This window comes from Polyodon spathula, chromosome 2 (assembly GCF_017654505.1).
Source record: "Polyodon spathula isolate WHYD16114869_AA chromosome 2, ASM1765450v1, whole genome shotgun sequence".
Classification (NCBI taxonomy): domain Eukaryota; kingdom Metazoa; phylum Chordata; class Actinopteri; order Acipenseriformes; family Polyodontidae; genus Polyodon; species Polyodon spathula.
In genome coordinates this window covers 20,867,259-20,922,846 of record NC_054535.1, presented here as the reverse complement: position 1 = coordinate 20,922,846, position 55,588 = coordinate 20,867,259, and the positions used below count along the sequence as shown (strand labels likewise).

General features: G+C 39.2%; 2 protein-coding genes across 7 annotated transcripts in view; both read right to left on the bottom strand.

Annotated features, from left to right (window-relative positions):
- Positions 1–2,808: 2,808 nt before the first annotated feature.
- Positions 2,809–49,425, bottom strand: loxl3b (lysyl oxidase-like 3b). Of its 6 annotated transcripts, XM_041278451.1 has the most exons (17): positions 49,162–49,425; positions 42,788–43,118; positions 41,864–42,027; positions 31,590–31,804; positions 23,663–23,719; positions 21,905–21,970; positions 19,853–20,060; positions 19,334–19,514; positions 18,172–18,326; positions 16,860–17,033; positions 16,163–16,318; positions 14,003–14,165; positions 13,105–13,348; positions 8,579–8,694; positions 8,139–8,275; positions 5,730–5,841; positions 2,809–4,109 (listed from the first exon to the last, which is right to left on the bottom strand). In XM_041278451.1, the coding sequence occupies exons 2-17, from the start codon at positions 43,110–43,112 to the stop codon at positions 4,039–4,041; spliced, it is 2,544 nt and encodes an 847-aa protein (XP_041134385.1). In that variant the 5' UTR covers positions 43,113–43,118; positions 49,162–49,425; the 3' UTR covers positions 2,809–4,038. The 6 variants fall into 6 exon arrangements, with proteins under 6 accessions (XP_041134385.1, XP_041134410.1, XP_041134417.1 ...); XM_041278476.1 differs by lacking the exon at positions 16,163–16,318 and having other exon boundaries at positions 49,162–49,424; XM_041278483.1 differs by lacking the exon at positions 16,860–17,033 and having other exon boundaries at positions 49,162–49,424.
- A 3,045-nt stretch (positions 49,426–52,470) lies between these two features.
- Positions 52,471–55,588, bottom strand: part of LOC121331205 (pantothenate kinase 3-like) — a 7,181-nt gene continuing 4,063 nt past the window's right edge. The window contains exons 5-7 of the mRNA XM_041278438.1: positions 55,192–55,315; positions 54,213–54,338; positions 52,471–54,000 (exon numbers count right to left, since the gene is read on the bottom strand). Of these exons, the coding sequence (XP_041134372.1) occupies positions 53,950–54,000; positions 54,213–54,338; positions 55,192–55,315 (301 nt within the window). The 3' untranslated portion in view covers positions 52,471–53,949. The remainder of the gene's footprint in view (positions 54,001–54,212; positions 54,339–55,191; positions 55,316–55,588) is intronic.

The following is a 55,588-nucleotide window of genomic DNA, read 5'->3' as shown; positions in this document are numbered from 1 at the left end:
TTTGTCCATTTTTGAAAATGTGGAATGCCCCTTGATTGCATTTAAAAGAAAGGCATGGATGGATAATGTTCTACTTCAAACTGCAGTACATTTAGAGAAGTTTTGGTTATCTGTTATCAGTAAGCAGTAGAGCTACGTGTCATACAGAAATATGTTTTTGTCAGGTAAACATCCAGACTAGTGTTTTTTTTTTGTTTGTTTGTTTTTTTCCTAATCATTTTCAGTTTCTTTCAGGATTTTGTATGTGTGTGAGAGACGTTCTCCCTGCGTGTGTGCTAGGTTAGGGTTAGGGTTAGGGTTAAAAAAAACCTTCCGCCTCCCAAGCCCATCCGTCTGCCATCCCTTCACATCCCCTCTTGCAGAATCCTGGAGTCGCCATTTATGGCTGGCAAAGTAAACTCTGTTCCCTGGCATAAAAAAAAGAAGAAAAATAAAAGAAATATTCTGTCCATTCAGAAATGTGTTATTAAACAGTGTATTAATTTACACAGGTGTTCTGTAGGTGACCAGGCTACTGTTTGGCAATGTGAGATGTCAACAGTTACAGGTATGTTCTGATCCAGGAAAAAAGTATACGAATAATGAATGTACTGTCGGGCATAGGGGTGGATTAAATCCAAAAAAAAAAAAAAATTACCATTTATTTTTGGGATTTTCTTGTTATATAGTGCTTCCAATCAAACTTTTGAGACACAGTGTAACAGAACGGAGGCTGTGTGTCAACCGGCAAACCTGGATTCCGCAAGTGATCGTCTTAACCACTATGCAAAAGAGCTGGGTTCATCTGCATTCATGGTCATAGAGATTTTAAACTCATTTTATCAGACTACAGAGTCTGCAACAACAATGCATCACACAATAGCTACACCATTACTATAGCAAATAGGAACAAAAAGTAAAAAAAAAAAAACCCACAATATTATATTACCTGTATAAAATGCTTGTGAAAACAGGGCAATATGGATATGATAAAAGGGGAAATACGTGATGATTTGTTCCTGTGTAGTATTTTTGCGTAATGTTTTTCTTTGCCTATTCTGCTCAGTTGGCAGGTCTATGTGACGTGTTTCCTTCTCACAAGCTGGCTATCGATGGATGGAAAATAATGTAAAAATTATCATTAATAAACAGGTGACTTCAGTTCTTAAATCTTCTGAGCATGTGATGACTATTTGGTCCTGTTTTCAGTACTGTACCCTTAAGAATATCAATGCCTGGTCCGGAGTACTGGAGACAGAGTTATGCTATTGTAACAGGTTGGACCCTGCGCACCACAAGTAAGTGTCTTAACCTCAATGCAAAAAGCTTCTCTGCATTCATGGTTTTAGAACTTTTAACCTCATCTCATCTCACCGGCAAAATCCATAATTGCACTGTATCATACAACACTGCTCATTACACTGTAATTCCCACACATGCTACTGTTTCTTTGGACTGGATAATTGGACTTTGATTAAGTCTTGAAAATGGTATGCAAGTGTAATTCACACTCATAATGAGGATGTAGATTAGACTAACACAGTCACCTTTAAATAACCATTTCAAGGCATCTTTGCTTATCAGTGGACCATTTTGTCTGACAGGGAGCAAAACATAGACCTCAAACCCCAGTGGTAGTTTTGAACTATTTTAATTTCCCTTGATGATTTACACAGGTGTATCATAGTGAATGGGGCTGTTATTTTGGGAAGGAACTCCACAGACCTGGACTGTATGGAAACCATTTCACTGTGCCACCACAGCAACTAAAGGAAAACACGAAAAAAAGGCAAACTCCCAGGAAAAATTCCAAGGACTAGGATAAATGCCTGGTCTTTCATTACATCAACTAACACTAAAAGCAGGTTGATAGAATTTGTATGGTTTCAGACAGGTTAAAGAGTGATTGAAGTGTGCAATGAAAAACAATTTTAGGAACATAAACTCGGCTTACTGTGTCTGTAACAGGGCGAGCAGCCCTGTACAGCGCGTTTATTTTTAGAACGGGGTCTCCCCCTCCACCTGTGTTATTTTATATTTGTTTGTTGTTTTATATTTGTGTTTATAGATGATGGCGAACTGCCGTGTGTTTTGTTTGTTTATTATTTTGCATGACAGCGTAGCTGTGCTTTAGTTTTGTTATTGTTTTGCAGCGTGGATGGGAAGCCCCATCCACATTATAAAACGTGTGTAGAAGGTGGCCATCTCACGAATTAGTTAAGTGATTAATTTGTTTGTAATCGGGAGGTGGTCACCTGAATAAATACCTGCAGCTCTCTGCACTCTGGGTGGGTGTTCAGAGGAGGAACGAGAGGGAGCGAGAGAGGAGAAACTAAATTTAAAAGAATATAAGGATCCGTGAAGGCTACTGCCCATCCGGACCTTAATTAATTATTTGTGTTCGAGATTTATTTTGTTAAATTGTTTTATTTCTGATCTGCGAGCAAATGTTTATTTTTGTTTAAATATTCTATTTATTTTTGTTTGCTGTAAATAAAATGTTGCACGCACCACTGCACCGTACCTTTGTTTTTGTTGTGCTTTCTTCTGGTCTGGGTCACCGCACCCGCATTTCCTGCCACAGTGTCCAAAACAAATCCAACTAAAATGTGTATTCTGTATTCTGTATTGTAATCTGTATTGTACACTCGCTGAAGTTTAGCATTTCAATGTCTTGTCTTATAATTATATTCTTTCTCCATTCTGCACTGTTTATAACTACTCTGTATAGATGGTGGCCTTTGTATAGTCAAATAGAGTTATTGCAGTTTTAGTACTCAGATAAAACATATCAGGTAAACCAGAGAAAATCAAGAAGCCATCAAGTGGTTCATTGTTTTACTTTTATTTCCCTCCCATTTTCAGTTGCACAAAGTATAGTTGTACAATATGGTGCGCATAAATACTACCTGTGACTGATGGACAATAAATAGTTTACAACGAGGCCCTTTAGTCTGTTTTTATGAGTGTGTGTGTGTGTGTGTGGAATTAATGTGATAGGAAAAAAAAATTGGTACCATTCCTAGAAAGACATTTGAAAAAATCCCAGCTTTCAAATGAGATTTAACACATTAGCAAATAAAATAAACAAACAAAAAAAGACTTAACAGTTAGAAAATTGATTAGCTAGCATACTGTACCTAACAACAACACATGACTACAATGTGGACAAATATCCACATGAATTAAGAAACATTTGCTTGCTTCTGCCTTTGTTACCTCTACTATCTGGCAAGAACCTCTTTGTCTGTTTTGACACAAGGCAGGGAAAGGCAAGGTCCACTTGTCAATAATGCCAGATTGAACTTTTCCTTCAACAGTAAACCCTTCTCACAACTATAACATGTTTGCTCTTCTATTTCCAATGAACATCTACTTTCGTTCATTTTTAAGTCCCAATTAAATGTGGCGTGACACCTCTAAAACACATTAAAGCAAACAGCCTGCTTTTTGGAATTTATTCTAGGGCAATGAGAATCCTATTTTAAGGGTCATATTTCTTTACAGGGAATATGGCTACATTTGTCAAGGAATGCCCGATTTTATTTCACCTACATCTAAATCATCTGATTAAACTAACTATATAATTTCAATTCAGACTCATCAACAGCATGTGATCCTTCATGTGTTAGATGTGCATTTATAAAAGAAACAAAACATAAGTTAGTGCTAATCACATTCTCGAGTAAATTGAAGTATTCTTTTTAAACTATATTGCAGTTACAAAGCTGCCGATAGTACATGATAAAGAAACAGGTCTATTTCAATGAGGAAAAGTCTAAATATTCAAGTATATACTGTATGTATAGATGTGCTGCATTGGATAACACAGTCCTTCAAAAGAATTTAAATTTGGATATAATACCAACGTATTAATGTATACCCTAGTACAAATATTGTGTGTCATTGTATTTCAGCTTTATTTTCAGCATTGTCCATTCTGAGGTAACGTTCAACTAGGCTGGTTTGAAAGTGTTTCGTCAATAGTTTCAAATTCAGTTGGACAAATGCCTGCCGTTTCTGTGACATTGGAGTATCCATCCATCTTTCCACTGGAAGTTAAGAAATTTTGTTGTTCTGTCCTGGATACTGTTCGAACCTCTTTTCAGCCTCTTCGCTGAAGGCATCACCTGAAGAGAAGAACAAAGAACAATTACAGCACATTAAAGACTATTACTTAGGTCCTCCCTGTACATACTGGGCACTTGCAAGAAGCAGAAACCTTATCAACCATACTGAATTTGTGTAGCAATTCAGAATTTGGGAATAAAAAACGAGACAGATTAGGTTTTGCCTGGACCACCAATAGTGGGCTGGGCTGAGCAGGGCTGGTGTAGTACAAGCATCAGGGAAGCACTTGTAGAGCTTATAATTAAGGAAGAGGGTTAGCATTTTTGTTTCCTAATTTTTTACCTAATGTACCGACTTTGACTTACAGTAGTCCTTATATGCTTCAAGTTCTCATCTGCTTGTAGGTTTCGTGCCTTATTTATTATTGGTGTTAGCAGCTGCATCCCGACCTTAGCCTAACCATGTTTTAATATCTTCATGGCTGAACAATGTGGGCCAACTAATTTGATGAACCGGAGCGACGACGCTTGTTGTCAAAAACGCTAGTTTTTTGCCGTTTTGTCGTTTGGGTGTGATCCGGTGCGATCTGGCACAAATTAACTCCTGCTTGCAGGTATGTCTTCCAAGCTAGACAGCAGGCTTTTTTACTGCATCCATTCTTTCTTATACAGTACTGCTGGCCCTGCAATACATCTGCCTCACATGTGTTCAGAACTCGCAAAGCACTGTCCATCAATCAGTCATGTAGCAGCAGCAGCTATAAGGCCCTAAAGCCTATTCAAAAGAGACAATGAATCAGACAATGATTCAGAGCAACCTTGTTTGAGATTTCTTTTGATGGGGTTTGAATCAAATGGCATCTAGCCTGAACCCTGGTTAAATCACACTCCGTGCCTTGTATTTCTTAGCACGCCACTAAAAAATCACAATATAAACCAGTTGCCTTTAAATTTTTATCGACATCAGTGAAATTTAGTCCTGTGAGAATCGTCCATATTTTTTTTATCCCAGATTTTCTCAGAGTTCCTCCACTTCTTTTACAGGACATCAGGGCCTCTTGTAATGTTTTAAATGTAAGCATCCTGTGTCTTTTAAGTCCCGTGTGAATTGATCATGTCAGTGTTATGTTAAAATTGATATAAGCATTTCGCGGTATTCGCCTCAAAGCAATACCTGCCTTTACAGCGAACCATAATATAATATGAAAAATGGTACACTCTGTCCTGAGATTCAACTGTTCAGTAAAAACGCTATGATTGGCTATATCCAAATTGGGGAAAGCCAAAAATACAAAAATAATTGCACGCTTTGAATGAAGCATTTGGAGATCACTCAAGTGAATAAACAGTTATTCAATGTGGTCAAGGACCCAGTAGCCTTTGGAAAAGAAGGTACAATAAAATGAAAAGGCACTCATTTGATATGCTTTGTTCTTCTCTTGCACAAGTTATTTACATCTGGTTCATTGTTTACAAATCATGCACAAAAGCGCCCTCTGGCCACAACATCGCATTTCTGGTTTCCTTGATGAAAACTAGTCCACGTTTGGGAGGTTATAATAGATGTCCTCTGCTTTTGACCAACAGATTTTTGTCCTGTTTAGTCATGCTTTAGAAGTATTGCATTTTAATTGGAACAAAAAAAAGGTAATCTATCAAGACGTAACAAGTGTGTATTACCAATATGGCAGTTGTGAAACCAGATCCGATGTCCATCGTATTTACAGTTACATTTCATAGCGTTGTTGGTGAAGTCACTTTCTGCAACCTCAAAATTTGGGTTAATGACAACCTGTGTAAACAAAGAGAAAAACAGGTCAGAGGAATGTAATAAAACTATTACAGTGGCTGAAATAAAAATTATAATAATTACTGTTGTCATTCAGTAAGATCCCAGGTTAACCCTGTTTTCAGTATTTCATCTGTAACTGTGTGTAATTTAATGTAAAGTACCTGTGGGCCTTTTTCCATCCAACTCTTAAGCTCGGTAAAACTTATGTGAATAAGAAAATATATGAGACAAACGCTACGGAAAACGGTTTAAGTCGACTTATAAGACTTTTACTCAGATGACAAGATCGCTCGCTAGAGGTGGTTTTATTTTTTACTCGTAGCATATTTTGCATGGAAAGCATATTTCTGTTCCTAGTGCCCTTCTTCGCCATTCCAGTGCCGACAAAATATTTAATGCGCATGCTGTGATGATAAAAACAAGTTGGCAGACGTGGAGCAAATAAACACAATTATTTTTACAATTACTGAACAAATATGATGTTGTCTCTGCACTTGATTTGTTTATGTTTTAAGTTCAAAGTTTCTACTCATTCATGTCAATAAAAAAAAAATGTTATTTTGTTTAAGAAAATACTGGCAAAAAAAGAAAACAAGCTAAGAACATAAGAACAAGAAAAGTTTTAGCACTACTGATATAGATATATATATATATATATATATATATATATATATATATATATATATATATATATATATATATATATATATACATACATACACATATGTGCGTGTGTGTGTAAAATAAATTGACCTTTCTATTTTATGTTAGACTACTGATAAAGTGGTAACTTAATTTCCTAGTGTGTGACTTGTTTGAATTTGTATTATGTTATTAAACTGTACTTTTGAAATCATGAATTTGTTTTGAAATCCATGAATTTGAAATCCTTCTGAATCATATTATACGTTAATTCAAATCATGTGATGAATACTATCCATACATGGACTGTATCATATCATACTGAATGTGTCTCCTTTTGCTAAAGATATTAATTTAAAATAAATTACTGTTTTCTTTCTGCTTATGCAGTTTAGTTGTATGCATCCCAGTACACTGTGCTGCACATAATTGGAAGACTTCTAACAAAACAGCAGAAATAAGCAACTTTTAAACTAGTGGGAAAATATGAGAAAACAATGCAGCAGGTTTTATACCTTTACCTTTGTAAGTACCTTTTACGCAGCAACACTTCCTTACATCTTTTTTGACACTCACTGCAGGTTCAGTTTTCCCATACAGGATGTGTATTTTATTGTTGGTTTTGTGAAACAGGGCCAAGGTTCATTGATTTTTCTTAACCCTGTAGAATATACTCACTAGAATAGCGAGCGAGTAAGAAAAATGTATGGAAAATCATCTAGCGAGTATATTTCTTGCTAATAACCTGAAAACATAACGACAACGTAGCAAATTAGGCTATGACATGATGAAACATTATAGAGAATTCCATTGACTCGCTAGAATTTGCAGTGGATGGAAACCATTTTTTCGCCCTTATGTCGCTACTATTTTTGTAGCAGTTCTACTAAGCAACGCGCTCAACAAATGAATGGAACGTGCACTACAAGAGTGCTATATTTAAATGATTTAAGCAGCTGCAGTATTTACACCCACAACTCTTAAAACTGTTTTGGAGCCCTAGTTTTGGAAATTTAAGAACTCTATGTTGTATAACAAAATAACATTTCTAAAAAGCACCAGCACAATTGGAAACCTCTAAGGGAAGAACATTTAAAAAAACAAAAACAAATTGCTCTAGTTTAAATTGCTGAGTGTAAAGGATATTGGGAAATGTATTCATTTGTAATGTATTTTAGTGATGTTTTGGGACTACAGATCCTATGATATACTTCAAGTTGCCATAGTGCTCATGCATCATAACCTTGCAGAGAAAAGTACAGGTGTTGAAAGCGGTGGATAATACAGAAAAAGAAAGATGTTGTTGCAGATTTTAACATTACAGCGAAAACCTTCCTCAACCATTCTGAAAAAAACAGGATACAATAATACAGGCTTATGAACAGCAAACTGCCCTTGATCAGAATGGAACACACAGATTGGAAGTGCAGTTCATTTAAAATGCATATTAAAATGCAACTTCAAAATAGATTTTCAATAAAATGCACATTATTTTTACATTTATAATACTTTTCATTCTTCCATAATTTAAAGTTGATTTCAGTGTTAATGTAACTTAAATAAAAAACTGCCAGGATGCATTTGGATTAGACTTCTGAGCATACAAATTATTTTGCTGGTTCCTTGAAATTTGTATTAACAAGAATTAACTGTACCTGGAAAATGTAATTTCCTGGTTTGATGTCTGTGATGTCAATCCACTGACAGTCGATATCATGACGGTACAAATCCCAGCAGCCCACAGTAATGCCCTGCTCTCCAAAGTTAGCACATTCGTATCTCTTTGCAATTCCTGAAAAACACACGGGAAAAGAACCTAGTTGGAAACAGATGTTGGGTACCTGAAGCTTCCTCCACAGATTTTTCCTATTACCCATGAACAAATTAACCCTATCCCGTGTTCTCCTGGAAAGGCTGTTGTAGATTTTTGTTCACCTGCTACCAGCAACCTTATCTTCCACTAGGGAACTTCACTCCCTGCTCTTACACCTCTGCCCAGCCTACTATTTAGTTCCCCTTGTCTGGTCATTAGTTGATCAGTAAAATTGATAATTTCCATTCCCACTTGCCAGTACTTTGTTATTTAGTGTCCTACCTTCCTCACATTCTACATCCTCTAGACAGAAGCTGGCTTTGTGTCCTTCTGCCACTTTGGAGCCATTCAGAGTCAGAATGTCGTAGTGGGTGAAGATGTCCATGCTATGATAATGCCTATAGGTTAAAGCACAAACAAATGAAGACCAGGTGCAATCCTTCTTTAACCCCTCAGAGTGGAAATGATATGAGAGGCAGTAAAGGAACCGCTAAAGGTTTCAATTGTAAAACTAATACCCAACAACAGAATCTGCATTCATGCTGACATTCATAAGAATTCCTTTTATCAACCAATTTGCCACAGCTGGAATAAAGATCGATTCCTACTTTCTGGAAGTTCTTTGAGACTTCTGGCAAAACCTGGCTGATAGAGCTTGACAATTTAGGCTTTAACACACATAATGACCCCCATGCATACAGTAGGGCAACCCTGGTCACAGGTGGCTTGCAAACTGTTGTGGCCAACTGGCTGTTTGAGATATAGATTGGTGGAATGCATTTTATTGCTAGCAAGCAGTTGCCAATAAGTTTTTAATAAGCCTTTATACAACATATTTGCTTAGTGTCTTCTAAGAAAGGATTAATCAGGCCCATAGATGGTGAAGCGCTGCATGGATAGAACCCATGGTGCAAATAGAGGGTACGCCATGACTTAAGTAGGAAACCTGGTTCGTCCCACACTGTACAAGAAGGTTGTCAACACAACTCAGCAGCAGTTCACTGTGATGAAGAGAGCCACAGATGGGTTATATTAAGGGCTTGGATTTTTCTTTTTTTTTTTTAGGAGTGTCCAGTCATTGAACATCATGAAACTTGTTGATTGTGCTACCAGTTTCAGAGGCTGTTGCCTCTTGATGTGATAACTTTCTATTTACTTTTGACTAGCTACAGTAATCAGTGCCTGAGTGAGTCAATAGGTTTACCACAGGCCAGATTTCTCAACTCACCTAAACCACAAATTAACTGATTTTATTCTACATGTAAAGTAAGTGTGAATTGTGTGAACTGTCACTAAATGAACTGAATTGTTTTACTTGCTAGTTAACAAAATCATATACCTGCCCAGGGCCAGGAATTACTTCCTGTGGGGGTCGTTTCTGTCAATCAGACCTAAAACAATTAGATGTATCTATTGAAGCTGCTCACGCAATTCGCACACTTTACTTGGTTCATTTGTGGTTTAGAGGTGAGTTAAAAAGCCTAACCTGTCTTAAAGTGACCCAAGGTGATGGATCCAGGTAGCAACCCTAGAGTAAAACTTGCTTATAGTGAATCAAGAGGGCTTGTAATAATCTTGTCCTTAAATCTCATCACATTAAAAGGCAAAACTTGTTGGACAACTAACAGGTGTCATGATGTTGCTCAAATATCTTCTTATTAAAAGTGAGTGATGTATTACAGAATTTTTGGGCACTGAAATTCAAGCACTTGTTATATTTCAAATAAATGACTGCATTTTTGTTTGGGGATTTCTAAATGGGCAAACAAACACTTACATTTTTTTAATCATCAAGGCATACCTATAAGGAGTACCTAAAAAAATATTAACTGTTATATGTTATAATATTAAATGTTAACTAAAATCAAACTTAAATCAAAATAAAAAATTACTAATTTTCCCTCCAGGGCAGGAATACAAAATATACTGCATTCTATAATAATAATAATAATAATAATAATAATAATAATAATAATTTTTGTAATGGGAAATTCCAGTATTCTATTAGTAATTATTTTCATTTCCTCTCTTCTCAACACCTCTCTGCTTTCTAGCTGTTTCCCCTCTGCCAAAGAGGCCTGCATCACCCCATCTTAAAAAAAAACCTCCATTGATCCCTCATTCCTTCAGAACTACTGTTCTGTCTCCCTTCTTCTTTTCCTCTTTAAAACCCTCGCGGGAGCTGTACATCGCCAGCTCTCTGTTTTCCTGTCAACACATTCTCTGCTCGACCCCCTCCAATCTGGTTTTGCCCGGCACACTGCACTGAAACTGCTCTTTTCCCTCGTCACTAACTCTCTACTCTCTGCCCATGCCAGTTCCCTCTCCTCTGTCCTAATTCTCCTCGACCTCTCTGCTGTCTTTGACAGTTGACCACTCTATTCTCTATTCACTCTATTCTCCTGTCCTCCCTCGCTGACCTGGGACTCTCCAGCACTGCTCTTGCCTGGTTCTCCTCCTACCTCTCAGATCGCATGTACTGGGTGTCCTGGCGTGGCTCACCCACTGCCTCTTGCTCTCTTTTGACAGGCGTCCCCCAAGGTTCAGTCCTGGGACCCACCTGCACCCTGGCTCCCCACATCTCCTCCCATGGCTTCTCGTATCATTTCTAGGCTGATGATGCCCAGATCTTCCACTCCTTTTCCCCTGTGACTGACATTTACTCCGTATCTCTACTTGCCTCTCCGATATCTCCTCCTGGATGCACTTGCGTCATTTGAAACTCAACCTCTCCAAATCAGAGCTCCTTTTCTTTCCCTCTTCCTCCCCCACCACTGATCTCTCTATCTCTATTCCTCTTGAATCCACCACCCTCTCTACCTTCTCATCCGCCAAGAACCTGTGTCACCCTCGACCCCTCCCTCTCCTACTCTCAGCACATCTCTACACTGGCATGTTCCTGTCACTTCTTCCTCAGCAAAATACACAGAATTCGCCCCTTTCTCACCAACTACTCCACACAGCTCCTAGTTCAGGCCCTGGTACAGTCCCGCCTTGACTACTGCTATTCTCTCCTGGCCGACCTCCCTGTCTCTGCTCTCTGTCTACCACAGCTCATCGAAAACTCTGCTGCGTGCCTTGTCTTTTTGATTCCTTGTTTCTCCCATGTTACACCGCAGCTCCGCTCCCTCCACTGGCTCCCTATCACTGCTCCTACCCAATTCAAATCTCTTGTACTTGCCTATCCCTGTCTCGAACTTTCTGCTCCCTCCTAGCTCTTTCTCCCTACACCCCCTCTCCCCCCCTCCGCTTCTCCGCCACCAGCAGATTAGCAGTAACCCCCACTGCTCCTCCGCTTCCAAAGCCTGCTCCTTTTCCACCCCTGCCCCTCACCTACCCACGGATATCAGGACTGCTCAGTCCGACCACCTTCCAGCGCCTTCTCAAGACACACCTGTTCAGAGAGCATGTGTTAACCTCACAACATTCGACTATACTGGACTATATGGCACTCAATTGTTCCAGTACTTGCATCAGCTTGTACCTGCACTGATCTGCTCAATACCTTGCCTTATTCTAATACTGCTCTTAATTATATCTATTTCCTGTATCTTGTACTTAATTTTACTCTTATACGTATCAGTATTCAAATTTTTTGTAAACGCTTATTTGACATCGTTCTTATCCATCTATCGTACTTACCATGTGCTCTTAATGAACTCGTAAAAGCAAATATTTTTACTATAAGTTTAAGTTCTTTTAGTCGAATTCGCTCTTAAATGTAATTATTTACTCTATTCCTCATTTTTCTCTTATTTGATATTGATCTTATTTTCTACTGATTTTACTGTACTTTATAACTGCCCTTATCTGTAATGTGATATTCTATAATGTGATATTTATATTTTGCACTGTGGTATTTTATAACAACTGTAAGTCACTCTGGATAAGGGTGTCTGGTATAATAATAATAATAATAATAATAATAATAATAATAATAATAATAATAATAATCACACTTGTACTGTAAATTATGTCATTTTAGCACATTGTAGTATGTTGCTGTCAGTTATTGTAATTTTAAAAGAAATGTATTGAGACAAATCATTTTTAAGGTGTGAACAACATACAGCTGGGGGCGCCAAAGGCTGTTTTAGAATTTAAATCAACTGATTTGGGAAGAAGTTGATTGGAGGGGTGATCAATACGCAAAATCTCTAGTTGACTAGTCTGCCTCATTTTATTAAGACTATATGCTACAAAACACATTAGAAAGTATGTAATTATATTGGGTCTCAACAGAGTTGCACTGTGAACAAGATACTTCAGCCACAAGGTGCCACCTGGGGATCAAACTATTAATAATCACAAAGCATCCTCTCCTAATCTTGCACAAGGTCATTTTGAAGAGACTGAACTAAGGGCCATTTGAAAATAGAGGAAGAGATGTAAAATAAAAAGCAAATAAGCAAATGAATTACACAAAGCAGCACAACTCTTCAGTAACCTGTTAAAGTCCAAAGAAGAAATGGAGATGAAGTTACTGAGATGCAATATCCTATTAATACAAACGACAGATTACTCTAATTTACAGCAATAGCTAATTATACAGAAGACATAACAAGTGGTACTACATCACACGATTAGCTTGACATTATAAGATGGAGTCAAGCATGGTTCACTAAATTAGAAAATGTAAACTACATGGAGAAGATTAACAAAAAAAAAAAAAAAATGAACTCAATGAAAACCAACACCACTCTGAAGGACCAGTGAGCCATGCTGATGAGTTAAGTGAAACCTTCAAGGCATGAGTGGGACAGACAGGTTAGAAGACAAGAAGAAGTCATGATGGACCCTCCATTTACCTATGGCATTCGTGCCACAGCCAGGAGTGGCGGCCGGCCTTGGGGCGGAAGTCTGCGCGGCCGATGTTGTGGATCTGTGAGGAGAATCTCAGCAGACGCCGGTGCCCATACGGCCAGTTGGCCTTGGCAGCAGAGCTGGACAGACAGTTCTCCTCAGCGGCGCAGTACAGCATGTGCAGCGGCCGGTCCTCTATGTAGACGGTCTGCTGGACCAAGGGGGCGTTCAGGACCAAGTCAGAGGCAGCTGAGGAAAAGAGAAGTTTTTAACTTCACAGATTATTCAGCTGTGATTAGCTCATAGGTAAGTAAAGCTTAGAATATTTGCATTCTCATTGTAATAGCAGCTCAGTCACCCCATTGAAAGCCTGCTTCAGTATGACCTATTTTAGATTCAGCTACATGTATTACTTCAGTCAATTATCTAAGAGGCAATGCCTGCCCTATCAGGTATCACAAGGTATGAGTAAGAGCTTCATAGCAGTATTAAACACTGATCAAAATAACTGCCCTCAACATATGGCATTTATTATCATTATGTAATTAAGAGTGTGAATTCAGATTCAGATCTTGAGTACTCTTACTGGAAAGCTGGTCTGTTGACAGGCAGAGAAAGAAAGAAATCTGATTAACCAATGAGTCAGAGTACTCAGATAACTTTTTTAAACTCACCCCTATCTGTGATGTAATGAGCATAAATGACCTTTAGACCAGTATAATAATGGGAAACAAGCATATTACACCCCTTAAAAATATAAACTTGGAAGATGTTTTGCAGATGGCTAAACCTGTAAAACACGGCATTGCTGACACAACAAAAAAATACCAAAAATGAGATTTATAACACATGGAAATATTTTTTTCAAGCAATATAGAGGGCTGAATTAACTTCCTGCCTCACTTTCAGAACAGATGACTCCTGCAGCGAAGCGTGTGTCGGTCTTTTTGCAGTTGATGTTGCTCCCATGGTGTTGGCAGTAACTGAGTGACATTTCATTTCCTGTGCACTTCACTCCACTCATCACCATCTCTGTCACATTGCTGCCATCCCAGTACCAGGTTTCCTTGGCAACAATACAGTAATGGGTTAAGGATGATGTGACATGAAATAACATTAGGGGGCACAGAGTACTTTAATCCAACAGTTTACAGCAAACAAAGGCCTGCATAGTGTGATGACTTATCACTTAAAGTTGCACACTTCAATTCAGCTGTTAGATTCATTATGAATAAATGGCATATTCATATGGACACTCATACCTCTCCAGATAAACAAAGCTAAATTTGAAACCTGATGTGATTGCAGCTGCAATAATAATAAAACAATTGCGCACATGAAACACACTGATTACCTGATTTCGGCTCTCTTGCACAAGCAGTTATATGGTTTTGAATTATCTTTTCTCATCTGCATGGGTCAGAGTTCCTGCTAGATGTGTCTGAAAGCTTCCCTACACGGCCTCCCATGAGCATGACTCAAATCTACAGTATGGGGTGACCAACCTCATGAAGGTTGAGGGAGCAGTTCAGTCTTTTTCATTTCTTTAAAGCTGAGGGAACACAAAGCCACTGAGGCAACCTTGCTGTATCAAACTCCACGTCTTCCTTGGTGTGTCATGCAGTGGCCTGAAAGCTAGTCTTCTGAAACCAAGTTCCAAGCCACAAAGTGGCTTTGTGTTCCCTCAGCTTTAGACACTGCAAATGTGGGCCGTGTCTATCCTGCTGGATCATGTGGTGTTTTTGTGTAGTGGAGTACACTACAGTACGTAAGACTTCCAAAATATATTTCACTGGTGGCCAAGCCTGTATTTTAATCACGGCATTTTAACCATTTTAACCAAATACATTACTATATGAGCTAACCTTCTTCTGTTTGTATTAAAGTCTTCTTTTGGATCAACCTTGCCACATAATATGTAAATGCAGCTACAAAGAGTTTAGCTGATCTTGCATCAGTATAATTTGTGCTTTCAATTAATGGACAACATGCCTCACACACCTCTGGGCAGACAGTCAATCTCAGAAGAGCTATTCGAGCTTGTCTACTGGAAAGAATGCCTCTCATTGCTGACTATAAATGCACAAGCTTCAGATCTGAAAAGCAACATTCTTGTCATTCTTATTTCCTTCATTTGAAAACCTTGGATGACACTGGTTGCCATGGGGACAGCTGTAACCCTTTCTTTCAGAATCTATATACCACTTTCTACATACAAATGTAGCACACTTTATACCGGCATTAGTACATGAAATAGGAGAGACAAGATACAAAAAATACAAAACACTTGGCAGCTGACAGTAAATAAAGACAACATACAACATATGATAATATTATCTGGTAATACAAGTCATTTTTCTTTATTTAACTTTTTAATTTTAACCCATCTTTGTTTCAATCATAATGCTTCTGCTACAGTAGGTGATGGGCCTGTGATGGGTCTGTCTGACACAGATTAGGGAGCACTCTTAACCTTTTAATGTTTATGGTTGCAATGCAATATAAACATGGCCAAAGGATTATTTAGAAAATAATGTAGCAAAATCATCAAACTAGCATTGTGGCATTGTGGGTCACTTCAGATTGTGCTGAGTAGTGTTTGGAAATGTTCAATTACATTACCATCTGCAGCCCATTTAAGTTTGTCACTTCCACACAGAACTTTGATATCTATTCACATCTTATGGAGAACAGAGAGGTGGGATCTATTTTAATAATCAAGACAGCAGCTGGTTTAAAACCTGTCTCCCTTTAGCTCTGTATTAATCATCCTGGTGTTTTTAATTTTTTGAGCCCTCGTTAACATCACTAAAGAGAGTAAAGATACAATGGAAAGAGGTATATGTAGGTGTAAAATGTTAGCTATTCAGTATTTAGGTCTGCTGATGCTTAGATATAAAACAGAGCAAGTTGCTTTAAATGTCACTGCAGCAGATGTCAGCTGTCAGATAAATCTTAGTTTGTAAAACCCTTATTTTCCTGTGTTGTTTTCCAATGAGAAATCTTTACTACAGCGCTACTGAAATAGGTGGTTTGCTGCACCCATTTCACATTCTTACTTACTGTGATAGCATGCAGAGAGTAGCCGAGCCCTAGCTGACGGCACACTACCATTGCCTCTTTAGTAGTCCAGCCTTCACTGCAAATAGTGCCCCACTTGGAACCCTTCTTAATTTCCACTCTGCCTTCGTATGCAGTTCTTCCTCCGACAATCCGGACCTGTAGAAAAGCCCTGGGGGATGTCAGCATGCAACTTCCCTATCTATTTCTTTATTAACTGTCCTCACTTGCCATGAATCCTTCCTAGTTGCAGTATACCATGGCTGATTACAATCAGGACCTTAGCAACCAAAATGGCACACCAGTCACAAAGATGGAAGATACCCATTTCAGGAGGGACCTTACCATTTCTGAAGGAGTGACTAAGCTTTATACTTCAGAAAACCCTTACTCAAGCTCTGTTTCAAGGGATCTGTCCCCATTTATAGGTAAAAGTAGCAAGAAAATATGAGAATAAGGTGAGTTTCTGCTCATTCCTAATTATTATGAAGAAAAAAATACACTATAAATAAAGCTAACAAAAAACACCCCATCTAGGTCAAACATCTGATAATGCCAATCTTCCACATTTCTGACTGGTGTTAAAAGTTATTATTGGTGGTAGGTCAAAGTTGTGAAGCCTGTTGGCTGCTGCTGAAGTAGAACTAAGCGGTGAGGGGGGTTTATGGGCTTCAGGGCAGTCAAGCTCCTAAATACCTACTTGCAAGCCTTGGTTAGCGAATCCGAGGCCCAGCTGGCGGCAGACCACCATGGCCTCCTTGGTGCCCCAACCTTCTCCGCAAATGAGCCCCCACTGCTCAGTCCCATTGCCATCTACCCCTGTCATCACCTCCATTCGACCCTCGTAGCGACTGCGCCCGCCACTCAAACGGATCTGTGCACCGGCAGATACAATGTTAAGTGTTACTGGTTAGAAAGCAGCTGGAGTTTCCCAGCAGGGGAGACCAGCTTCTGTTTTTAACCATGAGTTGACTGAGGATTTGCGTTAGGCTTACTATTGTTTTCTGGACATTGTTTCACCAATCTGGTATCCAATGCAAAGTTAGTCATAATCGCCAACAGCCAACCATGTTTAAAATCCAGCCTTTAAGATGGTGGAGCTCTACAAGTCACAACGACCTGGGCTGATGTACCTTTATATTATTTCCCAACCTTGGATAGTCTGTATATAGTCATGATTTTTCTAGGATTTCTACTGGGTCATTCTACAGTATTTGTCTATCTGCAATGTCTGTCGCAATGTACTGTTTAAAAACTAAATGGTATTAAGCTGGTGAATAACCAAATAAAAACTACTGTTTCAGACTAACAGTATATTAAAAACAGTATTTTCTATTCTGGAATAAACTAGACTACAGTTACCACCAATAATGATGACATTATTATCAGGCTTGGATTTTAATATATACTCATGTTTTGACCTTCTGTAATGATGTCTAAGCTCATTTTTATTAAGTAAGATTGAGATTGTCTAGACCCCTGGTGGTCTTTTCTAAAATCACTTAGAAATACAGCTCAGAAGTCATCTCAGAAGGCTGAAAAATTACATTAGTTAGTTAATTATATGTTAATAATGAGCTAAGCAGAAACAGCAATAGAGAATTATGCAAAACAGTCTTAATTGAAATAAATATTATTAAACATTAAGTGACTTCAAATGCCTCCTTACCTTTACATCGTGTTTGCAATCAATCGGAGTGGTTCTTATTACAATTATTATTTTTTTAAAAGCCTGTGCGAAGGTGCTTTCAGTTCAGGAGCAGCTCTTCAGTTCCAGCTGCCTTCCATAGATATACTACTTAAACCATTGCCAGAGCCAGTGCCATCTAGCGATCTGTCACTTATTAAAAAAATAACACAATATTGAGTAACTGCAGTAAGAACTACTCTGAATGACTGCAAACATAACAAAAAAGGTGATATGAGGCTACTTGCTTGTTAAAACATTCAGAAAATACAGAGAGCATATTAAAGCATCCATTTAAAAGAAATTGAATTAAGAGGTTTCTGACCGAGTTTTTGTATCCCATGTATGGGGTGTTGCACTTGACAGAGGCATCCTCGACGTGCTGACAGTCGTCAGTCGTGACGTTTTTGTACTGGCAGTTCCAGATGGATTTTTCTTGGCCGGAGCACTGGACCTCATTCATGTGCACAGGACCCATTCCTTCAAGGGGGGAAATAGGATTATTTTTTTTTTACTGCTTAGCGTTTGTACACGCGCCACTGTCAACCATCAAATCACCGCAAGATAACAGGTGAATAATTGAAAAATGTACTTTCTACTAAATGTCTAGAGCTTTGTAACTGACTAACGTGGCACTACTTCACAAAAACAACAGTGAAGGAGTGTAAAAAAAGGAGGTGAAATGTTCAGACATTCCTTCAAAACAAAATCAACACACTTCTCAGCCCAGTACATAGATGCCAAAATACATGTGGTTTTCAGGTAATAGTGGTTCCTTTTTCTATTTGCTTTTAAAGGCAACATCTGAATATTTACACAGACTTGTTGTACTGGAAAGCAAGCATTGACCGTTTACTGTTTGTTAATTACTCTTCCTGTCACAAAAATCCACAGTCACACAACATCTATCTGTGGGAGATGCCTGGGGCTGACCGCAGAAATGTACAATGGCAGATATAGTAACATGAAATTGAGACGCTGCTTCCCTCTGCTTGAGAACCTCTGGGCAGGCCTTGTTCCTCACGATCATACTACTGTATCTTTAAAAACATTTTGCTTGAAGATTTTAAGCCTGAAGATATGCATCAAGCTCTTCCTTAGTGCAATCTAGATGCCCGCTGCACTTACCTCAGGAATATAACAAACTGAATAAAGACTTCCTGTAACATCTACATTCCTGAAGAAACAGCACTGTTTTAAATGAAAGTATCTTAAAGCCAATGAGGAAGTGAATGCCATTTGAACTGAGTTAAGGAACCAGAGCACATAAGGACACACATTTTTTTTCTGTAAAATATTTATGCCCTCTGTATAACAAAGTTTGTACATTTTCACCATGCCTATGCTTAACAGATCCAAGTTTGCCTATGATTTTCCATGATGCTTTATTAAACTTAGCTATTACCTTACCATGGTATATCACAGTTAACATTTATAAGTGTCACAGTTTATTGGTTGAACATATATTCACAAAAGGTATGACTCACCTTGCCCCATGCGCGCTCCAGTCAGAGCCTCTTTAGCACTGCCGAACCCCAGCTCTCTGCACACCACACTGGCAGCCAGCAGGTTCCAGCGGTCATCACAAACCGTCCCCCACTCGTTCTCCTTCAGGACCTCCACACGACCCTCTCCGGTCTTGGCGCCACCTTTTAATCGTACACGGAACTGAAAGGAGGCAACAATAAAACATTAATTTAGAGGTATTATTCATCCAACAGATTGAAACTGGGATTTCCTTGCAGAAGCACTAAAACCAAGGCCCCTTCTGTCCAAATGACAGGAAGAAAGAAGGCTGAAGAAAATCCACTAGCTCAACAGGCATCCAAAAGGACTGCTTTTTTTATTTTTTTTATTTTTTACTTGTATCCCAGTACATCTAGGAACCTTTTACCTGCCTGATTAAAAGTACCATAATGCACTGTGATGAGAGTGGAAAAATCAGAAGCCATATGGTCACCCTACATCACACCCTCTCAGGGCTAGTTAAAACCTTAGCTACTTACCGTACTTTTTGTCTTCTTTTTTTGGCTGTTGCCTGGGGAAAACTGTGGCCCTGGCACACAGCTGACAACAGCGGGCATGCCCCCCTCACAGGCCCTGGTGGCATTAGCCTGGTAAAACTGCAAGGGGCACGCTGACAAGTGAACCTCGTTACCAGTGCAGGCCACGGAGTGAAGATGGTAGTTGTTTTGCTGTCTTTCTGCGAACAACCTGAGTGAAGATAATTTACACTGAGCATCTCAGGCCACATCACAAAACCACGATGCAATCTGTCAGAATGACCAGCGTTGTGTCTAAGTGTGTTGCACTGCTGGTACACGAGGCAAGGTTACAGCCTGCTTGTTCAAATGATTTAACAAACAATGGGTTATATTTCAATTATCTAAACAAGGAAGAGGTAACATGTTTAACTGGACCAATGAAAGCTCCATTTAGATCCTAAAGCATCTCATTATTACCTCATCTTGAATATTGTGTGCAGTTCTGGTCACCTCGCTATAAAAAAGATATTGCTGCTCTAGAAAGAGTGCAAAGAAGAGCGACCAGAATTATTCCGGGCTTAAAAGGCATGTCATATGCAGACAGGCTAAAAGAATTGAATCTGTTCAGTCTTGAACAAAGAAGACTACGTGGCGACCTAATTCAAGCATTCAAAATTCTAAAAGGTATTGATAGTGTCGACCCAAGGGACTTTTTCAGCCTGAAAAAAGAAACAAGGACCAGGGGTCACAAATGGAGTTTAGAAAAAGGGGCATTCAGAACAGAAAATAGGAGACACTTTTTTACACAGAGAATTGTGAGGGTCTGGAATCAACTCCCCAGTAATGTTGTTGAAGCTGACACCCTGGGATCCTTCAAGAAGCTGCTTGATGAGATTTTGGGATCAATAAGCTACTAACAACCAAACGAGCAAGATGGGCCGAATGGCCTCCTCTCGTTTGTAAACTTTCTTATGTTCTTATTATACCTGGTGCAGAATGAATCTCCTGGACCCATTTCCCGCTTGATGTAAACTGTGTCAAATCTGTGTTTTGCCTGAGGGGGTGGTTCACTTTTATTAAAACCATAGGTCTGCAAGTGAGCAGGTTTACAAGTATTGTAGGCTGTAGAATTAAGTTTTGCCTCTGTTTATACAGTATGTTAATTTTTCATTGCGTAAGAGCAAGTGAAAGAATTGCCAGCACTTTTACTGCAAGAAAAAAAAAAAAGGTAATGTAACAACAAAGTAAGCAATTAGCAATTTACTACTTTTACAACATCAACATGATTAAATTGTCTCATGACAGTGATATCAAAATAAATGCATATGGCAGTGCCGGTGACCTGGCTGACATGCCTGCCTGTTGTGTAGTTTACATGACACACACAAAAATAAAACGACCAAAAAAAAAAACTTTGTCACCAGCAAACATCCATTTTTAAAATGGGTGTTGAAAAACGAGATTAGTTAATATCTCTGAAATTAATTATTTCTCTAACCGTGGAGTGATTGATTGAGTACTAAGTTTGCCATGCTGTAGAAGGCACTGAAAATACTTTAAACAAGCATGTGAATTACTTACAGTGGAATTGCCTCTTACTTTAAATGCTTATTTTGATAAAAGTTCAAAGTTTGTTTGCTTAAAGGTTATTTGTAGTTTTACGCAGAAGTGATCACCAAAGCTAATACATATTTCCCATTGGTTACTTTTCATAAGTTAATATTGGCCAACCTTAGTTTTTGGCCAATGGGGTTAATGTGCTGGCTGATCACTCTAAAAGACACAAGAGGCACTAATCAGAAGTGAGCACATTTCACATTTGTCTGAATCTACCTTTTTCTGAGGTGATGGACCTACAAAGCAAGTATAACAGCTGGTACAATAGAAGAGTGTGAATATGTGTTTAATTGTTAGTAGGGATTTGCAGTGAATCTGAAAGAAGTGTGAATCTGTGCTTAATTGTTAGTACCGTTTTGCAGTGAATCTGAAAGGAGTGTGAATTTGCCAACATCTTGACCATTCTGCCTCAGAAACAAAGGGACAAATGTTTAACATTTTTTTCCCAGCAATTACCTCTTGTCTGACCCAGAGACCGCATTCAATTTAGACTTAGGTTTGGGTTTAGATTTGAATTTCTCCCTGTAAAGCAAAGATAGTGATCATGGGTCCATCCACAGCTACTGGAACTTGTCACAGACATATTGGATTCACATGCACATATACTGCATTTACTATATGTATATATGTGTGTGTTACAGTGTCTATGACGTATTTATTTTCTTAGCTATATTTATATACACCAGTACTACTTAAATGGTCTGTTTAGACTAAATACCAAGGTACACATTTATATCGGGTGCTGTGTACTAAGAAATGATCTTGAGTATAAAAAAAACATTAATTCCTAAATTTAAAATAATTAATCATATGCTACACAGTAGTAATGATAAAACACTCAGAAGCAGCATTTTACACTGTTACTCAATGCTACACTGTACAGGGGTCCAAATATACACCAGTAATTTAAGACTTTTTCAAGTTAGGGCAACACAGTTTAATGAATCCTAATGAAAGTACACCACTTTCCCCTATTCAAGCTGAATTTGTGTTTCATAATGTGCAGCTGTTGAGCCTTCTATCCCTTCACTCAGGGGCCCTCAGGGAGCCGGAAGAACAGTTACTTGAACCCCTGGCAATGTAAACAAATTCAAAACATGTTTTGCAAATCAAGCAGCCAATGAGGCACGACTACAAGCTGGAGAATGGAATGCACAGACATACTATGTTTTATTTGAAAAAATCTCCCATTGTCCAGCAGTGGTCTCCTCTTGAGTTAAAGGGGGAGGTTTACAAATATCACATTCTTGGTTTATTGTTTGGAAACTGGGATAAGAAGATTGTAGAGATGCTTTATCATTTACAAATCTCATTTACAAATCAGACCCGGAGTACCTGTTAAAAAGCACAGTATTGCTATATTCTTATAATAGGACAAAACTATGATTGTTCCAAGGTCTTAGATAAAGTAAATTTCCCCTTTAACAAGCATACAGGCAAGCAGGTTGCGGTTTTCTGTATCACAGGCTCAGGCAACTTCACCTTTTTATGGTCAAGTAACAAATACACAGTGACATGATTAACGTTCATGACGGTGACATTGCACCTTGTGAAGGTATTAGGGATGGGACAACAAGGAAAGTTTAAAAAAAATGGAATTTGGGATCGATAGGAACCTTTTAAGGTTTGGAGGAAATCTAGAAAAATACTGTCCTTTCAAAGCTGAACACAGTGATGTTTCAATAGTGGTCTACAGTCACTCCCTAGTTGCTACAACAAATGGATGGCAGTCAATTGGTTGAAACTTCTAAAAGTTGTCCGAGACCTAGTTAGAATTCCAATGGATTCACCTGTTACCTTGCAGAATGAATTTTACAAAGAAAACCAAAGACCTGCAATTAAATCTATTCAATTTTCCAAGCAGAATTTGTGTTTCTCTGTGTTTTTTAGCCTGTTATTCCTTCCCTCAGTGGTCCTCACTGTTTGGGTACGGCAATGCATTTGTATACAACAGAACATACACTTACCTAGAGCAACAGCACATACAGTTTTTTTCTTCCTTAAAAAAAAAATCAGTATTCAGAAGCTTTGATTTTCCATTGTAAAATTCATGTCCTTTGTCAAACATGCTACAGTGACGCATGCCCCTGCTACTCCAAAGAGATTTGGCTCTGCAAGGTGGAACTCAGTTTCACAGACTCCAAACAACAAGAAATATATTGCAATTATTCTAGTGGGAAGAAAACACACGTGGATTTTCCCTCTCAGAATTACCTGCTCAAGGACCCAATAATCTTGGCTTTAGCCTTAGCGGCCCGCTTTTTTATTCGTCTGCAATAGTGAAACAGTATAACCTGGTCAAGGTGCATAATGTACAGAATTAACAGCACTAACATCAACAATACAAGGAGTATCACAACACTGACACCAGGAGTTACTTTTTTGATAAAAACACTTCAGACAATTTAAAATGATGACCTTTTTTAAAACCTGTGAATCAACCCACATCAGTAATTCCAACTAAAACTGCAAAAAAAAGAATACAGCCATTGCAGGAAGTTGTACAGCACATGGGATGGGGTAACACTAAAAGAACTGAGTAAAATTAAAGAAACTTGTGTTTGTTTGTTTTTTCCTGGATGTAGCTATAAGGCAAAAAGTCTAGTAGACAAATGTTTCAGTTAATTATTGGCAGATGAGCCTGTAACTTTAATGCAGATGTTTCTAAGATCAAGTCATGGTTCGGGTTTATCTGTCAATTAATGTAGATGTAGCCTCAACATGTACCCTCACCCCTTCAATGTGAACCCGAGTTGTAAAAACAAGCAGTCAAGATGTTAACATTTGAGTATGCGGCCAGTAAATTCATCCTTTTAAAAGACAGCTAGTAGCTGATCTTAAGTCAAGACATTCTTGGGTAATAACGGTCATAATGCGTTCTTTATGATGCATCTCCAATTCACAGTGCCCTAAAGAAATGCACAGTTTGAGCAAATATAAATGGTCTAAGGCATATTCTCTTTAGTCCTGGATTCAGCCCAAGAACTCAAAGTTCTTCAGGTGGTGGTGGCTAAAGGGAGTTTTGCAGCCAGGGTCAAGGGTTTCACATACAACTAGCCTCCTTATAAAATTGACTGAATTTATTTAACATTTCTAATGCCAAGAGAGCCCCTTGACATGCAATCTCTTCAGAAAAGAAGTTCCAGGGGGCAGCGAGCTATGCTGAAACAAACATTCATACATTCACCTTCAATTGTACATCCACTTAGCCAGTTGGCTACATAAATCCCTTTTATTGAACAACATGATGCCGCTCTGTCAGGCAGGATCTGAAACACATATTCTGTATACATTTTTTTACAGAGTTGATGAATAAACCTGCCAGTCATCTGCACAACAGATAACTAGGGAATTCTCCAGGGGTAACTGAGCAACATTAGAGTTGGTGACATAGTGACTCTCCCATTTCCCATATAAGTGTGAAGCCCTGTGTAATGTGAATGTAAACGTGTGAACATTTTGTCAGTGATTTCTCGGCTCATGTACACTTTTCACTGCATGAACACCAAGATGTGGTCCTCAACAATACCTCATTGTTGAAGTGGTCCCACTGGTATGTGCTAAATGGTAAAATAGATATCCTATCTGCTTGGACTTAATCCCTTTTTCATAACATACTGTTTGCAATCTGAACGGTTGATATTGCTGGGGTTTTTTTTGTTGTTTTTGTTTTTGTTGTTTTTACTAACATTACAAACCAAAAAAATAAAGTTGAGATATTTTGTGCATTTCAATCCAGTGATTATGTTGATGACAATTACAACCTCTGCTGCTTTAACAGTGCACCTGTACACACAACTGAAAATAAATTTATCGCAGACAAAACTTTCTACAACTGTGCAGTTTGGCTTTGGGGTCATGTGATGTGTATGGTAGTCTTGTGCTGCAATATTATTTGTAATTCCTGTTGGTTATTACCTGGATTCATAGAGTGTCATGTTGTATACTGTACAGAAGAAAATGCTAAGTGTAAAAGTATTTTGCGTGTTAGGTCAGTAGAGAATCACATAACTGGAACGGGCCTTCAATTTAGTTTAAAATGTACCAATAATGAGTTAATAGTTCTCCTCTCCTAAATTACAGTTGCCATAAATAGCTTGTTTTCTTAGCATGTTTGGGTGCGTCTGTTAAAGTTATCACTCAAACACACACTAAAAAGAAATGTTACGGTCTGCAGCTCTACCTTCTAATTGTGTAAATGATTAGGAGAATTGTAAGGGCGTGGAATTTCATTTCACTGGTGGCTGGCCAATTTTAATTTCACTTCCGAGGTTTTTTGTTTTTATATCTGCCATAGCAAGAGTAAATGTGGCACATGCTACAGATACTGTTTTCCAAAAACATCTGAAAATTGCCCTTTTTTTGTCCTGCAAAATGAATAAGCACTGTGAATATGAGGTGGAAAGTTCACGTATACTTTCTGACATACAGTCGCTGACAAAAGTATTGGCACCCTACAATTAATTTAAGATAATTCAAGAAAACATGTAAATGCAAGTATTAAATGAACCGTAGCCACTTACTAATTTGATAAAGACCAAAATACACAATTTCTTGTAGTTTAACTAACAACCTTTATAAAAAAAAAAATTAAAAAGTACTTAAGCAATTTCAAAATGTTATGTATTTTGGTCTTGTTAATTTGTAACTAATGTTCACTAAATGCTTGTAGTTAACATGTTTGAATTATCTTGGGGAAACAAATATTTGTTCCTGGGGGAACAAATATTTGGGAGGGGGACATATATTCACATTGATTTGAAGATGTCTGAGCTGTTCTCCCTCAGACCTTGCACTGTGATTCATCACTCTGATGTTCAGAACTCACTTACAAAACTGCAGACTGGAGGCATTCTGCTTTCTCACACGAGTCGACATGTTGCACACAAGTTATAAAACAGCTCAGCGTTATAAAACAGTTCAGCCAATCAGGGACCTACAGCACCAATTCCTCTGTTGCCATCAAAAATAATGTGAGAAGAATGTTTTTTAATGGAGTGGGGGTGGGGGTGGGATGGGAGTTGTAAGTAACCTATTGCTGTATAAAATCGTTTTACCACGATCTTCCTCATAAGCATTATACCTATTGCAGTGGCCCTTTCTTCTATCATAGTACTTCCAAAAAACATTTGTATTATTGGAGAAGTGTTCGATTTTTGGCATAGTATGCTATTTCATATAAGATTATTTTTAACCATCCAGTGAATTCCACTGGGGTTAAAATCAGAAGCTCACAACAAGTAATCCAACTTTGGAATGAATAAAGCATTGTTTAAGCAATTACTGACAGAGCAGCATGTAGCAGTTTAGTGACAGCATATACTGTAGCAACAGTATGGTTTTTAAATAAAAAATGAAATGATATTTAAAAAAAAATGTGCATGTCTTCAATCCTCCTGTAAGCTGCCTAGCTAAAACAAAAAAATTATACAGGAAAAAAAAATATTGTTTCCGTTATTGTAATGATTATAAAAAAAGAAAAACCAAAACAGGATATTTTTTGGAAAGGGTCCACACAACTATTACATTTTTTTAAAAGCTTGCCAAGAGAAACCAGTCTAACTATTTTCCAACCTCATCCCTTGTTTTATTGTAACTGGCTTTCCAAAGTGAAAATCAGCATCAGGAAAGAGCAGAACAGAAGAGATGCAAGCTTCAGTTTTATTAGTACTCAAAGGAGCCGCTGTGATGGCCATATCACTTTAAAATGCTGGACCACGAATGCAAAGTTATGACTTTAGGGCTAAACCTGCTTAAGTGTTTAAAGTTTTACAATAAAAAAGGCAACTGGAGAAGTCATTCACTAGTGCTGTTACTTTTGTATGATATCCTATCACATACTGTGTGGGAGACTATATGTGCATCTAACAGGGCGGAGGCTGGACATGAACCAGTGACCACGCACACTGCAAACAAGTGTCTTAACCATAATGCAAAAGAGCTGGGCTTGTCTGCATTTGTGGTTTTTATTTTATTTTTAGTGCGAACAGGGCAGAATCCATAATTGCAGTGTATCAGACAACATAGCCCGTTACATGCACAAGATTTAAATGGAGTCTGGGTCACTTAACCTCCTTGTGCTCCGTCTTTCAGATGAGATGTTGTTGTAAGTGACTCTGCAACTAATGCATAGTTCACACACCATAGTCTTGTATCTTGTAAAGTGCTTTGTGATGGTGGTCCACTATGAAAGGTGCTATATAAAAAAAAAAGATTACTATTAAATGTATATGTGGAAAAAAATTGAATAAATAACCTCACACTGCACACATCCTCCTGTATAAACACTACAGCTGAGTTTGGCTTTTTTGTTGGAAAAAATACTGACGGTGTTTGGTCCAGCCCTGATGTTAGACCTGGAGATACTGTGTAAAGAGCCAAACTACTGGATCGACTGGGAACAACAATGATTTACTGGGACTGCCAGACCGGGGGTGCCAACCTGGTATCCAACCTTTTGGGTGACACCCATATTTCAAAAACAGTCAAACTAAAAGGTTTTTTGTGTTCTGCCCTACTTTAACAGGTACTGCAATAAACTTATCCAAGGGAGGGAAGGAGCCAGAGGAGTTGAAAATAATCTCTTTCCAAAAAAAAAAAAAAAAAAAAAAAAAAAAAAAAAGGTAAAAAAGAATTGTACTGATCTATTTCTTGTAACTTTTTTTTCCCGCATCCACAAAAGCTTAATTTGCTACAAAAGATTTTTCCTAAAATGTTTGGTTTCTGAGAAATTTCTAGAAATTACACATTTATTCCCATTAGGGTATGTAGACTTTTGACTACAATTATATATATATATATATATATATATATATATATATATATATATATATATATATATATATATATATATATATATATATATAGTGAACGATCCTCTGCACTCACACTGTTCGTTGCCACTTTAAGACCAGACCCAGGACACGGAAATGGATTTTTCAGCGCTTATGCGCGATTTTAATAAACACAAATGAAAACAAAACAAACAGAAATAAACACCTAACTCCCTCTAACTAAACACAGACTGGTCTCTCACTGACCACAGGATGGCTAAGCTGTTTACCTGTCAAACACCAACACACCAAACTCACACAGGCTTCACACAATTCCTTCTTCTGATACAACTGCTCTCACACACGCACACAGTCGGGCTCTTCTCAGCAGCCCTGCTCAGTCTGGCTGCCTCTCTTAAATACCCTGCACCTGGCTGTAATTTGCAATTACCACCAGGTGCAGGGGATTAACTAAACAATAAAAACAATTAACACAATTAAAACCCTTAGCCCAATCACCCAAAAGTGCATTTTCACATGGTTTTAGCAGGGAGGGATTTTAACCCCCTCCCTGCTATCTTACATACCCCCCCCGTCCCCCCCAACTGTGCAACACTGACTGGCCATACCAAGGCCACCCCCTCCCCTAAAACACAACCACCCACACTCAAGTCCCGAAATGTCTATTTCCGTCCTTTTCCACGGGCGGACTTGAGGGTGGGTTGGTCCTTCCCGGGGGTGCCGGAAGGACCGATCCACCCTCAAGTCCGCCCGTGGAAAAGGACGGAAATAGACATTTCTAGACTTGAGTGTGGGTGGTTGTGTTTTAGTGGAGGGGGTGGCCTTGGTATGGCCGGTCAGTGTTGCACACTTGGGGGGGAGGATGTGTGAGATAGTAGGGAGGGGGTTAAAATTCCTCCCTGCTAAATCAATGTGAGAATGCACTGTGGGTGATGGGCTAATTGTTGTAATTGTTTTTATTGTTTAGTTAATCCCCTGCACCTGGTGCTAATTGTAAATTGGAGCCAGGTGCAGGGTATTTAAGGGAGGCAGCCAGTTTGCTTGGGGCTGCTGAGTGAAGAGCCCGACTGTGCGTGCGTGCGTGCGTGCGTGCGTGCGTGCGTGCGTGCGTGCGTCCGTGCGTCCGTCCAGTCATATTGAAGAGAGTGTTGAGAGAAGCCTGTTTGTGTTTTGGTGTTTGTCAGGTAAATGGCTTAGCTGTCCTGAGTATTAGTTAGGTTCCCGGTGGTGTTTAATCAGAGCTCTAAAGGAGAGCTAGGTGTTTCTGTTTTGTTTATTTTGTTTTGATTTTGTGTTTATTAAAAAATAGCGTGAAAGTGCTTTAAAAATCCATTTCCGTGTGCTGGGTCTGCTTTTAAAGGGGCAACCAACTCTGAAAGTTGCGAGGATCTTTCACAATATATATATATATATATATTAGGCATGGGAACTGTGTACTAAACATCAACATGACCACAGATTCTTAAGAAATACCAGAACCCTCACTGTGGATGGAAAGTATTGCTCATGCATTTGTCATAATTAGCAGTTTGCCTGCTTGAGATTGTAGGCTACTAAAGGAAAGCAAAACTGGAGCATTGGGCCCAGCATTAACTGTTTGTTTATGTTTTGTGATGTCATTTAGTGAATATGGGCAGTGTTAACACTTTCTGGTGGAATATTGATGTAATATCAGAAATCTCAATCATTGTTTGATTTTACGTAAGTTAGAAACTTTAATGGGCAGAATGGATCTGTTGGGCAATGGCCTTAACTATGATGAAGTGAACCCCACCTTGTATTTATATGAATGAGTGTATACTCCATTTGTTGACATTACATTTACATAGAGTTACCAAAAGCTGTGTACAACTACTATAAACCCAGTACACAGTTCAACCAGGGATAATAAAGACAATTTCCAAATAAAGATACACTGCCATATATTTAAACTAGGTTTAGTACATTGAATTAAGCCGATTAGGGATATTCCTTACTAAAATCAGCTATATCAGTTTTTTTTTTTTTTTTTTTTTTTTAATATAATCAAAACGGATTGTTGTGTGCCATAAAAAGAGATGGGTACAATGTGGTTAAATCCTTTAACAAGACTTCAGGGGTACAGTTATGGAACTCTGGCCATGCAGGCCTTCTCAAATGGTAAAAGAAACATTGCATCCATTATGCGCTGGAACAGTAACACATTTGGTCCAGTCTGGTATTTATCTGTGGGAAAATGATAAATAATATCTAGCAACAAAGCAACCTCTGTGTATTGCACAACACTGTTTTTCTTGTGCATACTCAGTGTGTACAGTATGTATATACAACATCATGTGCAGTAAACAATAACATCCAAATGAAATTAATCCACACTGCATTAAATCACTGTTTATAGTGGCACAGCAGTACTACATATTTGAGACCGTGGTTACACTAAGTACATGCTGCCAGCATAAGCTCATAAGATGTTTTCTGAAAATACCATCTGAAGATGCCAGTTATCATCTATAAATATTCAACTTATTAGCTACAATATTTTACAGCTACTGTAAGTTAAAGGCAAATCTGGAGTCATATTCTATATAATAATAATTATTTATTTATTTATTTATTTATCCTTTGCTGAATAACTACTGGAAGCTTTTAAAGAGATCCAGAGGAGAAACACAACATGTTCTGTAAAACCTATTCATAGGAGAGCAGCATTAATAGTTTCCCTTTCCCTTACGGCTCAGATCCACCACAGAAAGCAAATCCATATGGAAAGAATATAACTACATAAGAAAAGAAGAATTACCTTCAGCTCCATCCCAACACCCAGAGCCTTAAAAATCTGACTCCATATGGAAAGTGATGTGCAGTATTGTTCATGCTTCAGTTTTATAGCCTATTGCATAAGTGAACTCAGTTGCTTGCATAACGGATGTTATGAAAACTCTTTTTTGGGAGATTTTTTTTTTCTACACATACAAAAAATTGAGATTCATAAGCAGTAACAGTAACTGCTGTATCTAGCTCCTGATCAGTGGTAAATGGGTCAAACAACCTTGATCTGACCATAACAAACTATTCATTCTAAAGATGATTATAACTTTGATACATTACTATGTGGAACAGAAGTACTATTATATGTTGATTCACAGGTTTTTAAAAGGCATCCTTAAGGTCTACTAGTTTTCTTCACCAAGGGCCTGAAGTATTTTTTACCCAGTGAGTGAATTATCATCACACTTTAAATTGAACTGTAAATGGCTATGCATTTGTGCTTCAATAATGAACCCTGCAGCATGCAATTAGAATGAAACCCTCTGATTGTCTTACTTGTAGAGGGTCTTAATTAGAATGAAACCCTCAGGTTGTCTTACTTGTAGAAGTTCTTGTTGGCCTTTCGCTCCTGTGGGAATCCGAACATGCCACAGATGACATGTGAGTTTTTGGGAGTCCAGCCATCATCGCAGATCTGAGCCCAGCCGTCCTTGTACTTGACCTCCACAATGCCTTCAGTGATGGGCATCCTCTTCTTAGCACTGGAAACCACAGGCCTGAGCCTGATCTCCTCCACTCGGTTTTCTTCCACCTGCTGGAATACAGAAAGACAGGATTTAATCGATGACAACTGTACAGTATGGACTATATAGGATGGTGTTGAAAGAAGGCTATTCCTGAGAAAGATCAATGGAAGCAGACTTTAGAAAGTAACTGAATGGAATGAGGATGCTAGAATCAAAGTGGATTAGCTTTTTTATTTTTTATTTAATGGTGAGTCCTATTGTAATGCAAAGCCTTAATTCTAACACAACAAAAGTGCATAAACCTTTTAAGCATTTTGAAATGTCATGTATCCTTCAGATGGATTCAGTGTGTAATGGCTTTTATCCAATATAGCCAAAATTAAAGATCTTCTTCTCAAATACGGATCATTTTCATTTATCGGATGCTATATTCTTCAAAGCTGCCACAAACCAGGACCAGAGGACACATCGAAGACACTTAAGGCAGCGGTTAGTTGGGACTTTTTTTACACAGAGACTAGTGAGGGTGTGGAATGGGTTGCAAAGTCACATTGTTGATGCAAAATTATTCAGATCTTTTTGGAACCACATTTTTATTGGAACCAACAAAAGACTCACATTTGAAATTGGCTTGCTCAGCTTGATTATTTTAATGCTCATTGCATGATATAATTTGTATGTGTACTTTGTTGAACATTTTCAGTGTTGTCTTTGAATATTTTTTTTAAACATCTATGCATGATAAAGATTAATTCACCTGAATGACAGCCAATATAAAACATTGTATACATCCTGTAGCTAACCCTAAATGTGGCTCCAATATGCTAAACCAGTGTTTTGGGCCTGTGATCCTGACTGCCAAGTCTATGACTTCAACAACAAGGAATATCTTTTTTCATTCATATTTTCTTTCTTAAACCTATACAAATGGGTTTCACAAACTATCAATGCTTATTAGAGTACTACTGAATTACACTTTACTAAATGTCAGCCTTGAGACAGTAACCAGTCCGCATCCAGATAAATTCTCCATAAACTGCAACTGATTTCTGTTTGGCGAAATATTAATGGTTTGTTAATTTAAAAAAAAAAAAAAAAAAAAAAAACCCTCTCTCTCTAGGTTTGTGACCCTGTACACTGCAAACGAGTATCTTAACCACAATGCAAAAGAGTCAGGCTCCTCTGCACTTGTGGTTGTAGAGCTTTTAACCTCATCTCACCACACTGACAGGGGACGGCAGAATCCGTAACGGCAGTGCATCACACAACACTGCCCGTTACACTCTTCAGTGCAGCACACAACCCTGCCCATTACACTCTTCAGTGCAGCACACAACACTGCCCGCTACACTCTTCAGTGCATCACACAACCCTGCCCATTACACTCTTCAGTGCAGCACACAACACTGCCCGCTACACTCTTCAGTGCAGCACACAACCCTGCCCATTACACTCTTCAGTGCAGCACACAACACTGCCCGCTACACTCTTCAGTGCATCACACAACCCTGCCCATTACACTCTTCAGTGCAGCACACAACACTGCCCGCTACACTCTTCAGTGCCTCACACAACCCTGCCCGCTACACCCTTCAGTGCAGCACACAACCCTGCCCGCTACACTCTTCAGTGCATCACACAACCCTGCCCATTACACTCTTCAGTGCAGCACACAACACTGCCCGCTACACTCTTCAGTGCATCACACAACCCTGCCCATTACACTCTCTAGTGCAGCACACAACACTGCCCGCTACACTCTTCAGTGCATTACACAACCCTGCCCATTACACTCTTCAGTGCATCACACAGCCCTGCCCGCTATGCTCTTCAGCATTTAACCTTGGTGATTGGCTTCAGCCAATCTATGAAATCCGAGTCATGGCACCAATGTAACAGGACGGACCTGCTGAGAATATAGAAAAAATGTACCAGCTAGAATATCTACTGCACAACTTTTGAATGTAAACCTACAAAGTGATTATTGAAAATATACACATACAGAACCATAAAGAAAAAGAGACTTTGTGTAGCATGGGTCAAATTTGGGAACATTCTTATCTCAAGCGTTTATGTTAAAATTGTAATCGGATATTTAGATACATGCTTGCTGTCAATGACAAATGCCTCTTCAAAACAGTACATTCCATTATGATTCTACGATTTGAGCATTAAAACTTAAAAAAACTGAACACATGTCCATCAGGAATCTGGCTATAACCTGTAAAGGTTGAAGGGGGTATAATCAGAAGTTTTTGTTCAGGGTAGAAGGGTTGGGTTAAAAGAGACATTTAAATGTATGTCTCTCCTAGCTAATACTCAAATTATTTAGCTGAATTCCATAAACCAACACAAACAAACACACAGTTTTTTATCACATTTTATAAAAGGAAGCTGTCAAGGGTCATGCACGGTCAGTTTAAACATCCTGAGAGTAGGACAGAATGGTCTACATTGTATTTAGATTGCATCATTGTTTAAATAACATTTAATCTGAGGTTGTCTGCTTGGTACAGACTGGATGTTAGCAACAGGAGATGGGAAACAGCAGCTGCTTTATTCATTTTCTAGGTAAAAATGTCTAATGAGTCTAACATATTCTGCAGTTAGACACACTAGCAGGAATCCACAACCACTTAGCATCATGTTTCTCAAATGGAGAGAAGCACCCACTGAAGCTACACAAATGCAATATTTAATGCAAAGGCTCTTAAGTATTCTTTAGTTGGTTATTTCTAGTGAAGTGTGTTTTTGTCTTTTCAGAAAAAAAAGAAAATATGTTGCTAATGATACTTGAGTAAAAAGGCTTTGTAAAATCCCCCTTACTATAACACAAAATTGTACAGCACATCACATTACTGACCTTCATTTAGACCCAAACACACATAAAACCTTTTCCAGAAAAAAAAGAGTGGGAATACATTAACCACACTATATGTGCACTATGTTAATTCTCACATGTCCTATGCCCAATTGCACGAGACATATTGAACTCACACCAGCTAGTGTATAGTGCACTACCAGTTGCATCTGACTTGAGGTAGGCTGTATCAAACTATGCTACCTAATTCTCTACATGCATGTTTGCATGGATGTGCACGTGCAATACTATTCATACACATGGTCCAATTCAGTATAGCTGTTTAAAAGTATGGGCCAGTGTGGAAGGGTGGTGGGTAATTCACTGACACAGGAATTACCCACCAGGAATTACAGAAAAAGTCTGCGTTTTGATGCAGCTTTCCTGCTCGGTGGACTACCCTTAAGGCATAGGGCTGCAAGGCCAAATACCACCGTGTGATTCTGGCGTTGCTATCTTTCATCCAGTGAAGCCATGCTAAGGGGGCATGATCTGTAACCAGGGTGAAGTGTCGCCCCAGGAGGTAGTACCGGAGTGACTCGACTGCCCATTTTACTGCGAGACACTCCTTCTCGATGGTGCTATAATTTTTCTCACGGGGAAGGAGCTTCCTGCTGATATACAGGACTGGGTGCTCGCTTCCCCGAACCTCCTGCGACAACACTGCCCCGAGACCTGTCTCTGACGCATCCATCTGCAGGGTGAACCTCTTACCAAAATCCGGGCTGCATAGCACTGGCTTACTACACAGCCTCCGCTTCAAGGCGAGAAAGGCCCTCTGGCACAACTCCGTCCACTGAACCGTATTTGGGGCAGCCTTCCGGGTGAGGTCTGTCAAGGGAGCAGCGAGCGTAGTGAAACTCGGGATGAACTTTCTATAATAGCCCGCTAGTCCCAAGAAAGAGCGCACCTGGGTTTTGGTTGTAGGAACCAGCCAGTCAGCCAAGGCTTTCACCTTAGCAACTAGCGGTCTGATCTGGCCGCCCCCTTCTCGATACCCCAAATACTTCAACTCACTCTTCCCAATGGCACACTTCTTTGGGTTCGCAGTGAGCCCTGCCTCCCGCAAGGATTGCAGCACCGCCACTACCTTACACAGATGAGTCGGCCAGTCCTCACTGTGGATAACCACATCATCTATGTAAGCAGCGGCGTACTGCTGATGGGGCCGCAAGATGCGATCCATCATCCGCTGGAAAGTGGCGGGTGCTCCATGCAACCCAAAGGGCATGGTCTTAAATTGGTACAACCCGAAGAGAGTCGAAAACGCCGTCCTCTCCCTAGATTCCGGAGTCAGGGGTATCTGCTAGTACCCCTTCGTTAAATCCAGTGTCGTCATAAAATGAGCTGTGCCTAGACAATCCAGCAACTCATCTACCCGGGGCATTGGATAAGCGTCAAATTTCGATTTCTCATTGATTCGTCTGAAATCAATGCAAAATCGAGTTGACCCATCTGGCTTATCAACTAAAACGATTGGACTGTTCCAGTTACTTTGGAACTCTTCTATTACCCCCAGTCTCAGCATTTCGTCAATTTCCACTTTTATTACCTGTCTTTTATGCTCAGGTATACGGTACGGCCTCTGGCGAACTGGCACCCTCGGCTCAATATCAATGTGATGATGGGCTACTCGAGTCTTCCCCGGGAGAGAACACGTCAGGAAACTCCACCACCAGACCGTGAGCCTGACATTTCTTGCCAACACAGAAAGATCAGGTCCCAGGTCTGTGACGTCATCTGAATGCACCACTAACAACGCCTCTGGCGTGTAACCTCGAAGGGTCCTTGCCACTTAGCCAAGAGTTTCAACTCAGAACTGGGTAATAACAGAAGTACCTTATCCCCCGGCCCTGAAATGTGCGCAACCGGGCTCCTCAGTTATATTGTGTCTCCTGTCTGTGCTGTGCCTGCTGCAAATTGTCATACGCCCATTTCCCAACCGACTCAAGACACTTGCGCAGGTCCAACACACACCGGACGGTATTGGTCGAATTGTCCTGCTGCTCCTCCCACATCTCTCTGACCAGATCGAGCACGCCCCAGGGTCTCCGCCCATACAGCAGCTCGAATGCTGAAAACCCTGTAGAAGCCTGGGGAAACTCTCTGATCGCAAAGAGAAGGGGAGGAATCAGCTGGTCCCAGTAACGCACATCACTACGAATAAACCTGCACAACATGTTCTTAAGGGTCTTATTAAAGCGTTCCACCAAACCGTCGGTCTGAGGATGAAACACCGAGGTCCTAATGGTCTTAATTCCCAAAAGCTTACATGTTCCGCGGATTAGCCGGGACATAAAATTGGTGTCTTGATCGGTTAGTATCTCCTTGGGAATCCCCACCCGGGAGAAAACCTTAACAAGCTCGTTGGCAACAGACTTAGCGGACATAGAACGGAGGGGAATAGCCTCTGGATAACGCGCAGCGTAATCCAGAATGACAAGTAGGTGGGTGTATCCTGCCGCACTCCTCTCTAATGGCCCAACTATGTCCATCCCAATATGCTCAAACGGAGCTTCCACTAGGGGCAAAGGCACCAGTGGGGCTCGTGGAACGGCTCTAGGGCTGGCCTTTTGACATTCCCCACAACGCTCACAAAACCGCTTTACATCGCCATCCAGCCCCAGCCAGAAGAACCGTGACACAAGCCTTGCTTTAGTTTTATCCCTTCCCAAATGACGAGACAGGGGAATAGCGTGAGCCAGCTGCAACAAATCCTCCTTAAAGGGCTGAGGAATGAGCAACTGATGACACACTTCACCGGTTTGGGGTAATTTATCAACACGGTACAGCAGGTCTCGATCAATTTCAAAGTGGGGGTATGTGGTGGCACGTCTGGGCTCGACCACCCGACCATTAACCACCGCTGCTTGGTCAAAGAGCCTGCCCAGCACGTCGTCACGCCCTTGCTCGAGTCGGAAGTCACGGGAGCGAGCTAAGAAATCAGCTCCCATGGCTTCCAACTCGGGGTCAGGTCGGTCCCGAGCAGAGGCAGCCGAGCCAGACCCCTGTGCTGGCTCCGCAACCTCCCCCCCGGACTCTTCACCAACCGCCCCCACCTGAAACTTCTCCGACTCCCTCCATTGCCAGCCCTCATTCTTAGCGATCCGGCGCTCCCGTTTAGTTTTATGGGGTTTAAATTTATGGCAAAACCATTCTGGATCGCGAAAGGGAAAAATCTCTCCAATTACTTCCTCTTTCTTCGCCAATAAAGAGGACGGGGCTGTCAGGGCAGCCAACCAATCTTTAAACTGCTCACAGTCCCGTCCCAGAACTACTGGTACCGGCAATCGAAGACATAATCCTACCTGCACCTGCGTCACCTGCCGGCCAATAGTCATACACGCATTGATCTTGGGATAGGAGCGGACATCCCCATGAATACATTTAATATGCACCCGTCCCAATATACGTTTATGCCCCGGTGAGATTAGGCTCTCCTGTACTAGAGACTGGCCACACCCTGAATCCAGGAGAGCCTGGGTTTTTGTACCATCCACTGTCACAGGAATAACAAAACCCTTGTGCTGAAGTGACTGAGGTAACTGAACTTGCCTACCTGGTCGGCTGAGGTCACACTCCATCATGGGACAGTCCCGGGCGAGGTGGCCCGCCTCCCTGCACGTCCAACACCTCGGTGGGCTGGTTTCTCTCCCCGAAGTATTGGAAAGAGGGGGAAACACTGGAGCCATAAAAGGGGCTCGCCGATAAGGCGTCCGCGCAAGACCCCGGTCCGACACTGCAGCAGCCCGTGGGTATCCCCACCCTGCCCCAGTTCCCGGGCCGGGAGCTCCTGCCGACACCCCTCGACCAAATCCTGGACTACCCCTTCCCCCCAGTCCCTTCGCCCTCTCCGGGGCCGGTTGAGGGGACGATCCAGGAGCCGGCAGTTTCATAGGTGTTGGCTCCGCTGCCTGGTACTGCTTGGCTAGTTCGACCGCCCGATCCAGAGTATCTGGTGCCTGTTGCTGGACCCATAGCCGTGGACCCGGGGCCAGACACTCCAGAAATCGCTCCACCACAATCAGCTCCACCAACCTAGCTTTGGTGACCGTGTCCGGGTTCAGCCAGCCCATGGCGTAATCGCTTAGCCGGTGGGCAATAGCTCAGAAACTGCTCCTCCCGGAATCTCTTACGGTAGCCCTCCAGGGTGGCCCCCACACGATTCTGGATGACTGCCTTTAGCAGGGGGTAATCCAGCATGTGCTCCGGGGACAGCGTCCTCGCAGCTGCTTCAGCCTCCCCGGTGAGTTGGGGTAACAAACAGCTAGCCCACTGGGCTTGGGGCCACCCGGCCGAGATCGCCATGGCCTCGAACACCTCCAAGTAGGCGTCAGGTCGATCCTCGGCCGTCATCTTGGTGGGTCTCTGTAGGGAGTGGTCTGGAGCTGCGGGTCTGGCCGCCCCCTGCACTGCCGCAGTGAGCGTCTGTCGCAGGAGGTCCATCATTGCGGCAAACTGAGTAGCATCCATCGCTAGTATGCTCCTTCTGTAGCTGCACAGCTTGGGGCAGTACCAGTGAATCTCACTTCTCACACCACGTGTGGAAGGGTGGTGGGTAATTCACTGACACAGGAGACGTACAGGTGAATTTGGCAACACCGCACAGGTGCCCAGTTTTATTTCAGGGTGCTATTTTCTCTTTAATCCCACAGATGGCACTGTGGGACCGTGGTCTGATTTACCAGCGATGGTAAACAGAACCACGGGCATACCAAGCGATGTTACACAATACTGGCGCCCTTGCAGGTGCTTCAAAACAATAATTCAAAACAGAAGACACAAAGAAACAGGGAAAATAAAACAGTAACGCAACTACAAAGAAAAGGTGCTGCACTTTGCAGCGATATCCCGGTCGCCGCTGCCCGTGCGACCCTGATCACCGTCCTACTCTGCCGGCTAACTAGCTTGCTCTGATATACTACTCAGGGGTCTGCCCAAGGGTTCCCCGCCCTCAATGTGTGTGAACCTCTGTTTCTTTCTCTCCCACTGGTTCTCGGTCGTGGACCAGCGCTTCCGCACTCTCGGCGCGTTTAACAGGGCAGACCTGAGGAAACAGCAGAGCGTTATTTTATAGGACCAACAATCTCCCAAGACTCGCCTCTCAGCCATTCAGAGAGGGGGAAAGTCCACATGCCCACTTTCCCACCTCCCCGTGTCACTGCCATGACTCACAGGCGGTTGTTGGGCGACTGCCGTCCTCTTCCTGCAGCCCGTGAACACGCCAGCAGAGTCAGCACAGATATCTCCCTGCTACAGCCAGATATTCAAGATTTGTAATAAATACCTTTATATCTTGGTCTGTGTCTATGTACAGCGCATCTCTAAATATTTCAGGTGTGCCCCTAACCCGAACATACTATAGGATGGAATGATCTACTTACTGAGCATTTTTACATTACCTCGTGGAAGAATCTAAAGAGCACTGACTTTGCAACAGTTAGATGTTGTCAGTGTTGCATTAAATGTGCTCATTGCCGCAGTATTCGCACTTGTCCCCATGCATAAAAGTTACATTAAAATCACACAAATACTAAACGTCATATCCTGTCCAAGGTACCACTGGCAAAATACATTTTCTGTGTAGGTGGGTAATTTGATGACAAAACAAAAAGGTAAGAAAGAAAAATAAATCATTATTTGTACTAATGCCAACATGGGTTCAACTCCCACCCTGCCACCACTGTATTGGCTGAAATGGATCGAGTAAAGTGCTATCATTTGTTAATACTGCACTAAATTAATTGTTCACAATGGTGTGGACTTGTAGCTTAGAGATATTTACATGCTGACTTTCCTGTACAATGTCTTAAGCTTCATGTAGTAAGTTTACGCAGACTGTATCTCAAAAACCCAACTAGGACACAGAAGTCATATTGTTGATGCAAAATGTAAATGTTCCTTATGGGCAAGTTAATAGAGCTAATGTGGTAGTTAATTAGAAACAAATGTCTGAAATCTCCAGCATTGCTCTTTACTTCATCAAGCAATTCATGCCAGATGTTCATCAGCAAGTTACTATGACCACATTTTGTTATGAACAAGTAGTGCCTCCACTGTCCAAAGGAGGTGCTGTGTGAACTAAGCCGGTACATCAAGGACTGTATAGTGTTTTATGAAGCTATGTCTCTGCTTGACGTGCCTATATCAAATACATTATTTGCTTTGCGAAAATGGATGGTATATTTATTATTTAAGTGAAATTAAAAGGTATTCTATAAAGCAAAATTCATGTTTTCCTCCTTAGTGTAAAACTTACATATGTTTAGCAGGTGATCCATTGGCACTTTTTGATTGTAATCCAATATTTCTCTTGTGCAGTCTTTCACATCATTATGGTAAGAAAGTTCACTTATTATTAATAAAATAGTATTTTATTACTAGATATTTGGCAAAAATTTATATTTAGTCAAGAATGTTTTAATTATTAATCAGAAGTTTGCAATTATGTTGCCAACCAAAACCAGCAGGTACACGTGTACAGCACAAATTATTTTGTGTGTAAAGCTATCCACATCACAGGTTTATTTTTCCATTCTCTAATATATTTTGAATGTAAGATGCCTAAAGCAGGTTTTAAGTATGGTTGTTACAAGCCACTTCAGGCTGACATTATAACTTTCAAAACTCAAAACCAACTCTCAGTCACACCTCAGCCAGTATCCTTTGTAAAATAACATTATCAACTCACTAGATGAGGCAAAACATGTTTTGATTATAATTGTGGGGGTTCTTAATTCCCCTTTCATTCTTAAAATATGTCTCTTCCTAAAATGTTACATGTATTACAAAACTAGGTTAACCCGGTCGTTCACCTAGCATAAGAACCCTAGTGGCAGGTGAGTTATTCTGTCGCGGTTTAAATGCTGCTCGCACCAAGTTGCCAGCATTGGTTGGGGACCCACATGGAGTACTTCACTGGCCTTTGCAGTCCTGAAGGGTTGGGTAAAACATTCTCTGTATTAGGAACACTTTCCGAGTGTGCTTCAGTGGACCCTAATTGTGAGGCCTGCAACATGTCCAAATGGAGACTCACAGGCTGGACCTAGCCTCCAGAGTTCAGTAGCTTGGTAACATCAACTGCTTAGGTTCAGAGAGTGAAAAGGTGATTGGCTGGTCAACAGGCGTAACACCTTCAATCTGACAGATTATTAATGCTTTTACTAATCAATCAGACCTTTTTCTGCCCTTCAATCAATATATTCCTGGCTGGTTTAAACCAAAACTGACATGGATGAAAACACAACTGTGCGAACCAGAAGCTTACCTCAATAACATTGGACTCCACGAATCCTGGAAGCCTCTCATCCTTGCAGACAACCCCGGCGTCTTCGTCATGAGTACAGTCACTGTTCCCCCAACCTTGAGACTTACAGTCTGTGATGCTTTTCTCACTGCCCCTGCACTGAACATTATCCAGCCAGATCTTCCCTAAGAAATGACAAGCAACATCATCTGCATCACACACCAGGGCCACGACATACATTTGAAACAGTTTGACTATATTTAGGTGATGAAACACATGCATGCAATATTTTGTTAAAATAAGGTGTAGACCCACATGCAGTAAGGTACAGTATTTAGGAAAGCCTTCATCTTACAATCCCATGTTTAAAATATTGGCTCTATAAGATCTTCTACTTAAAAAAAAAATTGCACAAAATTGAAACACAATTTTAAAAAAAGTAGATTTTCTGAACTAAAACTGATCTGGAATATGTCCATCATAACCTTTTACGGCTGCAATCAAACTCATGTGAAACCTGGTGGCAGCTGTAACTAACTTTTCAGGCTTGCTCTCTGAAAAGTAGAATGCAGTGTAGTGAGTTTAATTGTGGAAGTCCATAGTATAATATGTGAAGGAATTTTCAAGACTGGTAAATTATGTTGAGAACATCTCAGTTAAAAAAGTTCTGGAATTTAAATTAAAAATTAGAACAAAATTTTACAAGGCAAAACAGGATAAAGTTTTAAGAACAAATACAAACTACAAAGCAGATTTAGACTTTTGAAACTTGTAAAAGAGATACATTTACTCTCTTAACCAGGTTTTGAGGATACCCATCAAATGAATTATATTTTAACGTAAAACTAAAAATGATTTCAGAATACTGCAACTTTAGGGCTAAATGCAGAATGATACAATGTTCACGACCACTAGTTTCAGTGCTGTTCCCTCTCTCTATCTCACCTGTTCCTTTGCCATACTTGGCACTGTGTGTCCAGCCCGTGGCAGAGATGAAGCCCAGATGCCGGCACAGAACGTGTGCATTCTCCAATGAGAAGTCGTCATCACAGAAGGTGCCCCACTCCTCATTGTAGAAGACCTCGATGCGCCCCTCATTGTGCTTTCGGGGGTACCCAGCCAGTCGGAACTTGAGCTTGTTCTTCTGCTGCGGGGAAGGAGAAGTTGTCTGCTGGGATAAGCTCTGGGGCAGCCAGAGGCTGAGGAGCATCACCAGTACCCCCCACTGGCTGGACAGCAATCCGGTCTTCATTGCTGACTCACAGCCCATCTACAACTGGAACACAAGCATGTGGCACGTTCAGTGTTTTAGGTCTAAATTGGGATGATAGTTCTCATTTCTTTGGATAGTTTCACATACTCCAATTAGCACCAATCTTGGACTAACTAATGTTACCTTGGGCAAGTTAATCCAGTGCTAATTGGAGTCTATGAAAAAATAAAGTATTAAGTATAAATATAAACTTAAAGATACATTTCCCCTAGTATTGACTGAAATGCATTAGGTTGCTTTCTGCAACACCAGTAATTTCTAGATACAATTATGGGGAAAACTACAGGGAACTTTAACTTAAGGTGTTTAATGCAACTGGTCCCCAATTTTCATAATTTATACTCTATTGTAAATTTAGAGGACAGCTGCAGAGCAGGCTTTGTAAATTACACAACTGTTTAACAATCATACAGGAACATGTTTTGTTTTTTGTTGTTTTGGGTTTTTTTTTTTAACAATACAATATTTACATAGTTTTTCTTTTCAATTGTTTTTTGTTTGCTGGACACAAAAATTAATTACTTTAAAAGAAAAACATCAGCTTTTGTGTTCAAATGAGTTCAGAAATGAAAAGTAGAAAATGTACCAGCACTCATGCTTGGCATGTTGCAGCTGCACTGTCCACTCAAAAGTTTACTGTAGTGCAATTGTCACCCAGTTTACTTTTTGCATGGTGTGATCATTGCTTGAAACTAATCCACCTATTTTCCAAGGTATTCTGATAATCTTAAAAATTCCCAGGTCTGTGTCTTTATAATAACAATATATTTTATTTCTTAAAAAGTCTAGAGAGAAGCATCAAAGTTCTGCCCAGCCAGAGGGGACATGGTTAAGCATGCAGTCGTGAATGTCTTCAAGTGACCTTCAGCTCACACAGATGATCTTCTCAGGAGAGGTTTCTGCTTGACTCATTTTCTTCCAAGCTGCCCAATCTTCAGTGAGTTACAAGGAGCAGACTTCAGGGCTTTTTTACACCATTGTGGGATGGTTCAGTTCACTTCCATCCACCTCCTAACTGATACTGCTACCAATGTGTTTTATAACAACTGTAAAATGTCTGAAATAATCTCAAATTTCTACTGTTGTTTTGATTTGGACTCCAATTTCCTTGTGAACGATTTTAGTCAAGAAATGCCAGTTACCGATTTGCCTGCATCTGACTTACCCAAATAGCCTGTAGCCCCTTCATTAACACTGGTAACGGTAGGAAACGACAGTGGGGCTGCAAACTAACAAACCTAGCACAAGGTTCTATCTAAAAAGACAGTTGCAAAGAGGCCATAAACAGGGTTTACATTTAATCCGCGTCAAGGCCTAATCTGTTGACAATGAAAGTAAAGAACCGTCAGGTAAAATAATCCCTGAATTAATTGATTTAGTATAAAACATGTACACATTTTATTGTTATTTATTTGAAAAATATACTTGTGGTATAAACAGAATACTGAATGATCATTCATGGTATACATCTTGTATTCCTCTTAGGAGGATGTCATTACATAAACTCGTGGGTTAAGATAGAAAATCCTCCTACCACGAACAATCATTCAGCATCCTCTATGTGTCCAAAGTTTGTATCTGGAATGGATAGATTCTATGGCTTCCAAAGGTGTTGTAGCCACTCTGTGTATTCTCCAGAATGTATCTGATATGTTCTATTCTGTACCAAAAAAAAAAAAAAAAAACCCAAAACAGTGCCTTGATTTTGTACTGTTTTGAAAAATGAAATAAATTAAAGTTTAAAAAACCTGTTATAGGGTGAAGGCAAATGTCTACAACACTGTACAAAGAGACTGGCTTCTCAGCAGCAGTGGTTATAGAACTTTTAACCTCATCTTAGCAACAATTGGCAGAATTGCTAACAGCAGTGCATAACACAACACCGTTACAAACACAAATACTTTTTTATTGTCGGAATATGTTGTATTTGTATATTTTAGTTTGGTATGCTACAACTTGCATGGGGAAAAAAAGCACACACTTTTGATAATTACTGTTACACAAAGTTAACGACCACCCTCCTCCACTTAAATCCATAACTGAAAGCTGTGTTAAATAAGAACTCAACAGCATTTTTTGCTCAATAACCTTACTGTTTCTCCCCATGTGTTGGTAATTAAGATGACTTAACACAATATAACTACAGTCAAACACCAATACACATGTAAAAATAAAACAAATCAAGAATAGACACTGCTACAGGCAACGCTGCAGAGAGGGCTAAATAAAGATATTCTGAGAGGGGAAAAAAAATGAAAGCAGGTCTGCTTCGTACAAGGCTCTGACTGTTGTTCTGTTAAAGGTGCATTTCACCCAGTCAATGAGCTGTGAAAGCACCGGGTATGTGAGCAGACATTGTCCAGGTCAAACATTCCACACACAGTTAGCCAAACTCACAGCACTTTCATTGATTTCCCTAAATCTGGCTTCAGGAATGCCCCTTGAGGTGAAAAAACCTCCGAACAGACACCTTCTCAGAAGGAAAAAAGGACATATACATCAGCACTGATGAAGGCATTGGCAGAAATGCTCATCTAACTTGACTGAGACTTTGAATGCATGGAAAACTACACGTTGCAAGCATTATTCAAATAAGCAAGCAGACTGCTGTGCTTCCCGTATTGACAGTCTGCATAATTACTGAGACTGGACTGTTCCCCTTTGTGTGTAGTGTTGCTCCATACTGGAAGGTTGGACTTCATTTCCTGCATTAATATATATTTATTTTGCTTTAATTTTGTTATTTTGAGTACATCCACTGCTTCCAGATGGCCAAGAACATTAACACAATTTTTAACAAGCTAGCAAAAAGCCAATCTATAGGGCATTATGAAAAGCAATCAAAAGGTTTATTTTGACTTTGAACTGAAAATTAAAGAATACCTACAGTACGTGTTCATATAAATATTGGGGGGTTCCATGTGTGCTACTGTGTAGTTAGGGAAAAAGGGCATCTGGGCCCAGTTAACCTCACCTTGCTACAGTGACCCCTAACTGGTCAGATGCCTCAAGAGTGCTTCAAGGTTCAGGAGCTTGGTTTCATCCATTTGGTCAGTGAAAAAGAGAGGATTACCATGACAGCAAAAACGGAAGTCACATTTCAAATTGGTTCGAAAAATTGGTGTAAAACTGAACAATAAATAAATATCAATTAGGTTCAGTTTAACAGAGCCTAAACTTTTGAACACGGATGAAAAGAGCATGGATTTCCACAAGTGAATTTCAGCCCAGCCAGAGGGGACTTGTGGTTTAGCCTGTAATGGAGAAGGTCTTCAAGTGACCTTTAGCTCACACAGATGATCTTCTCAGGAGTAGGTGTAATGGCATGATGTCAGAGAACTTCACAGCTTGCTTTTATAAGTGCTGCTCACAGAAAGCAGCAGGATGTTTTTAGGAAGACATTAGCCAATTTGAGATTGCCAGAAAATCAAAGCTTAGAAAACAAGGAAGCATATTGAAATTCTATCATGGTGGCCCAAAGTCCTGACTTTAATCCAACTGAGACCAGGATCACCCAAAGGAGAAGGTGCCAGACAAGGACTTGAGAAGCAAGGATTGCATGCCAACCTACGCAAATGTAGCAATTAGAAAGTTTCTACTCACCCATAATGGTAAGCAATTTGAAACAACCGGACAACAGTATAATATACTAGTTTACTATTCTGTTTCATATACAATTACAATTGGGCCTTGGTAAGACTGAGTTTGACTCTCCTGCCCTATAGTGTGTAGAAGTCCACTCCTATCACTTACCTCGCTGCACAGAGTCTATAAACCGCTAGCAAGTTCAAGATTCTGCGTGGTTGGCAGGGATGTACAATTAACAGCCCCCAAATTCTAATACGCTCAAATACTTCTGCAAAACAAAGTGACCTACATGTTTAAAATGAATAATAAGACAACACTAAAGTCAATGAGCTGAAGTGTTTCAGCATATTCCTCTTTCTAGTCACAGCTGGGATTTTGCCAACACACTGAATTGATTTCCTCTCTTGGCACTGGGTGTCACAGACAGTGGAATTTCAGACACACATTCCTGGTTGCTAACGGAATATTAGCAACCGAATGAGAGACAGAATGAACTGCATTTTGACATCTGCAAATCGGCTGACAGGAGATGGCATGCAGAAAAATGCAAAAAGATATTATAAAATAACATGCCTCTTGTTAATTTTGTCTGCATTAAACATGCAAATTACATCCGTCCTTCTTTCTTTCTCTTTCCTTATACAATTTGACTAAATAGAATATTTTATTATCACCTACATTGAGAGAACAGTAATTGCTACAAAAGTTATTGAATCAGCAGTCATGCCAAGGTCAAATCAAACTAACACTTTAATTTCAAGACCTGGTTGTGTCTGCTGCAGAACCAACTTGCATTTTAAAATTGATGTTCAATAGATGGAACTGACGTTTATGAACAGAGAGGCGCTTTGGCTAACACTACATTATATCATCATCTTATCGTGGCCAAAAAAATTAAATAATAGTATATGTATGCGCAGCCCCACGTTTATAACTGGTGATCGTGTATTCTATCACTAGTGCTTAGGTTTCCATGGCAATTCCCTATGAGAGCAGTTATGGTTGCCAATTATATCTTTACTGTTTTAAATCTGATTGTGACTCAGGAACCATTTATAATAAAAGCATGGGCCACTTCCAGGGTGAACTTACAGAACCTAGCTTTGTTCTGCAGGGTTATTGCTAGAACAATGTTTATTTTGAGTGATTGGCCTAGTAGACTGGAGATCTAGACAGCAGTTCAATTTCCTGACAGATTTTTAAATTTAAGTTTTTTTTTTTTTTTTAAACTTACAGGTAATTTATTACATCTGTCCATATTTTAAATTTACAAGTGTTTGCTTTTGAACACATTCTAGCCCTACTATAAGTAATCTCGATATACTTGAACTGGCCTTTTCAAAAACAAAAATGTTAAACTCTACCCCCTCAAATCAATTCAGCATGGAACAGGTGTTGTTCCCCCATAACTTTAAACAGTTGAGTTGTCCTACTATAGAATTCCAGGCAGTAATGTAGAATGTAGTTTATAGTGCCATGTGGTAAACAACTGGAATTGACCTCTGCCCTCTTTGTTTTCTCAAGAGGTTAGGCATCTGAGGTCATGAACTTTTGTTAGTGTTTTTAATTAGCAGGGTCCCTGGCAATGTAACACTAACCTCTTCACAACCTACTGTTCTTTCAGCAGCCAGTAGTAGACACATCAAAGGCTGTTTGCTAAAATCCTGTGACTGTCACTTTCTATTAGGCCCTGTGCATTGTCATCACTGTGATTCTACAATAAAGTGTGCTAATTTTACAGAGTGTCTTGACAGCACTGATTCATTGAAGTCTCAAACATGCACAAACCTTGCTGCTTTTGAAGCAGTATATGCTAAAGCATACCTGCATTGCACTATTAGTTATTGCAAGTGATTTATATATTTTTTTTAATACACATCAACTATCCACCCGCACACAGTTGGCAGTCTACAGGTGCTGGAATTTGTTTTTAAAATAATCTCGTTAGCTAATCGGGGGGAAAAAAACGCTATTTAATTTTCCACATACTAAACACTACAAAAAAAAAAAAAACTGCCTTTGCGTAACAGGCAAAATACATACAGCTGATATTCTTAGTACCGCGCTAGCTTAATTTTTGGCAAGTTATGTGCAATGTTATAGAAGACTGGCTGTTTGGCTGAACGTTTCAGGATTCCATCAGCTCTAGTTTAGCTGAAGAAAAAGCTTAGCTTTTTCTGCTAAAAATCTCTATGAATTTAAAACAGTGAATCAAAATATATATTTTAATGGTGAATGGTACATTAGTAATATACATTAATAATAGCGAAAGCTGAAGAGTAAAAACAAAAGAAAACATCTGTACGCAGATATTGTGCGGCTGTAAACTACTTATTGAACGTCATACCCAGGTTTACAAAACCTAAAATACAAGCCGGAGCCATTTTATATAATCTCAAAACAGCTATTCATTCTCTATGCCGTGTACATTAAATGAAACGTGTTACCAGGCACTCACCTTATCTTATTGAAGTTTTCTGTCCTCGTCTGGAAAGACTTGGCTTTCCCCAGCACATCTGAATCTGCAGACAGTGCTTAAACCCCAGGCACAAATGATTTTTCAATGTAAAATTTCAGGGGTAAAAGATGCAGTTAGCTGCACCAGTTTGAGTTTGTGCAATGCTATTTAAGGGAAGACTATCGGTTAAAAAGAAAGCACATTTATGTTCTCCTCCCTTTTGCCAACTCAGCTGATCGCCTCTGCTGAGTATTTCGATTTTTGGAGTCTCCTGTGGTTTGACTCGTGAATCTGTGCACGATTCATAAATGGGGCAGGATTTGCAGAAACACTACCCCCTTCATCACTTAGTCGACATTTTGCATAAGGAAAACTCATTTATATGGCATGTTTCCTCTGTGTAGTTGATAAGTTTCAAATATAATATGCACTACGGAATTTGGCCGCTGCCAAACAATTTAAACAAGATCAGAATAGTGCAAGTTCTATCTACAATGTGTATAGATTCCTCTTAAATGACTTGTATACTCATATATAAAAAAAATATGTTTTTTTTTAAAAATTAGAATATACATTACGTACAAAAATACCATCGTTTCCAATGGTACTCCCGTTCCTTCTATATATTATAGGGAATTGGTGTTTATTTGAAAGTATTATATAATTATAAGATATCAAGGTATAGCACGACTATTACTTATATATCCTGGTAATATATATACGTTATCTTTTTTAAATTTTTTGGGGGGGGGGGGGGGGGGGCGAATTGTTATCAAGCATTATATATATATATACATTATATATATATATATATATAGGGAATATATTATATATATATATATAATATATAATACATTATATATATCACCAAATATTATTACCGCAACACTTTGTGGATAGTGGTTTTACAAAACATTTGGGATAAGTGAAATGTGATTTAATCTCATGATTTTTACTACCTATGTATGTGCAAGCATAGTCAATACATGTTCAGGTCTCACTTCAAAATAATTCTTAGTTAAATCTGCTCAGTGGTGGCTGCCGATGGTGACCCTTCATCCTATTAACAATGACATGTGGTGTTTACATGTGGCATGCCTGTGATGGTCCAAAATCACTAGCATCTAGAATATTTAACACAGAACAACAAGGCAGAGAGAGGTATTCTTAATTAAGTAGAGCTGTTTTGGCCACCTGTGAGATGTTTCTTTGTGATAACTCTTAATTACCATGACACGATTAAGTAATTACCTGTAAACAAACAGGACCTTCAAGATGCTCTGCTTTCTGGTGATTTTCTTTAACGTAATTGTTCAGCGCTGCATTAACAAAATAATACATGGCAAATAGAGAAATCTCTGTCCATTGGTTGCCCTTTCTTTTGCAAAGGCCACACCTCATCAGGACATTTTAACATAAGCGTTATGTAACCTAATGTATAAACTTTATTGGCTTTTAAAATCTGAATGCTTTTTCTTTCTTGCTATCAACTATTCTCACACTCCCCCTGCAGTTGATTTGTTGCATATCACATTAATTTAAAATCCAATGTTAATTGAAAATCATTAATGAATTGAGTAAACGCTAATTTTAGCATGCACTTCCTGTGGTTTGTCTTTCATTAATCTCTTTAAATTTGTTTTTACTACTGGATAGATAACTTGCTGTAGAGCAGTGATCTTCAATTAAACCACTTATATAAAACCTAGACTATAGCTAGCTGCATAACAAGCATTAATAAAACAAGAAAGTCCACAGTCATATAACCTTAATATGGTAGCAGTACATGAAAGGGTTATTTCTTTTACTTCAATTATAAAACAACTACCTAAAATAGTCTTGAGCAGTGGCCACAATAAGGCAGCCCTCTTAGATCGTTGGTCAAAGCGAAGGGTGCCATTAGATCAGGGGTGCCAAATTCCAGTCCTCGAGGGCCGCAGGGTCTTCTGGTTTTCATTCCAACTTAAACTATCAATTAACATAATTGATCTAATTATTTGTTCAATTTGACTTTAGATTTTTCAAGGTCTTTTACAGTTGTTGTTTTTAAAAATGCACTTGATTTAAGGTACATTACCTATGAAACATTTTGAGGCCTGAAGAGAAGAGTTAAATGTGTCCAGTTAATCAAATAATTAGATCAAGTAATTGAGAGCTCGGGTGGAACGAAAGCCAGAAGACACTGCGGCTCTCCAGGAACTGAATTTGACACCCCTGCATTAGACTTTGCCAAAGGAGTTTCAATAACACTGAACATATGAAGTCACTGTCTGTAATGGTTTAAGAGATGGCGTGCTGGCAGCTGAAAAAGTGTCAGTGACTTTAGTGCAACCAAAGCTCCCCTTAAAAGGATGCATCATTTTCATTTTTAAAATGTTTTCAACACCTTAGCTAAAGGTTGAAATAAAGTGTAATTCCTTTGTTGATAACAACAATTTGCTGATGTATTATATGAAGAATACGCTATATATACCTTAACACTGCCATGATTAAATGATAGAAAAGAAAAAAAAAAACTTTTAATTTGAAATATTTCATTCCAAGAAAAAAAAAAATAGGGAAAAAAAAAGCAACCAACATCTATATGCATTGTGGCAGGGCAGAAGTGGGAGTTGAGAGGAGTTGTTGCGAGTGTATGTACTGTGTTTAATGAAGACTAAGCGGTAGTGTTCTTTTTCAGTTGTTCCGCGTCTCCAGGGGTCGCGATCCCACTTCCATCAGTGTGAAACGGTAGCATCCCTGGCAAGGCTGGTTACCGGCAAGAGACAGACACAAAGCTAGGCATTGGCCTTCACTAAAACAGTCCATAAACACAGTACATACACTCACAATTGGTAATCAAATATTCAGTTAAGACCCAGCTACATTCCAATCATGTATTCAGCAGGGACGTTATTAACCCCATTCCTGCCAAACAAATAAAAAAAACACCATTTACACTAGCAGGGCTTGCTGGTGTGAAGAATCCATAAAGAATAATTTGCACCAAGCCATAGCTATGTTCCTTTTTCAATAGAATCCTTTTAGATTTTTAGGCACTTACTGCTTTTATTCAATGTAAACCTTCAATGGTGATAGATTGGGGAATAAATAGGATCAGATATGTGAACCACAACGATTTGTTCGAATGGTGATCATTGTGAACATGTAGCCAAACACAGTGTTGTATTGTAAGCATGCAAGCTGAATGCTACAGAAGACAGGATTGTGTTTTCTAGAACCATTTTCACAAATTGTTTTATATAATGAGAAAAAAACAACAAAAAAAATCATATGCTTATAATTTTAATTTTGATTTCCAAATTAACTTTACAAACTCGTTATGATTATGTCCTTCTTACTGCTGTAATTATAAAAATGTACTATTCCTATTTAAAATGGACTTGAATACTGTACTGTACATATTTGTAAGAAAGGCCAACAATCCCATTTAGAGGAGAGTAGAAAATATACACCAGTAAAAATCACGTGGTATAACAGGATTATGCATTATAGTCTCTTGTAACAATGTTTAACATGGGTACTTACCCTTAAACTGAAAATGTTTCAATTAATTTTGACAGACTGTTTTAAGAACAGTATTTTAAATAGATTTTAAGACACGGGTACTAAAAAGGGAGATTTTCATAAAGAAATAAAAATATGTAAAATAGGGTTCGTTTTGGGTTCACAGTCTGGTAGCTTTGTACATATACAAGCATCAACAATTCATGGTGACAAGTATATTTTTAATTTTAAGGCACAATCCCATACAAGAAACAAACAGTAATATTATTAAACTCTTCACATTACATTATTTTCAGGGATTCCCCATGCATGTCTGACAGAATCAACTCAATCAAGTCCCCCCCCCCATGACTACCAATAGCAGATCTCAATTATGCAGCCGAGTAGAACATGCATATAATGGGTGAAATGATACAGTGGCTCAAGGCAGATCAAACAGCTCTGGATTTTCTGGCTTTCCGTCTATTGAGCTTCCACTGCATTTATAAAGATATCTGAAGTATGTAATGTTTTAGTTTTAATTTGAGAGATTGCTTTTACTAGCACATAGTGAACAACAGAAAAAGCAGATATGAAACTAACATTACTGACCAATTGTGTTAAAGGAGCTAACCAATTTCTAAAATTTACATTACAATTTACATTTATTTACATTATTACTAGTGGCCCCTTTAGCTGATCTGAGAATATTTTTCAAATCGATAAAACACGACACCCTGATTCCTTTTCTGTAAGTCGCACTGTGTTTGCAGCTTGACCATTGGAGTGAATTTGAACTAGAGCATCCACATCGTTGTCTTTGCATATTCCAAACATAAACAAACAAAAAAAAACAAATACCTTCAACAACAGAAAAGGTGGTCCAGTCATAATACTGCTAGTGCAAAGATTTCAAACCTTGGTAAGTACCCCTCTAAGCAGTGATTGCATGTAACAAAACATTCCCCTACTAAATGTAACCCCTCCTTTAGTCTCTTTTTATCTCAGTCCTTGTTGGGTATTTTGTTTTTAATAATAGGGCATATTTTCAAACCATTTACTCCACTCATTAATTAACTCCTATTTTTGAAAGAGGTAAAACACCTGTTCATTTTACAAAACTAGAACCAATTAAGCAAGTTATATATTTCAAGTTTTCTTAAGGAGTCCAAATTATATTCTGATTTTCATTTTGTAACATTAACATGATTTTGTTCCCCCTTTAAAAAAAAAAGGAGTTAATTAAAGAAATGAGAAAACGCTTTGAAAATATTGCCCAATACAGTATGTCTAGGTGAAGAACTATGTTGGGTTCAACAGCTCCAGTAGGGCACCAACAGATCCAAAATAACCCTGCAAAATTTAAAAACAAAAATGTGTACATATTAGAAATGTTTTGCAAACATACCAAATCCATCCACATACATTTATAAAAAAAAATGCTAACTCCATTTTGAAATGTAGGGATGGCTAATGATCTCAGTTGCGCAAATATCGGATTAAAAGCTACCCTAAATGAAATTGCCAGTGGGTTTATGTTTAATAGTAAAATGGTTCATTCTTACCTCATGTTCCAGAAAAAGTGCTTTTAGTTGTCCCTTTGACCAATAATCCATAGCATATGCCAAAAGCTTCATGGAAAGGGTATTGATCCTCAAGAAATTGCCCACAAATACCACCCTGTCAATATTCTTCACATAAAATAATAAATAGTTAATTTGATGTTATCTGAATCCACAACATATTGAAACAAAAAAATGCAATTCAACTATGACTTATTCAGTAGCTTTAACTTTTTAAAAAGACACATTTTTGCATATGTCTTGCCTCACTGCACCAGAAAATCTTAAAAGTAATTATTTGCAATCCAATACAAACCTGAATTTTATAGTTTACTATATGGCTGTGACCCATTGTGAAGACCAAGACTCATTGCTTTCATAGCCCTGTACAATGCTGCTTGACAAGGATGCTACAAGGCAGCACTGTAAAGAAGCTGGAAGCAGTAAGTAGTATTTCAATATCTCAATATCTATAAAACAGGCTTCAAAGTGGACGGTCATAGTTTTTTATTTTATTTTATTTTTTTGCTGTAGTAAGCTTTTTTTAATTGCTGAGATCTCACTTTCAGTAGATTCCCAGTGCACCACAAGCTAGGAGTTCTATGCTTTCTCTAACTATTGTTTTACTAGAACAAGGCTTACTGGACATGTTAATTGTTTAATTGATCATCCCCTACATCACACTTTTCAAACCATGCTTGTTTTAATAATACGGATGGCTAGGTCATTTTGCATGATTAAATAAAAGTTTAAATTATTAAATATGTATAATAATAATAATAATAATAATAATAATAATAATAATAATAATAATGTTTTTGCATACTCAAAGGATAATGGAATTCAGTCTCAGTAAAACAAATGTTGGAAGTAAATAGCCTTAAACAAAAACAAGTATGTGTATTTAGCATAACAAAATATTCCAATTTATTTTTAGTTTATTACCTGGTACTCATTTTCTAAAAGAATAAACCCAACTGACCTCGTTCAGTGCACACATCCTTGTTATTGAGCCAATGTTATTAGTGATGGTGACCAATGTAGCTCTGGCAAGGTCTTCTTTACAAACAGATTCACGCTTTTCCTTGCACATCATATTCCCAAAACTAAAGAAGTGGAGAAAATAAACATTATTAAATAAAAAAAAAATGTTTCAAGTAACTTTATTAGATGATTCTATGACAATCAAATTGAATTAATTGCAGATGTGCCCAATAACAAATCTCACAATTATTTTTCAATTAATCTAAACAGAGGTGAATCTGACACTGTTTAAAATCTGTGTCTCTTCAGTGCTAGTTGAATTTCTAACTTTCTTTAACAACTGTTTATACTTCCAAACTGATACTCTTTCACATTCATAAAACCTTCATTTTGTT

What these genes read in the sequence shown, in the direction of transcription:
- loxl3b (XM_041278451.1), bottom strand. Translation starts at nt 43,112, where the DNA reads ATGGGCTGTGAGTCAGCAATGAAGACCGGATTGCTGTCCAGCCAGTGG. An exon ending in GTCTCTGGGTCAGACAAGAG is followed by an intron (nt 20,061 to 21,904) that starts GTAATTGCTGGG and finishes ATCTTCACTCAG; the next exon opens with GTTGTTCGCAGAAAGACAGC. An exon ending in GGATGTAGAATGTGAGGAAG is followed by an intron (nt 8,276 to 8,578) that starts GTAGGACACTAA and finishes TGTGTTTTTCAG; the next exon opens with GAATTGCAAAGAGATACGAA.